This window comes from Lepisosteus oculatus, chromosome 25 (genome assembly GCF_040954835.1).
Source record: "Lepisosteus oculatus isolate fLepOcu1 chromosome 25, fLepOcu1.hap2, whole genome shotgun sequence".
NCBI classification, from domain to species: Eukaryota; Metazoa; Chordata; class Actinopteri; order Semionotiformes; family Lepisosteidae; genus Lepisosteus; species Lepisosteus oculatus.
Window position 1 is genome coordinate 14,114,297 of NC_090720.1, and position 71,312 is coordinate 14,185,608.

At 37.7% G+C, this 71,312-nt stretch overlaps 1 protein-coding gene across 5 annotated transcripts; it reads right to left on the bottom strand.

Annotated features, from left to right (window-relative positions):
* Nucleotides 1-22,588: 22,588 nt before the first annotated feature.
* On the bottom strand, nt 22,589-60,655 carry zbtb40 (zinc finger and BTB domain containing 40). Of its 5 annotated transcripts, XR_001477021.2 has the most exons (19): nt 60,497-60,619; nt 58,042-58,728; nt 57,367-57,494; nt 55,552-55,744; nt 52,605-52,750; nt 50,217-50,409; nt 49,507-49,643; nt 46,659-46,851; nt 44,543-44,679; nt 42,978-43,149; nt 37,300-37,662; nt 36,709-36,915; nt 34,021-34,185; nt 33,314-33,528; nt 32,198-32,360; nt 28,100-28,186; nt 27,300-27,520; nt 26,115-26,395; nt 22,589-24,679 (listed from the first exon to the last, which is right to left on the bottom strand). XR_001477021.2 is itself a non-coding variant. In XM_015336807.2 (18 exons), the coding sequence occupies exons 2-18, from the start codon at nt 58,715-58,717 to the stop codon at nt 26,201-26,203; spliced, it is 3,591 nt and encodes a 1,196-aa protein (XP_015192293.2). In that variant the 5' UTR covers nt 58,718-58,728; nt 60,590-60,655; the 3' UTR covers nt 24,968-26,200. The 5 variants fall into 5 exon arrangements, 4 of the variants coding, with proteins under 4 accessions (XP_015192293.2, XP_015192292.2, XP_015192294.2 ...); XM_015336807.2 differs by lacking the exon at nt 22,589-24,679 and having other exon boundaries at nt 24,968-26,395; nt 60,590-60,655; XM_015336806.2 differs by lacking the exon at nt 22,589-24,679 and having other exon boundaries at nt 24,968-26,395; nt 58,042-58,723.
* Between the last annotated feature and the right edge of the window lie 10,657 nt (nt 60,656-71,312).

Below are 71,312 nucleotides of genomic sequence, written 5' to 3' on the forward strand. Positions count from 1 at the left end.
CATTTCATTTTCACTATAGTTCAAAATTCATAAATTCTGAAACCACCAACTTCACAGCAGGTCTTTACACACACACAGTTTGTACACTCATTCAACATGCTGGGCCTTTTCAAACAGATAAATATACAATGTCTTTTATGAATTAAAAAATAAAACAATATGCAAGTCATTTTAGATATGATCTTTGAACAAAACAAAGCATAATACTGGCTGCTCTGAAAATCTGGACAGATCCTGAGGATTATCTTAAACCCAGGTGACATCTAGTGGCTAATAGGCAGTAAAAGTCTTAGTTTAGTTTGTTTCTCCTTGATATTCTGACTGACCCAATGCCAGTCCTGCTTAACATGAAATCTGTGTGCTCATGTCCTTCGTGCAGAGCAATGGCGCAGATATAGACGTTACTTAAACTAATTAAATATACAGTAATTCAACTGAGAGCAGGTGATGAGAACAAAATAACATGTGAACATGTGAAATGGCCTCCTCTATTTCTTAACAATTTTATACTTGCTTCGATATTAGTAGTTCATTGATCCCAGAATCTCATTAAACCATTTCTTGAATCAAGTTTCATAAAAGGGCCAGTTAACACCCACTGACTTTTGAATAAAAATTATCCACGTAATTTAACATTTAAATAAAGTAGATTTTTATATTTTTAAACAGTCACATTTTTAATTTCCACTCATGACCCTGAATCCTTGTTTTCAGCTCTAAGAACCAGACCAATTTCCCATAAATTATTTGTAGCCACAGACTAAAAATACCAGCTGTGTCCACCTCCATAATGTCTATACACATCAAGCCTCACAAGGAAGCATTATGGATATTTTGTACATTAGCTCTTATTAAAGTATTTTACTAACCTACAAAGCATTAATCTACAAAGCAACTTGGATTCACATCCAAGTTCTAAAAAATAAGATTACCTCAAACCAAGAATTTCCCACAGCTCTATCTGTGCTCAGCTTTCAGCCTTTCCCTGTCTCTTGGTTTTGTCAGAGAGCTCCTTTGGCTCCTTTCTTAAAATAAACACAGGTTAGGTAACTTGATGGGTAAATCTCCAAACAAAAAACTGAAAGGCTGAATATCCTGTACCCCCATCTTGTATTACAGTTTAGTTACAATACACTTTTTCAGAAGAGCATATGACCCTATTAGCTGGGTAGTAAGAGTCTTCAGTATTCACTGACTTCCCAGTTACTGTTCCATTGTTTTCTGATCATAAATTATTTTTCAAATGTGTTTTATCGTTCATAACTACAGTACCTGAACACACAAACTGAGCACTTTAAGGATGAATTAAGGTTGAGTGAAATTCAACAAAATGAAACATGATAGAAGAGGGTAAATACTTTTGCATAAACACACCTACTGTAAGGCTATATGGCCATCAGAGACTCAGTTAAAGAATGCAATGTAAAAAGAAACATTATACTGCATCAGCAGCCATATCATCCTGCAACTCAAAACTGGCAACCCACTGAAGCTAAGCAGGTGTAAGACTAGCCAGTACCTGGAGGGGAGAGCTAAGGTTGCTGCTGGAAGTGGTGTTAGTGGAGCCAGTAGGGGGGGCTCACCTTGTGGTCTGCATGGGTCATAATGTCCCCAGTATGGTGATTGGGACACTATACTGTAAAAAGGAGCTGTCCTTCGGATGAGACGTACTGTAAAACCAAGATCCTGACTCTCTGTGTTCATTAAAAATCCCAGGGTGCTTCTCAAAAAGAGTAGGGTTTTAACCCTGGCATCCTGACCAAATTTCCCATTGGCACTTACCAATCATGGCCTCCTAATAATCCCCATCAATGAATTGGCTTCATTACTCTGTTCTCCTCCCCACTGAGAGCGGGTGTGTGGTGAGTGTACTGGCGCATTATGACTGCTGTTGCATCATCCGGGTGGAGCTGCACACTGGTGGTAGTGGAGGGGAGTCCCCATTACCTGTAAAGCACTTTGAGTGGAGTGTCCAGAACAGCACTATATAAATGTAAGCAATTATTATTATGAAAAAATATTAAATACTAACATACTGTAGTTATCTCTGTGTAAGTTTCCTTAATGCTCCTGACTTAATTAAAAGTTTTGTGGAAGTAAATGCCTATGCAGGAAAGGTTATTGTTTGAAAATACTGCACAAAACTCGAGACTGATATTTTTGGTATACTAGAAAGAGGAAAACATACAGTAGATCTAGTTCTAATATGCCAACAACCTGCTGTTTACTTACTTTTGCAGACATTCGCTGGCAAGTTTTCTAGAACTCTTTGATAAAAAGGGGTCGAACGTGCAACTCATTTCTACACACCTATAGGAGTAACCCTATCACAATCTATTGCAGGTGATCCAGCCAGAAGAAAAGGCTCAGACGGGGTGACAAATATTTCTTGAGAAGAATACAGCAGCTGCCATGTCCTATTCAAACACTTCATGTTGCTCTCTTATTCCCAGTACATCAGTCATTCAGTTGGGGTTAGGTACAAATGTAGAATGTTTTTTAAGCAAAATAAAACACAACATCTGCTATGAATGTTAAAATGAGAGGATTTATATTTAAATAGATATAGATTTTATTTTAATAATCTCTTTAGTTGGAAGCTATTTTGCTCTGATTTGACCCCCCCAGAAAAAAAACCCTGCACTTCTTTGGTCGGAGAAGCTGGCTTTGAGTAATGCCTCTTCTTCTCTAATGAAGGGGATGCTAAGCGATGCTCCCACCTGGAAAGAAGCAGAAAGCGGTGCCATATTTCATCCTGTCCCTTCCACTTGCTGTGGGTCGTTAGAAGGATTTGTCTCGCAGCGGGCGCCGTGTCTCCTCTTATGTGTACGCTTACAGTACGGAAATGTGCACCTGGCGGCTCCTGAACCTCATTTGCTATTAATTCACTGGGACCCTTCTGCTCTCCTGGGACTGGCATGGCCCAAAAATAGAGATGCACATCAGGCAAAAAGTACCACATAATGAGTACATGTGCACGCGCTGTAGTTCTGTCAGAAAGCTGCTGATTCTCAGTCTGTCTGCCATGTCCAGGGAATCTTCATGTAAAAGAAACCAACGGCAGAGGTGTGCACTGACCACAGGCAGCAGTAACAAGTGGGCTGATGCTTACATCTGTTCTAGTCCTTGACTACCGCTGGTATTTAAGTGTAAGAAAAAGTTTTAAAAGATTTGCAGTGCATGGGCACTACAATATACAGAGTCATGTCATATTAAAGCTCAAGTCCTGCGATTCTCAAAATATGGCAAAAAAGCCTGTTGCTATTCATTTTAGTAACAAATATATGTTTTTATGACATCATGACATTGATTTGTCAAATTCATCTGGTACTTTTTTCTTTGCTTTCTCTGATTTAGTTGCACTCTGGTGTGAAATGTCCCACTGAAAAAATAAATATTTTATCATTGGCCATGGTATTAATATTAAAATTGTTAATTGTCAACATTTCTTACCTGGTAAAACAGAGGTAGCAGCTCATAATGTGTTACAGGTATGTCTTCAGAAGGAAAAGCTTTAAAGAAATCTTTCATTTGCAAGGGGTCAGGGGTACAGTGTGTGCAGAGAGCATCACTACACCAATTCCAAAATTATTGAAAGAAATGGAAAGTGGATTGAGCTAGGCTTCCTTTACTGGAAAAACAACAGCTGGATAGCTGGATAAACAACAGTTGGATAGCGAACTCCAAAATAAAATGGTAAGAATGCTATTTAAAAATGTGCAGCAGTACAAGGGTAAATATACTTATTACAGAATCCTTCTAATTGCTAAAGAGGAGAAGTCCTTTCATGCAGATACAATCTATGCACCCTAAGGGAGCAGACATGTGCACAAGGCAGTGTGTGCTAGCTTGATAGCAGTCCATGCCAAACTCTTCACAGGCCAAGGAGCATTATTGGGGAATTCTATGTTTTAGAGATACACACATCTAGACAGCAGGGCTTGTGCCATGCCAGAAAGTGAAGGGCAAAAACATACCCTTTTTCAGAAGCATGCCATCTTGTAGCTATTTCAGTAATTATGGATCCTATGCCTTGCCAAGTTCACCTGTATTAGACAACAACTCTCTAAAGTTTCCTAAGTGATGGTTCAAGGATTTTCTGCCACAAAGAACAACATCTCTTTCTCGCTGCATCAGCTTTTACTGCCTGCAAATCTGGTGTAGCAGCCTGATTGCAAAAAGGAGGACCTTTACTATCAGCAAATTAAGCAATGAAGAAAGGAGTAGTGAAGCTGTAAAAGAGATATGTGTGGGGGCTGAAGGTAAGCCTGTCTGCTCCCCTTGAGCTGCTGAGCGCTGACAAGTCAGTGGCAGGAGAAATCAATCTCCAGATCTTCTCCAAAAAAAGTCAGAATAAAACTTCAAATCAGGGTAGCAACCTCAGCCTCTGCCCTCAGTGATGTGCACCACTGATTGTCTGAGACTGGACTCTCTTCCCCTCGTGCCACGGAGGATTCAATTATCCAAGTTTATGGCCACATCACTTTCTCTCAGCTCAGAAGAATTGTAACACTAGCATCTTTGGCTAAAATGTAAGAGGTTCTACATAGTGGATTATTATCACTGACCTATAGTTGGCCAGAGTCACCAGCATGGTTTTAAATGTGTAAGGCAAGACAAATTTGTACATGATTGAGGTATAATGATAATGCTCTAATGGCTCGAAAGTGCATGTTTTTGACAGGAACTGTGAAGGACCAGCTGAAGGTTGTGCATTCACTAAATGGAGTGAGACACTCAATCATGTTTTAAAACCTCTTACATTCAGTTAACCAGTTAAAGCTTGTAATTATGGGATCCAGCAGAAGCAATTAAAAAAGAATGGATTTACAGAATTGTTGGAGTTTCAAGACAAGAGCTTTTCTCATGTGTTTTTACTCTTAAATGAGATTAAGTCTACTTCTAATATAGGACTATTTGATTATATAACTTTAAACAATTATTTTGATCTGATGTGGTTAGCATTGAAATGTGATTTTAGTATTGAATTGCTTGTGGTGAAAATGAGCCGTTCTCATTATGTTGTAATTAAATGTATCAGGGGTGCAAAAATAAATGAAAACATCAATCCAAAAGCCATCAAAGCAGAGGGGAAATAAAACAACAAATAACAGTAATTAAAAATAACTGTGACTCAATCAAAATACAGTTATTCATTGGAAAAATAAAATTTAATTTTTGTTAGATAGGAGTAATTTACAAGTTGCTGATGCCTGGGAGATCCAGAAAATTAAAGCCGTTTAAATTGAATTGATCAATATAAAGATCAAGTTTAAAAGAGGAGGAACCTGTTTGATAGATTTCAACTGCCCAAAAAATTGGCCTTATCCATTGTAAAGAGTTACATCATGCCACAACATCTCAAATTATGTTAATCACATCCATCATTCTTCCAAAGCAAAATGTCATAAATTATCTCTGTATTCTTATCTATAGTCCCCATTCAGAAGGGGCACCACACTGCACTAAACAGGGACACTTCCTTCAAGATGGTACAGAAGTCAAATGTACAAATGGAATCTCATATTACACTCACCACTTTCACCCCCATTACAATATCACTTTTTGGGGATATTCCTAACCTTTTTTAATAAACAGTTAACAAAGTGCTTTAATGCTTCTATATAAAATGCACTACAAACAATAGTGAATAAAAACAGTATGGCCTATGAGTGGAAATGCAACATGCTTGATAAATAGGAAATTATATGAAACAAGTTATTAAGGGACTACTAGGGAGAAAATTGCAGAGTCCTCAGTTTAGAAGTGAACAAGCACGGGGTAGCTGTCGGAGAATATCCCCTGACATTGCACCATTCCTGAAAGAGAGTTCCCTAGATGGACTTCTCTTAGGCAAGAAGTGAAGAGTAGCCCGGACTCAGAGGATTTCAGCTGCCATACAGGTACACAAGGGCAAATGTGTCAGATACGTTCTGGTGGGTGTTTTACATTATGGAGGAAACCTAATAAAGGGGAAAGCTTTCCCTGGTTAGAATGAAATTTCTTTCTAAATACAAGCTATTCCTGCTTTGCTGAACTGCAGGTGATAAAAAAAGAGAATAAATACAAAAAGATATGGTTGCCCAGCTAGCATAATAATAAACTTGTACTTTTTTAGGGCTGGTGAAGACTTACTAGAAATACATGAAACTGCAACTTAACTTCAGTTAAATAATTTGGTTTAGTATTTTATTTATTTTGCAAATAGAATATTATTATATATATTATATATTATGTAAAATTATCATGCAGCATTAAAAAAGGACAAATGCTGCCTTCAGAATTCAAAGAGAAGTGGCCAGGATAACGCCAGGCCTTAGATGAATATTGTACACATGTTGTAGTCACACAGTCTCTTTTATCTTGAGCTCAAGGGGAATTTAAGTAATTACCTTAAAAAACTGACATTCGTTGAGCCACATCAAGCTCAGGACTGAAATAAGGCCCTGAAATCATCTATTTAGATGTTTTTTTTCATGTAGTGAATATGTGGTACTGTGGGAATATCAGGTACTTTTCCAAAGGAAGTTGTAGACGATTGAAAATAAACTATCCATCCACGGTGCTGCAATTTCAAGGAAGGAGGCAGTACTGCAGAGTGGGCACCTGTGGACATCTAGCAGACATACTGTACAGTAGTACAGTACTGTACACCCCAAGAAGGCTCCACAGCCGAAAAGCTGTGCTTTCTTTCTTCTCTTTTCAGCATGGAATAAACCTATTACTTCTTCCTTTGCATATTGTACAGTAATTACCATACAGGCAAGATTGTTTGTACCAGAACTGTTACTATTTGTAAGCTGAACCTCACTGATTTCCATTGCAGTGGTGAAACTCCATGAAGAGACTGAACATCTTTCTGTTATTTCAAGTCATTTAAAGTCGCTGGTGTGGAATGGCAAGTTGTAGAAGTGAACTGCAAAATGATTTTTCCACTACCCATGTTGTGGTTTCTGGTATACTGTAAAACCTAAATGGACTCAGCTGGCAATGATGTCCAGATGTCCTGAACAGCCGTTGTGCAACAATGCTGGTCAAGGAATACAATATCTTGCCTTCCACATTTAACAGGGATATTGAAACTGATTAATGTTGGCAAAATCTTTTTTAGGAATAAAATTCGCTCCTGCCATGTGCAATGCTTCTGTAACCTGCCTGCCCAAAAGGCTTTATTCATTCTCCAAAATTTTGCTCCTATCACTGGCAGTCAAGGTCTTTACAGATCTGAAAGGACCTTTATTAAATTTTGTTATTGCATGTTCTTTCTTTTCACAATACCTCCATTAACTCTTCTTTATGTAACTTTTTTAAAGATAAGTTTTATACCCTTTTACAGGAGACAGAAATCCTTTTCCTGGTTGTCTTCTGCTCATTTCACTGCTTCAGAAGTTGACATTATTCTTTTACGAGGTATTCAATTTCCTGCTGCCAGGTAGTCTGAATGGAGTTTTTAATGAATGTTCAGGAGGGATGACAGCAACCCAGGTCTCCTTCACTCTTGCTGCTCTAACTTGTAAGTTTCTATGACATCAATTCCTGGAAAACTATAAATACCACAGTTATTCTCTCTCTTTTGCTCCTATTCATCTTTCTGCATTTGATTTCTGTAAATTTGTGTTTGTTCAGACGAATGAATGGTATGCTCCTTCTTATACAGCTTCCTTTCAAGTGTTCAATAACTCTTTCCAGCAATAAGTAGAAATCTTATTCTACTTATTGCTGGAATTTATCATATCCTGAATATGTTATTTGAGGATTTTAGTCAACTATTGTAAATTGGTTTGCACTCGTTCAAAGTCTTCCTGTGGTGGTCTTTTGATTAGGTTCAGGATCAATGGGCTCATAGCTTGTTGTAGCTCTGTCTTAATCCATGGCAGCAGTGCTATGATCATGTAAATTTGCATCCTGTTGTCGGGTTTTACTAAACTGTGGCGACTGACTTCATAAAAAGTATAGATCATTCTGATCATTCTGAGATCCGTGATTTTCTCTATCTCTCCTTATGTACCAGGTCACTGACCTGGAGTGCAAACTCTTGTCTTAATATTTATTGTTGATTGTTATATGATTTTCATACAGTATTCTGTTTTCATGTCCATTTCTTTCATGATTTTTTTTTCAGGTATAGTTCCTCCAGTGGTGCTTTCCTGTTTCTTAATGTATTTCCTCTTAAATATAGACCTGGTTACAGCCAACAGTGGCTAAAATAGGCACAATCAATCTCAGTTCTTTGTAAAACAGGTGATTCACAATTCTAAAACATATGGGCCATTGTGGATTATTTATAATCTTAAAAATAAATTCAAGGACCTACCCATATTAACTATGCAATTCAAAAAGTGACAGGAAAAAAAGTAGCACTGTACCTTACATAAAAAATTCAACACAACATTATGGAAATCACTGTCCATTAAAATGGACTAAATTGTCACAATCAATCACAGCCACAGTAGACTGAATGACATGGTTGATATTGTACATAAATAATTACTTACAAGCCAGAACCTATACATCAGAGCGGATAATTCATCACCTTAAAAACTAGTTCATTGGCAGTTCAAAGATCTATCCATATAAACATGTAATTCAAAGAGCAACAGATTAAAAGAATATCACCTTTAAAAAAATGCTCAAGACAACATTAAGGAAAATCACTGTCCATTAAAACCGACTAACTTGTCACTATCAATCAAAGCTCAAGTAGATTGAATCACACAGTTGGTATTATACATAATTACTTGAAGATCAGAACCAAGGATTCAGAGTGGATAATTCATCAACTTCTACACAAATGCATTAACAATCCATTCATTTTCAATAACTACTTAGTCCAATACAGAATCATAGTGAGCTGGAGCCCAACCTAGCAGACAACGGGTGCAAGGCAGGATATAACTTGGATGGGACACCAGTCTATTAAAAGGCATATAATATACTGTACAGACATGCATACAGGAAACAATTGACTCCTGACATTTTTTAAAATCAATTCAGTTGTACCCTCTTGGGTCAAATAAACACACTGAAAATGTTGAATTATTTGCCAGTGCAAAAGCATTAGGATAGTTGTCTGACAGGTGTCTCTTGTTTGTCAGGTTTTTGTTATTGGATAATTAGGCACTTAGAAAATAGCTGTGAACCAGCCCAACTTTGAATATGAGTTTGAAATCCATAGGCTACCTCTATCACTGTATACTTTTTAAATCTCATTTTAAGGCCTACTTTTCCTATTTCTCATCCTGTAGGCTGCCTAAATGATCAAACTGTAATTGGTTTAGTACTTGTTAAACGTAAGTACAATGATTTGGTCATTGTGATTGCCTCAGGTAACAAAACAAGATAGGAGACAACTGTATACAATTTCCCAAATGGTTTCCCCTTAAAGAATGGGACACATCAGATGAAATACAAATATTTGGATACCCCACCAATACATAATAATATAATTTTCCAATGTTTTCTCTGAGTCGCACTAAATATTCTCTTTCAGTGCACAATACTGTTATATGCAGTATAAATCCCATTATCTTTTCTATTTAAGTCTTTTACAGATTCATTTGCCTTAAATTCAAAGTGAATCTTGAACCACAGAATAAATTCTACATAATCTATAATGCTGACTTGCTTACTGAAGTCCTTTTTCAAAGGACTTGGATAAAAACAATTTACTTCCAACAATACATTCTTATTTGTGTGTCCTGTATATAAAGTTATCTCCACTTTAACTAGTCTTAATTAATTCATTACTGAAACGATTAAGAGATTTTCTTGTATTTATTGTATAGAAGCAAACTTTATACTGATTTTCAAGTTATTGCTTTTGCCTTTTGAACGATTCTAGTTCATCGATTGTTCCGCTGAAAATGAAGAAAATATTGTCTATATGCGGAGGCTAAAATTGGATAATCCACTTTAAATGGGTAATCTACTTTAACCCTTATTTTTCTGAATTGCAATTATCACCTCTGGGATATACAACTATTGATTATATTTAAGCTTCTCAACTAGATCTCATTTCATTCTTTAGAAGTGCATTAGTTGAAATATTTTAAGAGTTGCTTAGAAATTATAAATAAAAACTAAAAGAAGTAACAATGATTATATTGTCAGTAAAGAAACTGATTCTGTCCTATACTCAGTGCCGAGTGTCGTAGTCGGTGCAATCAGGTTTTTATATTAATTAAAAGAGGGTGAAAGATAACCAATAACACAGACAAAATAAAGAATAAGTGTCTGCTTGATGTGGTGGCTTCTTAAGATCAAAAAACAGATCACAAATGAGAGGATCTGTCCATGTTTGGTTTCTATTGGATAATTAGCCTGAGGATCTGAAGATCTCATTCAGCAGTTTCTTTAGAAGCTGCCAGTGTACCATCTTTGACACCAAGGTTGGTTAGCTTGTTGAAGAGGAACTGTAATGCCATTCATATAACTTCGGGGTTAGAAAGCATCAGGATCAAACCACAACACATGTACAGTATACAGCAACTTGTAAAACCTCCAATTTACATCACAAAACAGACTAAATTTGCAGATATGTGTAGTGCCATATTCTGCGATTCAGGATGAGGAAATAAAAATTCAGATGACTTGAAGTGGCCTCATTACATTGTAAAAAAGCTGGCTTGTGAATACATCTCCGTAAATCCAATAAAAATATTGCTCTCGACGGTTTTGTGGTCAAATACTACTTGTTAACCATGCCTGCAGATCACGTTCGAATATTTCTGCAGTGAAATGTCTGCTGCACAACCTGTACGTACTTGCTTATACATCACAGTACATTAGTCATCACACTGACTGGTGAGCAGAAAGGGCCACATCACATCTCAATTTGCGCAAACTCTCACTCTCGCCTGTGGCAAGACCAGGGGTTTTTGACTACATGGTAACTTACAGTCCATTCACAAAGTTTACAATTTTGTGCTCAATTCCAAATTTGTATTTTTTTCTATACCATCAATACATTTAATTTATTCAAAGAATTGTAAATAAGAAGATGAGGTTTGCTGCCTTTTCGGTCATTAAATCTATGTAGTTTCCAGCACTGCTCCTGTCAATAAAAACACACCCTTCTCATCACAAGAAATGCTGTGATTGTTTTTTTTTGTCTGTTAAACACACATGTTTTCTTTATATAAGCATCCTGCCACAGTAAGAACTGAATTGCTGTGTTTGTCCAACATGGTAATTTATTCCACAGTAACAAGTGGTGGAAAAAACAATACTTGAAAAATCAGCAAAAGCGGTATAATGTGCTATTGAGTTGTTCGATTTTGACTATTGTTTTATTTTACTACTCCCAATCACCAATACAGAAATAGAAAGATTTGACAACTTTCTTATAGTCTGATACCTGATGTTTTTAAAGGTAAGAATGATTAAAAAAACTCTGGAGATCAATGCATTTTCTCTTATCAGTCACCATTACTAACAATACAAAACTAAAGGAATAATAAAAAATGAAAAGCAAGTCAAGCTACTGTACATGAATATATTTCCACTACAAAAGAGCACAGGCATTCGTATCCAATTCATTCATCTGTGCTATGGTGGCACAGTACTTAGTATTGCTACCTCACCATGCTGGGGCCGCAGCACACTGTATATCAATTCCTGGTGTGCTGTCAGAATGGTGTTTGTATGTTCGTCCTGTGTTAACGTGGGTTTACTCCGTGGGCTCTGGTTTCTTCCAACAGTCCAAAGACATAATGGTAAGTTAATTTGCCTCTGGAAAAATTGGCCCTAGTGTGAATGTATGTGTTTGTGTCTGTGTGCCCTGTGATGGACTGGTGTTCCAACCAGGGTGTATCCTGTCTTGTGCCTGTTGCTTGCCAGGATAGGCCACAGCTCTCCCATCACCCCGAATTGGAAAAAAAACAGTTAGAAAATGGATGGTTGGATCATCTGTGCTATATTTGTGTCAATTTGTACTGCTTTTACCAGTTTGTATTGCTTTGGTTGATGTGATATAATGGATTTTTGTTTGAGGAGAGTGACATTTCTCAGCTCATTTTTATGACTTGTTTATATAGATGCTTTCTCAGAATAAATAAACAATAACATTTATTTACAAAAAGGATGTGCATTCAATCTATGCATTAATTTATTACATCATAGAGATAACAAGTGTCTAGTTACAGCCCTGAGCAAAGCCCATAAGATGGAACTCTAAACAGACATAAAACCAGTGTAATGCAGTCAAATGGGAAAGATACTTGTAGTTTTGTGTAGTCAAATGTGACTCCCCTTTCCCCAAGGCACATTTCCTTGTTACACACACCTGTCAGCAGGAGCGAGAGGGGTAGGGAAGCACTCATTAATCTGCCACAGCAGGAGCCATAGGATGCCCATCGTATCTGCACGCTTGGTGTCTCAGGCACTTCAGCAGATCTGCTTCAGGCTGCAGGATACTGACAGGGGGGTGCCCGTCTGTTCAGACATCTTACATAACCGTTCTCAACAGGTGCCTCATCCTGCACTGATGGGATCAATCAGCCAGGGAAGTATAGAGCACATTCCCTCTTCCAGCATGGGTTTGGAACACAGCTTGTTTGGTTGCAAGTGGCTTATGGATCTCAGAAACACATCCGACCATACAGCATCTTCAAGGAATCAGCTTCAGCAGCTTGGCCCTGTGGTTTGTGCAAGACACCCACAAAAGGCTGATTAAGGAACTGGGCTCCACTTTCTGATCCAAATGCTTCAACACTTAATTTTAATCTTATTTCTGCAAGTAGCCCTTGTAAGATTTTGAATTTGTGAACGGAATCCCTTTAAAGTTGCCTCCATTCAAGACTGAAGAGGTTCAGTTATTTTTCACCTGTCTGTAGGAATGACCTTTCCTTGGAGTTCCATCAGAAAGCTGGTTAGTTTTTATCGAATTCCTAAAAGGTACTCATACCTTTTTCTTGCAATGGTCAAAACTAAACAAGGTCTAAAGTGATCTCTTAACCACAGCACAGTGTTCCATGGGTTACTTTTTGTTTATTATATTAGAATTTCACTGATATATTATTAGGTTTTTCTTCAAAGCATTTGAAGATTTTAACATTTGCCCTGATTTCAAGTCTTCTACATTTGGTCTTCTCCAAGTCATATAGAAATCTTGAATACCTAAACAAAATTCGACTTTATGATTAAGTCTGTTGTTCTTTTTGTCCTCATTATATATTGCAGACATTTTGTCAATTTCTTAGGGTATAGTTAAGTCTATAGTGCATTTTTTTTTTCACTTATTATCTGCAGACCACCTGCTATTCAGAAATATCTATACAGTATATATTTAATTAACTGTAACAGATAAGTATATTGAAACAATCACATTTGTTGTATTTTGAAAGCATCCTGATATATTGAAAAGGGGGGAATGTGAGTCTATTCAAATGTCACCATGAAGTAAAATGTAAATGCTGTTTTAGTTTTTCTTCCAATTTCATCTGGACTTGATAACTAATAACTAGTTCAGGAGGAAGATAACCCCCTCTCTTCATTTAATCACACATTATTACATGCTTTCCATCTCCTATGCTGCAGCGCCCTGGTTCATTTTACTGGAGTGCGAGACACTGTTCATATTTTCTTAAGACAGGTCTTATCTGCAGCTGCTGTACCTAGTTTTGTGTTATCCCAGCTAATGTTAGGGAATTACACATAGAAGAACTGGATAGTATGTTTAGCACCTCAAAACCAAATATTCAGAGCATCATACTATATGTGCTGTAATTTTAGATTTTAAATTCTACACATCTCACTGCTCAATCCAGAACTTTATCCTTTTTTATCAATGTTCAGATGAGGACAATAATAAATCACTGTAAACATCTATACTGTATCTGTTTCACAGATCTGGAGCAATTCTTTGCTTATGGGAAAGCAGAATATTAAAAGCAAAATACTGAGTAGCAAAATATTGAATTAGACTTTAATAAACTATGTCTGAGGACAAAACTGCCTTCTTTAATAGCTGTTTTAATACCAAATGCATAGAAGAGCACAAAGGGAATTTATCCAGTAAGCACATGGAACTGGATGGGTCTGGAGTTTTTCCTGAAGTCAGTTTTCTGTGTGTCACGATATTAGTCACCCCCTCCTTAAGGGTGCTCCAGCCCTTTCACTTAAGACTTTATTCTCTGCACCTGTTAACTATTCCCAGCCCACCTTAAAAGCCAGGCGCTGACGCTCATCCGAGCTCTGCATCTGATTTCCATATCGTGCGAGTCCGGGACCTGGAAGCGCCTGGTCCCGGTCCCCGGTCCCCGGTCCCCGGTCCCCGGTTCCGACCTGGCCTTCGTGGTTTTTAATTCTTTGTTCTGATGGATCTCCTGGTTTTGGACTTACCCTTGCGTTTTGGATATTCCCTAAGGACTACTCTCTCGATTGTTCGCCTCGGCCACACCTCCCCCGTGCACCAGCGCACCTTGGACACGCCCCCCTGTCTTCAGCCCCGTTTTCCTGCATGACGTTTCCCTACTTTTTCCCCACTTCTTTGGATTGTTTTGTCCGCATAGGGTCCGGAAAGAACTATTCGTTACACTGTGCAAAGTTTGTTTTAAATTGTTTAACTTAGCTTTTAAGTGCGCCATTCAATTGCAGTTTATCTCAAACCTGAAATTATCTCTTTAACAACAGGTACTTAGATTTATTGAGAGAATTAAATACACACACCTAGGCACTGATTAAATAAAATCTTCAACACATTAGTCCATCAGGTATTCTTAAACTCAATACCTGATGACAGATTTCCTTTGATTAAGGGCCTGTGTAAAATAGGAAGTAGCCATCAAGTGACACATTTCAAATTAATTATTGGCATTTTTTAAAACCTTTATTTATTGCCAGACTGAGTCAAATATTTATTGAGTTACTTAGAAAATTTAGAGGCAGTTGCTAAGCAACAGCACCACAAAGCACAATAAGTTTCTACCATATCAGTGTAAGAGTAATGATGCTTTTAAAGGTGCTATAGGAAATGTATTTACATTATTATTTAACATGAAAAATTAACAGAATCAGCCATTCAGCTTTTAACAACATTAAATAACTTTGAAAAAAATAACTTGGTGAATGTGCAACATAACCAGTGGTTAAAACATTGTGACAAAATAATTCAAAAGTGGGGAAAACGAATGAGAGTTGAGGCTAAATGCTACCTGAAACTTTAAATGTAAATGTCATAAAAAATAAACTAGAGACAAAAATAAAATACAAAACAAATATCCATTTACAAAGTTATCTCGTGCAAAGAAAATATTTTTCTGACAGCTGCGTGGGAATACTGTACGATAACAACATCACTCCCATTCAGAGGAGCAGCAATATAAGATACGTAGATTTCTCCCTGTTTATGTTAGAACCTGATTGACGGAGAAATATCCTTCTATCCTTATTTGGATTCTAAATTTCCCTAATCAAGCCTTCAAGCTTGTGCTTAAAAATAAATATTTCTTCAAGCGATCTCACGCCGATAGTCTATTGTCCCCGAGAGATATCAAAAGATAAATTGGTGATAAACAAGGCGAGGATAAACCCACTCAATCACATTGTAGCACTCAATGTGGGGCTGCATTCAAAAGGATTTCTATGGCAGAAAGAATTACTATTCTGGAGGACACTGTATGAGCCCTCGCCAAGTTGGTCTGCACGCAGCTAGAGGCCAATGGATTACAGCATCAATATTCAAGGAGGAACCCACTACCTGTGTCGCCACTTGGTAGAATGAAAGGCAGCCTCCACTCTGCATTCTCAACTCAGGTTCGTCCAGCCTCCTCATATCTACAAAAGATGACTACACAGTACAATGTGGAAGTGTACCCAAGTGCTTTTGAGAGAACAGCTGAGTGACTTAGCTGGAACCCTACCCTCTGGAAGAGTATCATGGCTCCTTTCCTCTGTGCCAAATTGCAGAAGGCTTATTCAACTAAACTCAACTTGATTTGTCATTATACTTACATGGGTGCATAGTATAGTAAAAAGTGTTTCTCATTAGTTTTCTTGGTTTCAACAATTATTATAATAATAATAATTGCTTACACTTATATAGCGGTTTTCAGGACACTCCAGTCAAAGTGCTTTACAGGTAATGGGGACCGCCCTCAACTACCACCAATGTTCCACCAAAGCTCCATCTAGATGATGCAACAGCAGCCATAGTGCACCAAAATGCTCTCCACACATAAGCTATTAGTGGGGAGGAGAACAGAATAATTTGAAGCCAATTCATAGATGGGGATTATTAGGAGGCCATGATTGGCAAATGCCAATGGGGAAGTTGGCCAGTAGGGTAACATCCCTACTCTTTTGGGGAAATGCCCTGGGATTTTAAATGACCACAGAGAATCAGGACCTCAGTATTATGTCTCATCCAAAAGACAGCACCTTTTTACAGTAGTGTCCCCGTTATTGTACTGGGGCATTAGGGCCCACACAGATTGTGGAGTGAGCGCACCCTACTGGCCCCTCTAATATCTCTTTGAGTAGCAACATTAGTTTTTCCCAGGAGTCTCCCACCCAGGTACTGACCAGGCTGACACTTGCTCAGCTGCAGTGGGCTGCCAGTTGTGAGTTGTAGGGTGATATGGCTGCTGCCATATCACAAAATTAGAATGGCCAGACTGTACAGTTCCAGATTGGATTTTAGCTAGGACACAAAGTTAAACACACCCTTCTCTTACAAACAGTGTCTTGGGATCTTCAGTGATCACAAGCAGTCATTTAATAGCTTATTTTAAGAATGACACCTTCTAGAGTGCAGTCTGTGGTGAGGCATTAATTTGGAAATTCAGTCAAAAGAGAAGTCTGCCTTAAGTGGCCTTAATTGTTCATCAATACCACTTACAGCTGCAATAACTTTTTTTTCTCAGAAGTCTCCTAAAATTCAAGTTTTGATGCCAAGTAGGCTATAAAAAATATGACATCAGAATAATAATTTTATATAGCACCTTAAAGCTCTGATAACTTTACTGTAAAATAAAAACTCACACTAATCAATTAGGCAGGTATGTTTAAATAAGTTTCCTGAAAAACAAAAAATATTACACTTCTGTTCATCTATTGTGAGAAAGAGACATCAGGTTGGAATGTATTCTAGAAGCGAAAGGTTGGACTGCACATTTTTTTCAATTCAATTCAAGCTTTATTATCCCCTTTGGGAAACTTGTTTTGCAGTACAGTCTGCCAAAACTATAGAACAAAAACAAACACCACAATCAAAGAGTTCAATACAATATTTCAGGAGATAAAATTATTTGATATAACCTAAGAATGAGATTGCAGAGGGATTTACCACAAAGACCAACAGGAAAGAGAGTACAGCATGTTAACACATTTTCAGTAAATGATTTGTATGAAACTGTTGGAGCCCCGACCTGCTTTGTTAGTAGAGCATAAGACTCATAATCTCAGGGTAGTAGGTTTGTGTCCCACGTCAGGCGCAAGGTTCTCTAATACCCACACTGGGCAGCAGCAGTATGGGGCAGTGTTGGTGGCTGGGGATCACATTTCAGTGACAACGGTAACAACACTAGCACTAGCACTAGCACGGAAGAAATGCCTGGCAATCTACTTCTGTATCCTGCCATAAAAACTCTATGGATACTGACAGGGGAACTATCCACAGGGTCACCATGAGTCAATGGCACTCATCTCATCCCATTTCCCATGAAACTGTTGAAATAGTTCTCTCTACCTTAAAGAACCTGAAATTGCTGAGATTTTATATTGGAAAATTTGCAAATCACAATTTTTATCTTTTCAAGACATTATTTTCTTTATATTTATTATTGTTAATTCAGACAGTTGAAACTTTGGTAAAAAACAATCAATAGGTTCTAATCATTTATGAAGATGTGTTTGCTGGAGCAACTAGAGCAAAGTACATTTCTCAAGAGTACAGTGACCACATTTTCCATGTGAAATTTGAACCCACAGCACTCCAGTCATTATTCCAGAGCCCTAACAATTACCACACTACTAGCACTGACTTTGCTTTGTGCTTATTGTTTCACTATGTTTTCACCATGCTTTGCTAGACTTGACTATGGTAATAATATGGTCTAAGGTACCTTAGTAAACCTTCTCAACCTAAGACCTTCCTGACCTAATAATGATTTTCAGCTGGTTCAAATGAGTAAATAATTCCTTTCCTTTGCTCAGCAATGTCTGGGCCACAGAGAACTATAGGAATCTTCCTCCCAGCTAAGCACTTAAAGTACATTTATGTTGGATGATAGAGACATGCGCAAATAAAGTAGAAGTGAATGTAGTGCAATGTGAGTATCCACACCAACAGCAAGCAATGAGAGCAAAATCACTATAAGAAATAATGCTGAAATAGGACCTCTCTGTTGTATGACTGGGGATAAACCAACCAAACAAAGCAAGGCTAAAAACCTCTTACATGCTTTTAGAGGCATACTGTACACATACTCAATGGGGATGTTAAAACTTAAAAAAAAAACTTTTCAGATTTAGAAGATTATAGATAGGTATTGTGGATATTAATATTACATATTGATGAGGAATTTCTATCGAATCACTGTCTTGCTTATGTTAAATTGAAATAATTGATATGAGCTCTATTTGTTCGGTGTTGTGCACGTTTTGTTCTCATTAAAGAATTTATCAAATAAAAGTATGTCAAAATTAATTTTATAATTAATAATACTTGACATCTTTGATAGTGCTGCTGCCTCACGTCTTTGGTCCTAGGTTCATTCTGGACAGTATGTGGAGTTGGTATGTTCCTCCAGTGGTTGTATGGGCTTTTCTTACTTCCCTGTGGGATAGGTTTGCTTTCTGTATTTCCTGTCAAAGGTGGTCACCGGTGTATGATCTTGGTCCAACTTGGAATGTGTTGCTACTGAAATATAGTTGCCAGGAAAAATGATATTCTGATAATGAATGGGTGGGATTGAAGTCTGAGTACAATTCTGAGTACCAAAGATGTTTCACATTTTATGTTTCAAATTTTAAAGTAAATTTTCAAATAATGTTAAAAAGTACCAAAAAATGTTTGCACAACAAGCTTGGTAATCTTGTGAAAGTGCCTTTGTTGAGATAGCCCTGTAAACTGTGTCAATTAGGAGTGGAACATAGAGGCTGTGTTTATCCAGATTGTTTATGAATGGTGTCTGCAGTGGATTGAATTTGGTCTGAGCTCACGTCATTCTGTCCACTGTGCTTGTACCTTTAGTTACTTAATTGAGCCAATTAGTTCAATTAGACTTAATTAGTTTGGATTAATAGGATGTTTAGGTATTGACTGAAGACATCTGTAAAAGATGAAAGATTGGGGATTTGCAGATGTTGTCTTTGCACAGGTCCATTAGGACCACTGTGATTTGTTTTTTAATCCAGATGGTCTCTTAATCACTAATGCTTATTGATCTTTGGAACCGAGCTACGTTAATGAAGTATTACTGTTTCAACCCGTTCCTGCACTTGTTTTAAAAAAAAATATCCTGTTGCAGGTGTTTTGGTCACAAAAGACAGAGCAACCATAACTGTTCAGGCTCACCTGAGCTTCATTATCAAGATGCTGTTCCCTTATTCTAAAGGAATGCTAAATAGATTAGAATAACTAATTAAGGATAAATAGACACAAGTGACACAGTATAAGCAGAATAAGCCTTTAATTTCTGTGTGGGCCCAATGCCTTATATTTCAGACACCTGCATGAAAGTGATTGAGTTTTATTCAATTTAAAAAATGTAACCTCAATTTTGTGATTTTTGTGTTTTTGTGAATTTTTGTGATTTTTGTGATTCTTGTAATTTTTGTGAGCTCACAGAAAAAGACATTTCATTGCCAGCAATTACTGCTGCACGCCGTATTGTTGTGCATTTGATAAATAAACTTTGATTTGATTTGATTGTCGCCTGAAACTTGTACTGAGAAAATGTTAATTAATAACCCCTATATAAGGGTGGAAGATTTTTCTCACTAATAAAGAGATCAGCAGGAATTAGACCCTCAAGATCCAAGTACTCCAGGACCAGGGCTACAATACTCTGCAGTACCAGGAGACCCATTCAGACCTTTCAGAAGTATATACAGTGCCATTCAATAGAGATCACAGAATTACTGGAGATCATAAGCAGAACAGAATCCTTACTGGCCATCCTCATGTTCGACAGTAATATCTAATTCTCTCTCATACATGGGGATGGATGAGGTAAAATTTTAAACAAGGAGAAAGAAATGGAGAGATAAAGGATCATTAGTTTATAAAAAGACAGGGTTATATTCCAGTGTGTAATGTGGTTTGACTGTTGTATTCAATATCTTGGCTTAACATATATTTGTACCCAGAAAGAGGCAATCATACACATTATCAAAAAGAATGCCAAATGATTCCACTGCATCAATCTGCTTTGATAAGTGATGTTTTCTGGGATGGTGACTCACAAGGAAGACTGCAGGTGCCAGTCTTGGTGGGACCAGTGACAACTGACGGGGGTAATACAAAGATAAAATATTCTTCCCAGGCAGCGTGTACGGAAAATGAACCCATAATACTGTGGTTGACACAGCGCTTGGGGGAGCTTATTAAAATTCTTTTGATTTTTTTTTCCCATAAAAAGTACACATGCATTCTGAGAACACAGGGTATTTAGTTTGATTGAAGGTTTCAAATGTCATCTGCAATGCAAGTGTCAGGACTGTATTCTTAAAAATACTCCATTAGACCTGCCTCAGAGATTGTCAGGAAGCACAGCATGTTTCAAAATGCCTTAACTAGTAAACATGGAACATTTATCAGCATTTCAAAATGCTGTAACTTGTGAAGTACACGAACTTTTACCAGCAGTTCAGAATGTTGTAACTTGTGAAGTACATGAACTTTGAGGTGTGCTCTATTTAACAGTAAATGAGTCACTTAGCAAAAAACTGCAAGTTTCATGGAAAACGAAAGCAACTTTGTTTTGACACAGTGCCTGAAAGGAGAGATAGCACCAATTGCAGAAACAGCACGTCTCCCACGTTCATAAAAGAGTGCAGAGAAAACACAGGCCAACTGAGTGCCTGCTTCCTCTGGAAACTTTGCCAGCTGCATGTAAGTACAACATGACCAAGGTGTTGTCTGAGCCGAACAGCTGAACATACACTCAGAGCAAGTGCCTGTACTACATGACCCACTCAGGAGACCCGTCTAAAAAATGTAAAGAATCCACATAACTGTACTGCCACCCGAATTACGCAGTCAGCTGACAGCATGACAGTCTTGTATAATGTCTTGTAAGAACATAACCTAGGATATGAAAATGCAACACTATTATTTCTAACAAAAACATTGATATTCCAATTATATAAAAATGTTAACCTACATTTGTATACAAAACTGAAAAGGTCCCTTATCATGCATAATAGAAGTTTGTCTTTCTTCTGAATTAAGAGCCGGGGTTTAATTGAAGCAGGCTGGAATCAAAGCATAAACAGCACAACCTACCTCTTACAAGATCTGTCAAGATCATATTGAAGCAAGAAAGGTTGCTGTTGTCCTTAAAAGGGTTCAAACAACAATGATCAAGCTGTCTGCACATTTCTTAATCAGAGCAGGTACATCTGTTTACTGCAAAATATTCTTCTACACTGCTTGAAGAAACTTTGACTGATTATTGCTGTGTGCCTTGGGAACAGATGGTGTCATACTGATTATGCTAAATATGGAAAGCTTCTCTGGAGCTCCCTGCATTGCACTATAAAAATGAAAAAAGAACAAAGAAACTAGAGAAGCAAATCAAGACTAATCTCTATTTACTGCTACATCAAAGGAAATGAGTATTTATGGCTCATCTTGTGTCCTCTGTGCAGCATCAGGTGTAAAACCAAGAGTTACCTAACAATTGTGTGCTTTGAAGTGTAATCAAGTTTATAAATAGTCCAGAAATTAAGATTTAGATCAGAGGTAACTTAAAAATTGATAAGAGGCTCAATTAGAAAAGATGTTGGGATTGCAGGTGGAGCCCAACAATCACTATATCACCAGTTCAAACCAGTTCCCCTGGTGGTTATGCACAAGTGGTTGGGCATCCTGTAGACTGGGGCCTCTCAGTGGGCCAGGTGCATCACAGTGACACCTGGGATACACTGGAAGCTCAAATGCTTCAGTGTTGCCAGAAAAAGGCACATCACACCTCACGCCAGTGACAAGCACGGTAAGGCTTTGTTTTAACATGTGAGCCGCTCGGCTGTGGTGTGTGAGGACTGCACATGCAGTCCTCATCCCCACCAATACTGCAGCACCCGCAGTCCACATTCCCCAGCGCTGAGGCACCTACAGTCTTTGAGTTTTGGATACATTGTTAAACTTTTTAAACACTGCAATTTCTGAATTGCTTACATTTATTCCTGAAGTTAAAATTTGCCAGTAGATCTTGGTCAGCTAAAAGGAAAAGAACATTGCAAAACTAAAACTTTTCTGGAGGCTAAACTGGGTATGTGAGTTAAATAGGGTTAGGGAGCAGTAATTAAATCATCATGGTATCCAAAGTATAAATAACATGAAAGGATAAGTGAGAGAAAATTATGAGAATTGGAAGAACACCTGGTCTCATTGATTTTTTTATATTTTAATTAAACCAAAGTTTTCAACATAAGTGTGAAATGGTCAAAAATACATTTCCAAAACTCAATTTACTTATTTATGAAGGTAGGATAAAGTCAGTTTCTTTTTACATGCATTTTCTTCTTATGCAGTATTTTGAGGCAGTCAATATGAGAGCTGATAGGCAAAGACAGACAACTTTTAGGTCAGCTTTATCAATGTCTTTTCCACAAAGGCCTAGAAATCACCTGGTGTGCAGAATTGCAAAACAGCAAAGCAGGAAGCTGTGCTTTTTTCAGCACTCAGTGTGAGCGTTTTCTTTATCACTCAGAGTGCATCGCTATGCTGTCATCCTCATCCCATATAATCCAATCAGGACTAGCAATGGGCATGTTTTGTGCTAGGATAGGTGCAGTTCTCAGGTAGCTGAAGTGGATGTTATCTCAGCAAAGCACATGTAACCACTGTATAATTCTGGCTAAACTTCCACTCGAGAGTATTGGCATGAGGAATTGGTTATCAAACCCAGTCTTACAGTGTGGCTCATTTTTATTTTGCTGGGCAATCTCACCACCTCCGTGGCTGGAATGTCAGGAACCCAACAAGGACAATGGGTCTTTGTGTGGAACATTCTTCTCCTTCTCCCCCTTTTCAACAATATACTAAAAGAAAAGAGGTCAATCTATGCATAGTTTTGTGTGCAAAATAGCATGTATAATTTAGGAAAGCAATAATGGAGGAAAAGTGACATTCTGTAGAGCACAAAGACATCAGTAGAAATCACTGCAAAAATGATGCTGGATACATCACTCTCTTCCCCAGACTATGTTTAAAAGCAATATAAAAGCAAACAGAATTATCTAAGATCAGCATTTAAATCAAAGAATGGTGTTATGTTTTTGTAAAGCTTTTGAATACAGATTTGGTTACTATGTTACAAAAATGCTGTTATGCTGCTTGTGAATCAGTTAAAAGATGAGCAACCCAGGCACACTAGGGATGATGGGCCTACACTGCCAAGGTAAAAGAACTGCACCCCTAGTCTTGAGCACTGTATTCAAAAGCTTCACAGGCATTGACTTCAGATCAACAGTAAAACACAAACCAACAACTGTGAATGATGTCGTTTAAAAAAACAATAAAGGTTTTGTGAAAGGTTGTGGGATTCTTGGATTAGTTATTCACCCACATTATTGGAATTTATACTCCAGCTTCCTTCGAAGAACAACTGGACAAGATCCTGGGATCGATTATGAACTGGGACCAAATTAAGCTAGAATGGTGATTTATCGTGTTCTCAGGTTCTCACCCAACTAACTTGCAAGTTTAAAATCTCCTTTGGTAATAAAGCCCAAAACATTGTGCAGTTTTACTGATTTCTTTTCCATTATAAGATATCCCTGCAAATAACTGTGAACTGCCAGCAGTGTCATTTTTATAACATATTTTTTCTTTTCCCTTATTCAAATTTAACCACATAAATCCTCAGAATATTTGTTGTTTTAAATAGAAATGGTAGAATACCATCAGGACCTGGAATTTACTTTAAAGGCTTCTCCTTCCTGTAGCACATCTGCATCTTTTAGACTTGTTATTGATTTCTGGGCATGTTGCTGATATGTTCTTGATGAATACCTAAGTGAAATATTCATTTTCATAGATCACCTATTTCCTTTTCATTATCTATATATGATCTATTATCTATTGCTTTTTAACTATGCTTGAAATTCATACTTCCAGATCTAAAGGTGCACTGAAGCCTGGTTTATAGGTATCTATTACCTCTGTAATAAAACTGTGAAATGACAGCAAAGTTATATGTAATATGCAGTATACCAAAAATTAAATGGTCATTGTATGTATTACCTTTCTAATAAAGGTGTGAATCAACAGCAAAGTTTCATCTTCCTATTCCTGCAAATCCTCCACATTTCCTATGAACTCGGAAAGAGAAGGAACTGCAACTTGTGAGTAGCAGACAACATTCTTCAGATGAATTCTTAGACTTTTCAGAAGGTGTCTGTGGGTAAATTATTTATATGGCAAAATATCTATGATGGGAGACATGGTGGTACAGAGTATACTACCTTATGCTCACTGCTTGCCAGGATAGGCTCCGTCTCCCCCGCGGCACTGTATTGGATAAAGGGGTTAGAAAATGGAAGGATATATGGAATACCAATGACATGTGAACCAAAGAAACAAAAAAGTAAGAGCCATTATAGTTTCGCCAATTAAGAATTTCGGTCTGAAAAAAAAACAAAAAAATACGGTAAAGCAGCTTAAGTAAAAAGAAAACCTGTAGTTTTCCATGTCTACTGCACAAACTAAAACTTGGACTGAAACATGATAATAGCTACAGCTACAACAGAAAAGAATGGAATACATGCTGTATATATGAGGTCAATAAGTTAATAACCATTAAAATTGTCCACATTTGCTGTTTTTATAAATTTTAAACAAATTTTACACTTTTGCGAATTAACATCATGTCAACTTACACCTACAAATCTTCAGCATTTACATGATTATATGCAGCACAAAATAAATATTCTGCTCTCGAGGTTGAAAAGACTTATCAGGCTATTTGATTTCTAGTCTTTTTGTGTTCCTAAATTATAGGAGAAAATTAAATAAATAATGTTATGAATGTTTTACAACAGTATTTCTTAATACCTGTCAGAGAATGTAGAAATATTCATAAGCACAAAAGAATAAGCGAAAGACAATAAGACATAAAAAAATCACACTTTTACATATTTTGCTTAAGTTATTTCTTTCCTTAATAAGGAGAACTTTATACTTTTAGACTGGTCCTTTGGCAGTTCACAGCACTATTAGAAAACCTAGCTCCTCATGTACTAATATATTACCATTTCAAGCAGTGGTAGACAACTCCAGTTATCCTGACTTATGGTCCTCCTTTAATCATTTAATCAATGACATGTATGGCTGTCAGACTAAATACACTATAGGAAATAAATGCCTCAACACGTAGGCTTTAAAAAAAAATGTGATACATGGTGAAAGATGGTGCATTTACTGCTTGTGCGCACATTTGTTTTTATTTAGAATATTTAGAAATGACTTTTTTTTTTGCTTGGCTTTAGCAGCAGCGAGAGGTGTGTCTCATAGGGAAAACCCACAGACATGTTCATTTGCCCTTTTCTCACACTGAAAGCTCCAAAGTGCTTTAGGTGTTGAAAATTACCAACTGAACCAAAGCTGCTAGAGACTCAAATTAATCCAACCAAGATGTCTACTCTTGGTCTCTGCAGTGTAACAAATATCCAGTTACAGTCTCACTGGGTGGAAAACAAAACTAGGGCAATGGCTTACATTTAGTCTGTTTTATAAACTCAGACACAGGCACAGACATTTTAAACACTGTAATTCGGACACGAAACGCTGAGTTCGAATAACTTTGGTTAACATTGGAAAAGACGGGCAGGGAAACAGGTGAGACACCACTGTCGCACCACTACTGAAGAAAGTACATCCATGAGCCTGAAAACTGTATTTTTATACCATGAAGACCACAAGTCTAAGGAGGGGCTCCGGACTGTACCTGACTGTAACATCACAGCAAGTGTCCCAGTGCAGCAGTCCCTGCTCAGTCAGGCACAGTTCAGAAGAACCTGAACCACGACAGCCTCATTGCGTGTCCTCGCAAATGAAAGTGACGGTGCCATCCAGAAGGTCCTCCACGTTTACAGCTACAATCTCGGAGCCAGAGGTGGAATTCTGGGAGTCCGCCAATGCCACATAGACCTGAGGGCTCCCGACCTGGGACTGCTCCAGTGTGATCATCTGCTCCGCCGCCCCTGGCTGCTCTGCGGCTCTGATCACCTTCACATTTCAAACAGGAAGGAAAACGAAGCTTCACATGGGAACGGCAAACAAGACACAGGCAAATTCAGGATCAGATCAGTGCTGAAACAGAAGTGGTGCAGCACCACAGATATAATAGGTATTCATGTATGACTGGTGTTTGTGTTTTCAAAGACAGCCAGGATGCTGCCTATACTGCACACTAAAGAGAGGACCCTGAGACTGGCCAGGCACTTGAGAGCTTTCAGCACTAGATAAGCTCTGCAGTGTGTAGTCAGTTTGAGGAGCATAATGAAGAGCTTGACTTGGCAGCGCCTTCCAGAGGCTGTGCGCATACACTGCCTTCGTATTCCAGGCACTGGTACAAGGAGTGTTGCCAGAAGGAATAACAAATTAATTTAAAAAAAGATAACAGTAATATGATTTACATACAGTATGGACACTCTATAAGCACGATAAAATGAGGCATTAAAAGAAGAATAAATGTGTACTGATAACAATAGCATTTATTATGTTTTATTTTCCTATTCTGAATATTTATGACCCCATGTTGCACCTCTGTGGAGCATCAAGAACACTGTGTGGCATGTATTCCACAAGGCATTTAAACATTTGCATTCCAGTCCTTCTTCATTCTTCAAGCATGGTTGCCTTTAGTTGAGGTTGTAGTAGGAATAATGTTGCGTAGGTCTGATCTGTGCATTATATTTCTCCAGCTGGTTTCAGTGGGAATATAATTTATCAAAGCATTTTAAATACAGGAGAGAGGTGTGGGGATTTCTCTGACCAGGGAAGGTGATGGACTCTTCTTAAACCAACTATAAGGCATTGCTTTTCCTTGTACATCCATCAGAGCATTCCTAATATTTTGGGTGATGAATACATGCAATGTGAAGAGAAAAAGGAGGGGAGTCACTCTTACCATTTGCGCTGAAGAAGCCTCAGAGCTGGACTGAAGCTCAGCGGGATGCTGGGAGAGGAAATGCTCCTGTAGTTCTTGCTGCGATGGGAAGATCAAGTCACAGTGTCCACATCCAAAGGCCTCCCCCTGCTGGTTAAAGTGCTGCACGCAGAGGTGCTGCTGCAGTTCTGCCGTGGTTTGGAATGATGATGGACAGTACAGACAGTTAAACAGCTGGGCTCCTGAAAAGACAGTTCCTGGTTTCAGTTACTTTCATATCTACCTAGGTAGTTCAAAATCTAAATTATTTAAGGAATATGTTGGATTGAGTCACCAGTACCAAGCAGCTTTTTGGAGGTCTTTAAATCAATTCATACATACATTTATTCATTTAACTTTATGATGTAATTAAGATACCCTAAAAATGTAGGCAATGTTTGCCAACAGAATACTATGCTTTGTCTTTTATAAAGATTAATACATAAAAATGCTATATTTTACCCAAGGGCATTAACTACCTTCCTAAAAGTTTTTGCTGAAAAATATTACTTTTTTAACACCGTAAGATGATCGTGCTTTCCTTCCAATGTAAAACAAAACCTCAGCATTTAGATATTAAAAAAACAGTGTGCCGGCCTGCTGCTAGAAGCTCACTACATCCAATAATTTAAATCATCTGCTGTATCGTGTCACATTTATTGGGGAATTTTAATCCCTCTGCTACCCAGTAATCTAGGATTCCACATTTTTTCAGCAAGTCAAGGGGGTGTGCAGACCCAGAGCAACACCTCAGTTTAATCATGGTAACACAACAGTTTCACCTTCATGTTTTTCCTTAGTGTGCGTCTTCAGTAACTCTGTATCGGGGAAAACATCTTCACAGTCTTGACACTTGAAAAGCTTTACATCTGTAGGCAGAAAAACATAAAGAAAATTACCTTGAGAACAAAACTGTCCTGACTTAAAGTGAACCCTAACCACTGTCACCATGAGGTGATCTCAGTAGGACTGAATCAGGATATTAATCTTACAAAGGGTGACATTCAAAGAAGAGCTAATAGTATTTCAGGACATGCAGAGACACCAGAAAATACCATCTAAATCTTCACTGTGGGGCTTCACAATTCCTATCGTGTCTGCTGGTTTTCATTCCAGACTCATGATACGTAATTGAACCCTTAATTGGTCTTTGTTTTAAAATTTTTAAATTGTTTTGTTCTCCTAAAAGTTGTAAGATACCCTCAAGTATTTAATTGGCACAGTTAAACTCTGAAAACAATAAGAAACGTCAAATTTCCAAATTACTCGTTAAACACAGGGTTCAATTAAATAATCAGGAACCCAGGACACAACCAGGCAGACACTGGAGTCTCAAGGACCAGGACTGAGAAAACCCAGCCTAAAACAAGGCTCTGAGGAAATCTGACTGTGATTCTAAAGGTCCGAATGGAACTGATTTGTTAAAAGCAAACCTATGGGTTCAATTCAAAGATTAAGATGGCACACCAGAAGATTTACTATTCATTGGCTCTGTGGAAGTTATTATTACAGTCATCTAGATTGATGACTGACCATAGTAATTTTAATTTTAGCCCTCAAGCACAGAAGAGCATGTGTACAATAAGCTCAGAACAAAGGCTATTTGGCCAATAAATTATTATTAGAAGTCAAAACCTCTGAGAATCTATTCTTAGTCTGATCATGCAGTTTGGGGTATACAAGCTGAAGTTTTGAGTATTTATCAAAGTATCCAGTTCCTCCTTGATGGATACAACATAATGAAGAATCGGACATATTTATATAGCAAACCAAATCTGCTTTCTTTAAATTTTCCGATGTGGAAGTAATTCTACTAAAATTGGGCACCTTCAGACAGCTCAAGGAGTTGGACTAAATTGCTCTTTTTGAACTTCAATCCTTCCCTCTTTTCTAAAATAAAATACTTAAATTAAAGTGTAATAAATTAAAGTGTTAAATGAAAGAGAAAGCCAAAACTGCTGTATAAAAGAATTAATTGGGAATTTCCTATTGTAGTCGCTATATACAGTATGTGCTTCTTATCTCTCATTCAGTTGGCTTCAACTGCCAGAAAAGAGTGCAGTCACAATTGCCACTCATTATTCACACCACATTACCCAAGCCACTGTATCGCTGCATGGATTCCACTTAAATTTAGGATTGATTTTAAGATTCTGCTTATAACAAACAAGATCCTTTCATAGTCACAGGCTTCTCATTGACAGGAATGGGTTATTGCTTATGCACCTAGCTGCACTTACAGGTCAGAGGGGTAATGTGTTGATAGGCCAAAGGAATTAGATTATATCCAAGAGAGAAGATGTGGTGGGAAATGCAGCTTATAGCTTTTATGGCCTTGTGAGAACTCTGTTGGTCTGTGTTGGATAGTAAACTTTTTAAATACTATTGCAAAGCACCAAGCATGCTTGGGATAGGGGAGGCTTAACACTGTATGAAGGAGTTAAAGGCAATGTTAGCAATAGCAATGTTACAAACAGACTGGAAGCACACATTAATATGCTCTTGAATATGTAGTGAGATCAATTTTATTACATATGTTTTAAAAACTATTGTATTGTTATAAACATTATAAATAGAATGAGCATCACAAGAAGTCTAATTATGGGATTCCGTCCCACTACTCTGCCCGAGTCTGGAAAAGCAAGACTTCACTTGTCTCTAAATTCTAGATGCAACATGTCATCCCAGTTCATCCCACTAACTCAAGGGACATAAGTTCAATAGGATTTAAGTCTGTTAAAGGGCGGCATCTACAACATATCACTCATATTCTCATCTTGCAAAAAAAGTTGTTGTTACACAAGTCAAATGAGGATATACATTGTCATTGTCATACTGAAATGTCACACCAGAATGAGTCTGCAGAAAGAGCAGCAGATGAAGTCTCAGGCCTTCACCCCCTACCTTTTATTAGGGTGGACTGCAGAAAACCTAAATTCATCTTGGATCCACTGAAAGCAAGTCTAAGTGTAATACATAAAACGATAAATGTTTCTTCTGATGCCCAGTATATTCTCAAATGTATTTCAGAAACATGTATATATTTTTGTAAAATATATGTGAATATGTGCTTCAGATAAATATAACTAAGATTACTTGAATGTACTGAAGCTTTGAAATGCAACACATTTGTCATTGTCTCATTGTGACTGGAGACTGTGTTTCCAGATCACCTGGCACTCGTAAGGTATCCACACATACACATACACCAACAATTCACCAAGTATAAAAGGCGATAAAAAAGGCTTCAAACATAAACAAACTTTAACTAGTCTGGAATCTAGATAGCTTTGCTTGCTTTGCGAGTGCACACAGAGTAAAGTAAGGTCGTTCATATAAGGTCAAAACTAAATATTAACTTAAACCAAACACCTGTTTCCTTTGTTTGATAAATGAAATAAACTAAATGTACGTGGACAAATCCATGTTTAATTCACAGATTTTTAATACATGCCTTCTTCTGTTTTCTCACCCAAAACCTGTAGGACTCAACCACGGTAACAGGTGCTGGCTTAGCAGTGCCTGTTCCAGGGCTGTGCATGCATGGTTCTATATGTAATGAGATACGGTTATGTGGGGGCTATATTTTTTTAAAAATATGTATGTACATAAAGGGATTAATAGCATTTTATTTTTGTTAATGACTTGCTGAATTTTAAATTGTGTATATATTGGAGGAAGTTGCATATCAGAATTCTGATTATTATTTTGTATAATTCCTTTTTGCTTTGCAGTGGAATCTTCTAGGGGGAGAAGTTTTACCTAGAAAGCAGCTCCTCAGGAAGGGAGAAAGGAGATAGGAGGAAGCTTGTAGTAGTGTAGAGAAGGAGCTAACTACAGCAATCTATTTTTTTAATCAATTAATGTATATATTTTTGTAACTATAGATTTGTGTTTTTTTTTCCTTTTGATTACTTTGTATTTTATCAGGTGTTTTTGGGTGTGGACTTTGGGAACACAGATCCTCTTCTTTGTAATTGTAGCTGTGTCATCATTATTGCTGCATCCCATTTGTGCTTCTGAACTATTGAAGGACGAGGCTGTGATATTTTTGGTGTCAGGAGTGGGAAGGCAATCCACAGAAGACAACTTTCCCAGAGAGGGAGGCCCGGACTGTGCTCTCAGAAAGCCCGATCAACGAAGCCAGAGAAGGGGCCCTGGGAAACAGTTGAATCAGATGTATCAGAGGAGAAGCCAAATAAGGGTTTAGTGCGCTGAATAAGATGCTTTGAATCCTTCCTTATGACGTCAGGATCTGGGTCCAAGGAACATAAACCGGAGGATGGGCTAACAGCTGCAAAATTGGCCCTGCAGTACCTCAATGAACAGCGAGAGGGTCCATCAAGACATCAGCAGACTATACCCATAGCACTTAAAAAGACTAAGGATGACTGGAACGTTTTAAGTACCTCTGAGGGGGTTGGAGTCTTGAGGATGGCCAAAGGAGAAGAAAAATACAATGCAGCCCATATGGCAAGTAAGGACTTTGTACAGTATGTTTTCATTGTCAATAGCCAGGGCATAAAAAAAATCAGTGTGTTTTGTTATGCCTTTTGGACTTCATGGAGCTCCTGCCAAACTTCAACACCTCATGGACAGGTGAGGGATGTGATGATTACTGTGTTGCATATTTGTATTATGTAGTCATCTACATAACACCTGGGAGGACCATCTCCACCTCATCAAAGTCCTAGGTTGGATAAATAATGCAGAAAATTGTGAGTGGGACTAAGGATGAGACTGTGACACTAATATTACAATATAATGCATGTGTTAAAACTTGTTTGCATGTTTCTTCCAAATGGTTTAAATTTATTGTACACTACTGTACACAACCGCTGTTGATTGCTTCTTCAGGTTCTGAGTTCTTTGACCCTTACCTGGATGCATGGCTTTTTCATGTTTGCTGAGAGTCTCACTGCTGGGGAATGTCTTATCGCATGATGAGCACTGGAATTGTGAAATCTTCACAGAGCGATGACTCTGTCCAGCAAACACCTCAGGGTGATTGGTACGGTTATGATACCACAGCCCAGAGACTTGCTGAAAAGCAAGGAATATATTCAATTATACTGGTTACCTGGAGATTTGTTTTAGAGTTAAGGAGCATTCTGGACTAGATTGACTAAAAACCCACACAATCTTCCTGCTCATTTTTTCTGCGAATTAAAGAATCAAATGAAATACAAACAAGGGCACAACTTTGTGTAGTCGGTTATGCAGTTTCTGATAGTATTTTTTAAAATCCTGAAAGTCTTTTAACTTCTAAGATATGCATCAACAAGTAAATGTGTACTTGTTATTTGGAGTACATGTTTCCATCACAGAAATGCAAAAGAAAGGCTTTCAAACAATGCAAACACAGAGCATACATATCTCCAAAAGCTGTGTATGTAGGTAGGGTCAACCAAGGGGACTATCATGCTTACAAATTAATTCTTAATTGTAAGAAACTGGGCTAATTCCCAACCTCTGGCTCCTTAAAAAAAACAGCTAGAAACAATCTCTGATTCAATAAGTTAAGGCTTTATACGAATGACATGCACCGAATGGCTTCCCGTCGTTTGAAGATCATTTCCTCCTGGTGAATGCAGCTGGACATTTGCAACATGAGAGTGGCAAAAATCAGTTGAGAAAGTTGTCAGGAAGTCAACAACAAAAAGGCAAAGTGTGTAATTTAAAGGGATTGGTGGAGACAAAACACATTAGGAATCCTGTAATGTGCTCTACACCTGATGGAAGATTCATTAGTAATCAAATCAGTGCCTGACTGATTAGACACTGTAGGCTGCAGATTTGCTTTGAGAATAGAAAAAAAGAACTGCTAATGTTATAAATAAGCTAAAAACCCATTCTCAAAGCTGTACTATCTCTATTCATATTGCTTGTTTTGCTTTGTCAGAGAGAAAAAACAGGTGGAAACCTAGCATGGCTGTGGAAGTCAAGACTTGTTTTATCTTTTTTAACATGGTCCCCAGCAGAGGCTGGGAGTGTACCTGGTAGGCCTTGTTGCAGATCTCACAGCTGTAAGGCTTCCCCCCCACGTGGATGACCATGTGTTTCTCGAGCAGCGCGGCAGCATTGAAGATCTTCCCACACACCACACAGGGGTGGAATTCCTTGGGGTGCGATTCCTGGATGTGCTTCCGGTGCTCCTCCAGACATGAGAAACTCATCCGGCACTTCTGGCAGTCGTAGGGGTCATCAATATCTGACAGCACACAAGATCCATACATCTTTAAGGGTGAACACGTATTTTTGGCAAAAGCTGGACTAAATGTCATAATATTATGTTTTTATTATACGAATTGTAAAAAATGTCATTGTTAGTCTCTTATGTATCCTTTCCAAACATTCACTGTTCAATTCATTAAACGTAATATTAATGTGTTTGGCTGTAACATGGTAAACTGAGTAATTACGAGGACCTTTGGGTTCCCTTTGAAATGGAAATCGGGAAAATGGCTTTCAGAGCTGGTCTCTAGAAAATGGTGTACACAAGTGTTATTTAATTTTCTGACAACTGACATTTTATATCTACAAATCCTGAGGGGTTCACCTGAGCAAGGTGGAGTGACAAAATACTCTACAAACACCGATTTGGACGTTTAGTTATATAAGGAAATGTCTCCAGTGTATTTCATATATAAAATGCAATTTTCCCGGACGTTTTAATACTGCAAAGACTGTTGGCTGTACTCACTGTGGAAGGTGTGCAGGTGCATTGACAGCCCATTGGCTTGGCTGAAGCCTTTACCACACTCCCTGCACACATACGGTTTGTCTCCTGTGTGAGTGCGGACGTGGCGGGTCAGCTCAATGGACTGGGCAAACACAGCCTCGCAGTACTGGCAGGCATACATCTTCCCTAGGAGAAAAGCACCACTTTACATGGGAATCATGGATCTAACCTGCTCACTTACTTATTATGGGCAACATTTTCTGTTAGAGGTCCACAATTCTAATACAAGTATATGTGTAAATTTAACATCTATGGATATGAAAGATTCTCTCTTTTTACAACTAGTTAAATACATTTAAATAAATTTATAAAGTTCTGTTTATGGCCGTTCGTTATTAATTCTTACCAAAATGTATAACAGACTAAAGCATGGAAGCCACAAAACTGAATCTAAAAGAAGTATGGAAAGTAGTAAGACAAATGGAAAATAAATCAAAATAGGCACAGTTTGACATGCTAATATTATACAATTAAAAAAAGAAATAGATGAATAAGGGTATTAATCCATCCATCATGTCTTCTGTATGTCGGTACTCCATGCAGATCTCTGTAGACCAGCAAAATCCTCCTAAATGAAAGCTATTTCCACGATATAGCATATATTGCATAATGTTGCATATATTCTTATGCATTAGAGAGAGTATCTGCATAAAATGGCGACAGCAAAGTTTTTCAGACAGACAAACTATGTCTGAAAGTGTCTTCAATGTGAATATTTAGGAAGGACACCCTATGACAACAGAAGCAGCTTGGTCTGTTTTTGGAAAAGTGTGTACATTGTTCTTTCTCAAGATTTCAGGTGTAATTTAGTGCCATTTTTTAACTTCTCAAGATGTCAGTTCGGCAAAATTATTTTCTCACACATTCACAAATAAAAATATCCAGTGGATTAACAAGTGAAAAATTAATCCCATATAGAATACATTGTCTTTATTTCAATAATTTAATGGTAATAATAATAAACATTATTTTATATAGGAACAAGTAATAGGTTTATTCCATGCTGAAAAAAAGAAGAAAGAGAACACAACGTTTCGGCCGTGGAGCCTTCTTCAGGTGTGCACACCTGAAGAAGGCTCCACGGCCGAAACGTTCTTCTTTTTTTCAGTATGGAATAAACCTATTACTTGTTCCTTTGCAGCCTACGCATGCTGACGCAGCTACCCACCTGAATTATTTTATATAGCACATTTAAAAGCACTTCTCAAAGCACTTTGCAGAGAGAAAAAAGAATAAGAAATAAAGGAAATACACAGTGAGAGTAGATAGCAGAGTCACACAGTTACAATGAGGGTTTGAATACAGAAGGAAAGCAAAGGGGTAGATAAAGAAACAGTTAAGTAAAAGCCTTTCTAAAGAAGAAAGTTTTGAGTTGCTTGAGTAGAAAGAGCTCAGGAAAGTGACTCTCTGATATCCTTGGGGATAGAATTCCAGAGCTCTGAGGCACAGCAAGAGAAGACCTTTTCACCCATACAGAGTAGACAGGCTTGGGAGACAGACAGGACACCAGAATTAGGTTGTGAGGTGGGGAGTAGGACAATAGTAGCTCAGACAGGCCAGCACAAGGATTTTGAAGTTGACATGAAACATAATAGGAAGCCAGTGGAAGGACTCCAGGATAGGAGTAATGTGATCACTTTCAAAAATCTGGACATATTGTAGTTCGTTCAAAGTGGATTTAGACATACAGGCGAATAAACCATTACAGTAATCAATATGAGAGAAAACAAAAGTGTTGACTAGCTTTTCAGCAACAGTTAGCAACAACATAGAATGTAGTCTGGCAATATTTTTGAGGTGGAAGAATTATGTTTTTATAATATGTTGCACATATCTGTTGAATGTCAAGCCTGGATCAAATATCACCCCCCAAGTTCTTCAATCTAGATGGAAACTCAAGTACAGTGCCATCCATAGATGAACAATTACTGAATTGGCTTTACGTAGTTGATGGAAGGTGCCAAAAAGTGGGACTTCAGTCTTGTTGCAGTTTAAATGAAGGATAGTTTTCATAGTTGTCACATTTTTTAAGTCGTCCATGTTTTTATGTCAGATATGCAATCAGAGAGCAAAGACAGCCACTTCAGTGTCAGGTTTAGTAGGAGGTAGATTTAAGTGTTTTCAGTGTAGAAGTGATAATTTAGACCATGGGATCTTAAAAGCTGATCAAAAGGAAACATGTAAATGCTGAGGTCCCAGTATCAAGTCCTGAGGAATATCAGACTGATTTCAGAACTGAACCCACCAAGAGAGACAAAGTGACAGTGATCAGTGAAGTAAGACTTGAACAATTTAAGAGCAGTATTAGAAACTCCAAACACAGTTGAGAGAAAGTCATAGTTAACAGTGTCAAAAACAGCACTGATGTCAAGGAGAATAATAGAAACAGAAACAAAATCAGAAGCCATAAGAAGATAGTGACTTTAACCAGGTCAAAGCTTTCTGTGCTGTGTAGTTGTCTGAAACCAGACTGGTGGGTTTTGAGAGATTACTCGCAATGAGATGGTTGTTTAACTGAATTGTAACAGCACATTCCAAACTTTTTGCGAGGATAGGTTAGATATAGGGCGAAATCTGTTTAGGTTTGAATTAAACTGAAATTAAACTTCATGCTTGACTTTCAAGCTAGTCCTCCCCTACACACCGTACCTTCAGAGTGCTTCTTTTTGTAGTGGTAGGCCAGTGCTGCAGCCTGGGTGAAGGTCATATCGCAGTGCTTGCAGAAGAAGGGCTTCTCTCCTGTGTGGAGCCTCATGTGGTTCTTCAGTGTGGAGTTGGCTGCAAACTTAGCTCCACACTCTTCACATGAATAGGGTTTCTCATCAAAGTGATCTGTACGCTTGTGGTAAAGCATGCCTGAAAGAAAAGAGAAAGAACTGTCTTTTAAAGCCCACAGAATAGGGCGAAACAACATGTAAACTGTCTGCTACATACACAAAAAAACTGAATCACATTGTATACATAATACATTTGAAATCACATCCACTTAAACAGCTTGGATTTCCACCATATCTCGTGTAATACCATGAGAGATGAACATGCACAATATTTACAGAAGAGTGGAGTATTCACCCATCTGTTTATTTTCATTGTGCCCTTGCCAAAGCACAAACAGGAGCGCTGGGATTTCAGACTCGAACCCACCCAAACCTGGCTGTCATCAGACAGCTGAGCCCAGGTTCACGTTTACCTTACAGGGATCAACCGGTGTGCCACTCAGGATCAGCTCCTTTTTCTCACCTGACTGGTGGGCAAAGCTCTTCCCGCAGATATCACAGGTCACCGGCTCATGGCGTCTCTTCTTCCTCTTGCGAGGCGGGCTGCCATGGGACTTGGCAAGATGCTGCTGCAGGGCTTTGGGGGTGGACATCTTCTCGGGGCATTGTGGGCACTTCAGCTGTGTCTGCTCGGAGAGCCGGCACCTCTTGCGGTGCACCTCCATCCGGCACTTGAATTCAAAGGTCTTCCCACACCACTCGCAGGGGAAGCTCTGCTTCGCTCCTCCCTTCTTTCCTCCCTTTTTTTCTACCCCATCGCCCGGATCTTTCTCACCCTCCCCTGTCTGCGGCTCTTCAAGCTTGCTCTTCCGATCCGCCACTCTTTCTGGGACAAGAATCGGCAGCGCAAGGCGCTGGGTCAGAATTCAGCTCCTGGCCCGTGTGCACAGGTGCACAGTTTACACACACATAGCAGTAACATACAGTAGCTTAAATAAGCCACTTAGGAAAAAGGTGCAAATGTCTAATCTGACATAATTTATGTAAATGATCTGGACTGTATGGCGAGAAAATATAAAAAGGCATACATACAAAATTATTAAATCAAGGGAAGATCTGTTAAAATTGTGCATAGCATCAATAAAGCATCATTCACTTTGTTATAAAAATGTTATTCCTATAATGGACACTCAAAAGTGATACAAAGGGATGGTTTCACAACATTGTTAGGTGAGAAAAGTTCAACCAAACAACCTAGGTGGGATAAAAAGCCTCTACTCATTAATAGTTTTTATGTTCTTCATTGAAGATGCAGGGAGGTGCCCAGAAGCACAAAAAATAAACATTTTTTTCTTATTGTTTTTCTTTAATACATTTTTTTTCTTTTTCAATCCTGATTTGATCACTCATCCATTTCATTTCATGTTTTGGACTGCAAGCCCAGAACATAAAAAGCAGTTTATCAACATAGAGGACTTCAGTGAACATCACTGATAACAGTGCAAGTCCACATATGTCTGTCAAACAACTGGGAGGATCACAGGAGTACAGATAGTTAGGCAACTCTTGCAAATGCAATCCCATCCAAGCCTAGTGACTCTCGGCCAGAGAGTCAACAACATCCAGTCAACTTCAACTAATGACACGAGAGTAAAAGTGTTATGATCTCTGGACTAAAAGGTTCACACTATAACTATAAGAGAGCCCTTTACCTATCAGACAATGTGTACAATCATCAATCTAAACTGTCACGGCACTTTCTTTTCTGAGAAATAGAATTTTTAAAAGTAACAATGTCACTTTTCTGTTTTTTCTGCTCAACTGGGTTTGCCCATTTCTAATTCAGCTTACCAATCTGAACTCATCAGAGAAGAATTAAAAAAGATGGGTCCCCTCCAATCTCTCTGCTTACATGCATCCTCATTTACAACCCATAGTCTAGTCTAGAGGTGTCTGTGGGCTAATGAGAAAAGACCTGACTTGGTCTCAAGAATATTGCTCAGCTGCTTCTGAATATTCTAAAGCAATTATATTTTCAAACACTACACATATCACAGGGAAATAAATAACAGCCCCTCTGAATACTATTTGGATACATTTCAGTTATTGGATATTCTTAAACTATACTGAATATTGATTTATTAAACTTATCCAACAAACTTTCGGCTTTTATTCAAACACTTGGTTATCTACTTTCACCAGAGCTGAAAACAGTCTAAGCTCTTGGCCTCCTGAGAGTCAGAAGAATTCATACAATAGTTTTTTTTTTTTTTTTAGGCTTGAAAGCAGACCTGTTTTCTTTTGGGAATGCCATTTTATATACCAAAGGTCTACAAGAATAATTTATGAGACGGGCAACCTGATTAGTGTCACAGACTTGTCCCACCGAGAAACTAGTTCAAGTCCTCTATCGCCATTTACCTCAAAGGAGGACTGACAGGATTAAAAAATATGATTACAAACAAAATACACCTCTTAATTATGTTCTTTTTGCTGCTTGTGTGTTCGCCTTATCAGAAGAAAGCTTGCAGGGTACAGACTGAAAGACAAGTGCTCACACATAGGCAGGGGAGATTTAAACACAATGAGGAAAGCCAAAAGAGAAATGGCTGTCAAGTCACAAACAGAAGGCTTAAAAGAGGCAGAAATAAACCAGACTAATGGTTCACATTAAATTAATGTAAAGAAAAAGCTATATATCAAATTTCTAATTGAAGTTCGAGAAAGAAAGTGGATTTAGACAGATACAGCTAAAGTATTAAAGGTTTTGCGACTGTAGCATTCAGAAACTTGAAGATACTTGTAGACCTACTCTTAATTATTTGATATAATTTCCTTCACTTTAATGCTTTAGTCCACTGTTCTTTAAATCTAGTGATCCACCAAAATTAAGTTACCCGCCACTCCTGTAATGGGCACTATACCTCATGTATGTCCCCGCAGCACATGAAGCATGTCAAATGAAAAATGACACAGTGGACAAAAAATAATTCTGATAAAGGCAATTATAAATTAAAACAATATTTAATTTACAAAAACATGTAATTTTAACCGATTTATCATAAAAACTGTTCATAAATACAGTAACAACTAATCATCCAATATCAATAGCAAAACTGCAACTCAATCCACGGTAGAAGAGCAAACTGAATCTTTAAGAGATGCCATCTATTCTAGAATGTGGTTTCTCTTTGATTCTCAACACCCCTGGACAGTGAGAACTCTCAGACACTTGTTGTAAATTGATACTCCTGTAACAAATGCTAGCTTGCATGTTCAGAGCATAAAATATACAAAGATCCTCGTAGTCCTTCACTGTCAATAATTCAGACAGTTCTATTTATTACAGATTAATTTTTTTATAACAATGATTTTCCAGTCAGTACTGAGAATATCTAAAGTTACTACTTCAATATGAGAAGTAGTCATCACTAACAACCTCAGCTGTGATGTTTAATTTTAGGCTAAAGCAGAGTTTTGTACTAGAGTTTTAGTAGAGTTTTGAGTGCCAAATGCAATGTTCTTCTGTATCTTCTTCTATTCAGGAATGTATTTACAGTTTCAACTTATGTACAACAAACTGTAGTTATTGGGCCCTACCCTGACAAAACTTTATTGGTTAAAAATCTCCATTGGTTTGAATTTTGGGCTTAAATATGATTATTTTTACAGTTTCAGATACTGCATGTACTATTTCAGATAATGCATCAAAGTCACGTCTTAGGAGAAGCTAAAATCTGTTAGAATATGCCTTAAAATCATACCTATTCACTCTTTCCTAAACCTTCGTATTATAGTACAGGAAAATAAATAATTCAAATCTTTTCCTCATTTAATGTAGGGCTCTAAATGCTCATTTAGATAAAAGTGATCAGAATTTCATCTAAGCAGATACCTAGCTAATTACAAGTACAATATTTTTATCACAGTCCAGCAGTGTACTGCAATGAAAGCAAGCAGAACCTTCCATAAAACAATTTGTGATCTTCTTAAATCAATTATGCAACTACCCACAAAGAGATATATACAGAACACAAAAATGTCAAGTTTGAATACTGTTGTATTTCTACAGAATTAGTTTGTATCACTGAACTGCTGTGATTCAAACAGTCCCTACACAGCCATTTGTCAATAATTGTTACAAAAATATTTTACAACTCCGCAGGAAAGGTTTACTGTATGCCCTTCTATACCATAGCCCCAAGCTTGCTTGACATGTTGTTGGTTTGTGGATACTTTGATCATGTCTGAGAACTCTCCTGCTATTAGACTTTTCTAGAACTAAACAAGCAGAACTTATTTTTAGATTTTTATTCTATCCTTGACATGATCAGAAAAAGTCACAAGTTTTTTAAGCTCATCAACCTGCCCAGGAACAAAAAAAAAATTAAGTTCTCAAACTTTGCCTTTTATTTCCGGTTTGATCCCTGTAGCAAAAATAAAAAAAAAGGATTCTTTCAAAAAGTTTTTTTATTCCTTTGGGGCTATAGGATCTTTTAACTAACTTCATGGTTGAGTGCTTGAGGTTACACATGAACTCAATTTTACCTTAACTCAAGGGTCTCAAGCAAAGCTCCTGGAGGGCCAAATGTCTTCTGTCTTCTTCTCAAGCTCTCAGTTTCATAGCTGGTCTAATCATTAACTGTGTAATTTGTAATACTTCTAACAAGCTCCAGGGTGTTTCACAGTAAACTGTAAAAGTAGTGAAGTGTAATGTACTGTATTTCTGAGTAACAAACTATAAAACACTGTAAAAAATCATATTTAAGAAAATGTTTCACACCTTAATTGACTTTTCAGGTTGTAACATTAGCCACAGAACACTAAACCCTCCAGGAAATTAGTTGGTTCCCCTGCCCTAAACAGAACTTCAAGGTCATAAGACCTTGGAAGACATTCTGATGAATTTTGCAAGTTTCTTTGTCTTTAATGCTTAATAAACCAGATTTTAGTTATGTCCTCCTGGAGGCACATATTCCACCTGGCAATTGTAGTACTTTTATTATTTTACTATTAGTGTTTTTTTTTAATGAAAAAAGGTAAAACCTTAATAAATTTAAGGCTCAAAAAGGAGTTTTAATGACCTCCAGTCCAAGCTTCAGGTATTAATCTTTATTCAAGTGGTACAATTGCTTCTAAAACTAAAAGGAGTCATTCCACTTTGACATTTAACAAATTACTTTGAAAACTAAACAAAGCCTAAAAATCCACTCCCTTATGCAATGCATTGAAGAAGAACAGCGGAAAAGCAGATAATATATTTACTGTATAATGTATAAATATAAATACTATGTAATAAATATTATGAGTAATTAATAAGCTATGAAGCAGTGTGGGTTTGTGGTTTAAAAAAAATCTGGCATTATACATTACCATAGTTTACTGCAACCATAGAAGCAATGTGCCTACATTCTTTATTTTTATAAATCCAGACAAGATGTTAAAAATAAGTTTATCAGACTCTCAAGATGCAGCCTTACACTCATGTAGGAACATCTTTGAGGTAGCCTTCTTTCTGATGTAATTCACAGAAACACAATTTTCCAAATCTTAAAAGAACAAACTGTAGTTAAAATTTTGCTAGGAGCTGCAAGAGACATCAAGCAGTCTGGAGATTATGCCTCATTCAGCATGCAAGCTGAGTTTTTTACAGGTCATGAGATATGAAATCCTTACTCGCTCTATAGTTAATTTGTACAATGTAGTTCCTTCATAAATGTTGCTTTACAACTGTGGTGAAGGAGAGATCAAATACAAATGTACTCATGTACACAAATGAATTGGTACTTAGGGTGATAATGTGCTTCCTCACCATTATTAATTTTAGTCTAACTGGATACAAAACTGAATGATTTTAGATTTTACTGATAAACAGAAAAGACCATAGGGGGATCTGGTTCAAATATTCAAAGTCTTCAGAGTCTAAGGCAAAAACAAACAAATGAACATAAAACAGAATAATCAAGTGGAAATTATGGCAAAATGCATTTAAATCCAAAAATAGGAAGCATTTTTTTTTAATAAGGGTTGTTTAAGTCTGGAACAAGCAATTCAGCCATATTTCTGAAGCTTGCCCGCTGGCTTCTTTCAAGAAATGGCTAGGGGAGATCCTTGGATCAATTACCAAACAATCTATAGTATACTGGCCTAAGGAACTCCTCTCATTTGCAACATTTATATTCTTATTGTTTTTTATCTTACCTGCCTGCTCCAGCTCGTCTGTGAGAGGCCGAAGAGATGGAAAGAATCCCTTATTAAGGCTGACTAGCTTACAGAAAGGTTGTGCAGCCATCGATTTCTCATGAAGAATCTTGTCCAGGAGAGTCTTCACTGATTCATTGAGATTGACCTGTGTTGAGCAGTTTTTTATGAACTAGGAGACAAAAAAATAATAGTTCACTTTTTCACCATCTCTTGGTCGAAGTTTTATGTTCAAGGCTGGAACATCTTAAGATATCATTTTGTTTCTGGACGGCCATCAAAAGCCAGGACACTAATCTCAATATTGGAAAACCAAAAAGGACAAGAGGCAGTTTGTCCTGTCTTGCTAGATTGCACACAGCCATGTTTCAGATTCACGATGTCACGCCTGCAATTGAAAATCCACTGGCGCATGGACACCAATCTGCCCCATCTCATGGCCTTGAGACAGGAAGGGGAATCCAACAGCAGGCAAGGAGCTGAGCATGCAGACAAAATCAAAGTGAACAAATTCTGGGAGTAAAATAAACAGGCAAGAAGCAGACCTGGTGAATTACAAAAAGACAAAACACACGGAGATTCCAAAAGTCGTCTCAAAAGCAAGGCAAGTTCGGTACATGGGAAGACAGCCCAAAACCAAGCAAGCAGGTTCAAGTACAGAGAAGTAATCAGGACTAAGGGATAATCTAAGAATCGAGATCTGAAGGACAAAGCGAGAAGTGAAAACCCAGGGAGAAAAACTCAAGAGACATCAGCAAGATTTGAGTGGAATTCAAATGAGTGGTAATGTATTCACGGGGTACCCTCACTTAGATATCCACTGGTGGACAAGGTAATTAATAGACTGATTAATCTTCGTCCCAATCTCGTTACTATGGTAACTGGTGAATTAACAGGCTGAAGGGGTAGTTGCCTGGGGATGAAGATATTATGGCTGTGTGCACCACCGGAATTTCCATTGTAGCCATGACACATGGAGCAATCCAAACACCTAGAACAAATCTACGGCCACAGATCTTAAATCTTTGTGAATATTTGTAAAGGGTAAAGGCAAAGGGTATCAGATTTAATGAATATACAATATATTTATAGACTCATTGGTGAGTTCGGTTGTAGAATTCCTTTTTGCTAGAAATCCAGTTTACAACAGAGGACCCTAAGGATCATTAGTAAATCCCTCTGCCTGGAATGCAGTGTTTTGATCTAAGGTTATGTCATGAGCTAGCAGACTGCAACTAAAATTCATCAAGAGGTGGGGCAAAACCAATTAAGTTAGGTCTTCGGCTCCCACAGTAGTAACTGACCGACTGGGTATCTATGAGACTAAAGCATACCAATCCATCCATTTTCTAACTGCTTTATCCAATGCCGGGCTGTGGGGGAGCTCGAGCAGCAAGCAGTGGGTGCAAAAGAGGATACACCCTGGACAGGATGGCAGTCCATTGCAGGGCACACAGTGACACACACACTCACATCAGGGCCAATTTTCCCAGAAGCCAATTAAACTACTTGTATGTCTTCGGACAAAGTCATTATTGAAATGAAAATAAAAGGCTATAGCATACCTCAATTGCATCTCCAGATGGGCATTCTGGCTCTCCAGTTACACTGTCTAGTAAAGCGCCGAGGCTGCTGATGGTTTCTGTGATCAAATCCTTGTGTCTTGAGAGAATTTCCAACAACTGACTCTCTAGATCTAAAACTGAAATCAAAAGAGAAACACAGGAAGATGTGAGTGCAATTTTCAGTATTTGTTTTGCCAATTTCACATAATGGCTCCATTATTTAAAGAGCAAAGACTTACAGAGACAACAGCTGCTTGTTTTTCACAGTCAATAACACTTCATGGTCAGAGGACACCATTATGGCAATGTTTTTTTTTTTACCATAAGTCTAAAAGTCCTAAATACGTTTTTGCCATAGGTCTAAAAAAAGCCATCCCTTCAGAGGTCACAGCCCTACAGTCAAATGGCTGGTCTGGAAATTAATTAACTTCAGCAGTCTTCTGTAGACAGATACAAAGTACCCTTGGAAATGTGCATATTCTGTTGATTTGTATATTGCAATAAAACATATTTTTAACTGTTTCACAAAGTATCACACAAGCAAATGATCTTCAATATTCTCTAAATTCTCTAAAACAACCATTAAGTTTGTTTTCAGAGCAGTGAAACTATTTTTTAATAACAAATTAATGAGAGAGTGCTGACCACAATGCTACATTCACATGCAGCACAAAGTGTGAATTTCATATTTGTTACCAGCAAAATCAAAATACAGCACCACAAACTTTGTATTTAAACTTTGTATTTGGACTTTGGCCAACCTCATCTTTACAATGGTGTATTCAAAGCCAAATGTAATGCAATCTTTTTAATAAAACCATTTATCTGGTGATGCAGGTCAGAGATCCTCTGAATTTCATTGATAATTGATCAATCCTCCCACAAAATACAACTGCAACAGCGATATGTCAAACCCAATTTCCTCACCAAAATGAACAAGATGTGTTTGAAAATGGCTGATGATAAACTTAAGGTTACAAAAGCTATTTTCAAACTGACAGCCTATGGAAAAGCTGGTCTAATATGTAGAAATGGCTATCAATTAGTGAATTTTGCCTATTAAGAGATTGGGGTAGGTTTATAGGCATCCTGAGCGTTTGTAATTTTTTAGGGCTTTGTTCTTTATTTTTGCCCATCAATCAAATGAAGATCACACAGATTCGTCAGTTTGTCATAAACAGTACACACCGGAAGTGTGCAAAAAACATTACAGCCTAAACACCACAAATAGGTTTTCTAGAACTGCCTAAGTGCCTACAATAGTAATGATAACAGAATTTTTATTCTTACGATTTTTTTTTATTTTGTTTCAATTTTTGGAAGGTGAAGAAAGATTTTTTTATATTTGATCAATCAGTGTCAATTTTTTAATTCAAGACTGAACATATATAGGAGAAGTTCTGGAAGCAGAAATTATCATCCTAGGAGTGCTACATCTTGAAAAATTATAAAATAATATTTTTCTGTTTTTGTTTTTGATATGTTTTTCTAATGTGTGTACTGAGCAATACAAAATAAATCTAAAGGTTCAGACTTGATGCCCAAGGGACGCCCTTGAATTCAACCCTAACCAGGCTTGTACTGTGTATACTCTCCAAGACAAGTGAAGATTCTTAAGGATACATCCATTCCAGGCAAAAATTACCCTTTAGGGGTGGGATCTAATTTGGAAAAGCCAATAGCACGTTCATTTCAAGCAACATTACTAAAAAGTTCATTTACTAAATATCCTTCAACAACTGAAGTTAATTTAATTAATTCCTCTTAATTAATTAATTCCTCTTAACAGGTAGTGGTCATTTATGACATTTATGACAGGCCAATGACTGCAACTCAATAATTCCATAATGCATACGATACTAAAGGAATTCTTTATGCAGTTTCATATAAATTGTGTTTATTGACTGTAACTCAAAAACTTATAAATGGAAACATGAATCCTGTTTTATAAATGGGAATTTTCTGTGGGTTTTATTGCCTCTTTAATATCAATGGTTCAGATGGTGAACTATGAAGATGAGCTAAAAATATTTTATTTTAAAGTCAAATTTGAGGAAGTTTGAGAAAAAGAAAAAGCATATTACCATCAACACAATAAAATGTTTGAACACCTTACCAGAATGGATTAATCGGTCAGCTTCAGGGTCCTTCCTGATGTCTTGGATTAGGAGCCTAAGAGCTGGGATTTCTGTCCTGACCAGAAGTTTCCACACTGCCAGCACCTGCACTGAGCCCTTCTCCACAGCCAGAGACAACAGCTTGTCCAAACAGCGAGGGCTAGCTTCCTCCTCTAGCACCTGCTTCATCCACTGGAGGAACACAAGCATACCACACCACAGATTTACAACATTTTGAATAAACATTTTTTACAGCAGAAACCAGAGCTGGAGCCACTGCAAAGCAAGAATTCAATCCTAATCACCGCACCATCGTGCCTCCTGTGATATTATAAAGCTAAATAAATCTTAATGACGTTAATATTGATATTGGTGTTAAGATCACAGCTTTGTGCTGAGCAACATTTTAGTTGTGGTTCCAATGTAAAATTACTAACACCATTGTTATCTGATTTCACTGCTCTGCAAGTGACAGACACAATAAGGAGTTATAACAGACACTTGGGTTACGTACAGCCTTAAGGAACCTAACCTTTACACAACCCAGGGAGTGGATGTATGTAACAGTGTTTTCACTTATAAACTAATACCATGTTCCTTAACAATTGCTCTGCAGCCAAAACCACTGGACCTATCCACTAACCCTAATTGATTAATCTTGTTTGGCCAGGGACACTTCTTAATAACCACCCCCTGCACACCGACATAGAAGCCGTCAATCTTGATATTACAGTACTGTCTCAGTCGGTAGACTGACATGATTCCTACATCCCAAAGTAGCAATTGCAGACACGACTCCCACCTGAGAGCTCCACCTTTTATCTCACTTCAGGCAAACACCATACCTCCTAGCCACTGGAGTACCTTTCTCCTCCTGTTCCTCCCTTCTACAACCCATGGAGTAAATCTGATTCTCACAGTGTGTTCTCTATTTTGTGGGTACATACAGTATAAGCATGGGAAGAGCTACCGTGCATCTCCTCTCACATGTAAACCCTAAACAACTGTTCTTAAACCATCCTATTTGACCTGCATAGCCAAGAGACTATGTTTTATCCTGATCTAGAAGTTCTACTGTAGCTAGAAGAACTAAAGAGACTGTTTAGAGTTTCCTGGAGCCTTTTAAAAGAGAACTCTTAACCAGCAACAGCTGCAGCAAAGCCAATACCTGCACTAACTTCGCTCAAATACTCTGAAAACCACAACCTAGATAAACTTTGTCTCTTCAAATATCCCTTTAAATAAAACCCTTGCAGTATATTATGAACTTGAACAATTTAATCCACATCTCCTCTAGGCATTTCTTATGAATTTATTATGAACACAGCTCAGTTTAGGTGACACCAAAAAAATTGATATTAATCATTTAAAAATATTTATTACTATTAATATTAAATACATGTTAAGACAAGAGCAGTCAATATTAAGTGATGTTCTAGCTAATCCATCACATTTACTGATCAAATCAAATTGATTTGTCAGATGCCCCAATTCATCAGGAGCATTTGTTCATCTTAAATAAAGCTAAATGTCTACATTCTGCACAACAAAATCAAGATCTATGTGTATAAACTTTCAGATTAACACAAAACAGATAAAATTTTAGCACAAAACCACCACAGAATTGTGTTTCTGAGTAAAGAAGGAAAATCACATAGAGAAAAAAGTGAAAAATAACTAAGACATGCATATCACTGTATATACTGTAGATTTAAAATCCATTTGTTAAACATCTTCCAAGGTGACTTAATAATAAAACCGCCACAGAAGTACAACTACATGGTGCTTCTATTTTGCAGTTATGAGTTACAGTGACACAAAAATAAAGTGTTTGTTAAAGTAAAAGCAAACCAAGAAAACAACATGGAGTATCATTAAAGTAAAGCAGTACTCTAGAATAGCAAGCTTGCTACAGAGCACATAACTCAAATAACAAGCAGTAAATAACAAAAACAGGCTGTGATCTCGTCTCCTAGGGTGGGGCGCTTCAAGCAGGGCAACCTTCGGGACAGCATGAAAGGTAGAAAGTTAAATATGTTTACAGGCACCCAGTTTCATTTTTGGATCACATAGAAGGCCAGTCTGAAGAACAAATGCATGTAAAAAAATTACAAATGCCATCTTAGCACGAAACAAATCACTGGCTTCAATGTCAGAAGCAGAATTTTGAATTTGACTGTGAGGATGTTCATAAAAATCAACTTCAGTTAAAAATCAAGGGACTGACTGAATTCAAAACTAAGGGCATCTTTTGAAACATCAGTGAGTCAAACATAGTAACAGTCTATCTATAAAATAAGAAAGCATTTAATATAATCTCTACAAGACATGAGGAAAAACCATCAATGTTGAACTGGGTATAAAATACACCTTATTAACTATAGAAAGTTAAAACTGAAAAGCTCTTCAGTGAAGACTTCAAGCAGAGGAGATGCATGGGAGGATGAGACAAGCTTGACAAGCAATAAGGTTCTTGATGTTCCACATGTTCTCTAGCATGTAGGCAAGAAGGTCTAAGACACACTGCAGCTTGTGAAATTCTTACAGCTGAATCCTACAGATGTTTTCTCACAAACCCCAGCAGATTACACACACTTTTAATGTGCTTTTACACAACCAGCCCCAGCTGCAGACAGATTTCAATAATTCTCTCTTACAGCAGTGGAGTGCAGTCCTATGTTTCAATCTTCTCAATCATTTCAATATTGCATCTCAACAAGTGCATTTAAAAAACTAAACAGAGGAGTACTCGAGGCCTTCCTTTCCAACAGTGCCTGCAAATGCTCTTCACAAAACCTAGCAATGAATAAATACTGAATTGTGGATAAGCAGTGGCTAATTTTATACCTTTTGATCTTCTGCAGACACATCATCAGCTGCTGCTAGACTTTCAAGAAGAGGCTGGGGATCACAGATCGACTCCGAGAGCCTCTGATGGTATCTTCTCAGAAGATCTGTTTCATATTCTTCTTGGCCTCTATCTTCTGAAAGGAAAGATGTTAGTGTACGCAAGTGCTAACTTTGTTTTTTTTATACTAAAGTTTTAGAACTTACAGGAAATTATTATTTTATGTCTTTTGTTTTTATTTACCATGTTAACTTTCAAATCCAGAAAACAATTCTACTTAAATGTTAATGGGAGAAAATGGCTCATGGGAGCATTTCAGTGTTTACATTTTTGCATGTACTTTTCACATTGTTTTTTATTTGTCTTTTATTCTATATGGTCAGTTTCCCTTGTGTCAGCACTTAAGATTCCAAAAAAACACAGGGTGCTGTTCCATGTATTCCAGGTTAACCTCCAGCAAACAGTGATATCCATTATGCAGCTAGAATGACTGGATAACATACTCTGATCATATATAGAACAGAACTGATCACAGACTTGAGCAAACAACCTTCTAGTAACAGAACCAGAAACAGAACTGAACCAGAAACCTCACTGCCACTTCCTTCTCCTGCTGTGTAATAAAGATTCCCTGTCTCAACACCACATCTTTAATCTGCCACGATTCACCCTGATTTAGCCACCTCGGCCCAGGAGAGATGCTGCTTACCTTTGCTCTGAAATGTGGTCCCTTCTGCCACTGTTGTGTCCAGCAGCTGCTGCAAGACAGGGAAGCTTGATTTGACAGCGTGCAGCAGCTTCAGAAAGCTGCTCTCCTCCAGCACTTTCTCCACCTTCACTTTATTCAGGAGACTCTGAATGGCCTCCCTGGTGCACACATCTTGGCAACACTGGAAGACAGTCTGAGAGATACAACAGAAAAACAAATATCTTTTCAGCTTAAAGTTTTGAACAGAGATCAGTCTGCTTTTCAGTTTCAGACTAAAAATTACTATAAGTTCTTACAGAACTGCTTAACTAAAATCTTGTTTTTCTTACTGCCTTACTGTTAATTTAATTACTGCATCAGGTATTCTCTAGGACATGATAAGAGAATTCATTAGTATTTAGTATGTAATTCCATTAACCGTTATTTAACTTATTAACCGTTACAGAGTATCTATGATATTGATCAGTTATTTTTCTTTCTTGGTACAGTGTGTGTGGCCAGTGTTCATTTCTGCAACAAGTACTGTGACACAGACCGAAGGCTTTTTTTTTAAATCACGGATGAAAGAAGGGAAATAAAGGGAAGTTCTAATAACTAAGTTAAAAATTAAATTCAGCCATTTCTACATAGGACATGTCAGGATGAAAAGCAATCTTATGTGCTGAAGGTAGTGCCAGCAGCTATGTCTTTCTGAAGGCTGATCCCATCAGATTTCAAAGTCTATGCCACAGTGGGTCTGCTTATTATTACTTGGTCATAATCAAAATCAGGCCAGTACTCATGCACCTGTAGCTGTCACTGTTCCATCTGGACCACAGATTCCAAACCAGTATAACAGAGTACAAAGTGACAGGGTATATATTAAATGAGCAAAAGACCACACACACCCTGGAAATTATCAGGCCTTGCAAGCCATCAGAGTTAAACGGGATCTCTGATGTTGTGTCATTCTGCAATACCAGACAGTAATCTTTAAATGCTCCGTCAGGTGTTTCCTGTCTGCCTTTGCCAGTCCTTTGTGTTGCACACTCTGTGTGGAATGTCTTGGGAGAGTTGGGGGAGAACCAGGTTCTCTGCCCTGTGGTGGGAGTCTGGAGCAAGTGGGTGTGACTGCCAGGAAGCTGTTGACAGTGCACACTGCTTGCTTAATAAAAAACATAAGTTCACCTTGCAGTTTGCTCATTCGTTAGAATCAAGGCTGGTGCTTGTAAATTCCACAATAGCAGTAATTTTATCAATAACTTTGACAACAATGCCTTATTATATATGTTATATGTTTGTGCTTCTCAGACATCCCATTCAAGGGGAAGTGCTTTTAAAAATTGCTCAGCTTCATGGTGGAGTGAGGCAAGACTTCAGCTAACTTCCTCTTTTGTCTGAAGTCATCCCCACTCTCCAGAACAACACTATGGAATGTTGCCCTTGTTAGAGATGACAAAGCAGGAAAAAACTGGACTCAAAGCAAAGAGCTGATAAGCCAAAATGACTCGATTGCTGAAAAAAGACAACATGCTACTCGTCAATTCTTGTAAGCTGAATGAACTGCCTGACAGCCTGCTTTTTCTCTGAAGGGAGCTTCATTCATGCAATTATTTCTAGCAAGAACAAGTGACAAATGTTTTCCTTTTTGGTTCTTAATATTTAATGGTTTACTCACATCATGCTTCTAGCTTTGTTTGCAATCTTTGTTGCCATTATAATAGTTTCTTTTACGTATTTGCATAATTGCTTTACCTATACATCCACATACAACTACTAATAAAAGGACATAAGCAAAGTATTAAAAATGGTCATAACAGACATCTGCAAAGAACACAATGACCTCAATCACATTTCCCAGGCTAGGCTATCCATCTAGCTAATCAGTGTCCAAAATCATTGACAGCACTAGTATTTAGTTTGTAACTGTAGAAGCTTTTTTATTTAATGTTTGTTGTCAGCAAAAAAATATGACCTAACAATACAGAACATTTTTTTTATTTGATCATGAACATTTAAGCTGTAGAAATGATTTATACTAGATAAAGACTGAATACTAGAAAAATATTTGAAACCATAGATTGCTTAAGCAAGGAAATGTTGTATTTCAGCTGAAGTAGATTGTAGGTTGAATACCCTTTTCAAAATAGGAATAACTTTTTTTATTTACTTGCAGCAGTATTGTCTAATGGCTTGATGTTTTGAACCATGTTAAGAAATTGTGTTCCGCATATGTATTCTTCACTCTTCAGTATACTGCATATTGTTCTTTTGTTCTAGCATTAGAGTACCAGGAACCAGACTCAATACATAAAAGTTAAAACTTTCTGTAGGCAAATATCTAGTTAAAATATTTAATTATAAATACACGTGTAAGAATCCCTATCCCTATTACTTTTTAGGAGTTACCTGCTTTTCAGTTTCAGTGAGAAAATCTTCCTTCATATTGTCCAACACCTCAATGATTGGCCTCAGGTGAGAGATGCTAACAATCAATTCCTCTGCGTGATCCGCAAGCAAGCGCGATGCTGGCTTCTCATCAGGAACCTGATGTGCTGTACGCAACAGTTATAGTTATCAGCATTAGTGTCTCAATGTCTGCTTCTCCATACCACAACACAACTTCAAAAGTCAAATTATCACCCATGTAAAAAATACAAATACATTTGCTGCTTGAGATTGTAGGACAGGTAGAAGTTTAATTTCAAAACTCAAACAACTGTCCTTTCCAGAAGCTGAAATATTAATATAGTCATCTATGTAAAAGAATGTAATCAGACCTCAGCAGACCTTTAAACACAGATTAGGGGTTTTCTCACTACAGTGCACTATATTTCTGCTTTTAAATTCTACATCACAACTACTGGTAATGGGTTTCAGTTTTAATGTTTCTCTTCACTGCATAAATAGACACTTTTTTATTTCTGTTGTGTTGTACGTTTGATCAACAGTAATAAAATTCCACAACACTGCTGGATTTGCATGCAGATGTTTTTCTCTGCTCAAGTTTAAAAGGTTTATACTTTTGCTGTGCAACAAATCTGTACCACCCTTTTTAATCTGATACGTTAATGTTAAACCTGTTAACTATAGAATCAAACTGAGTTCTTAATAATTTAAAAAACACTTTTCATCTAATGAAGCAGCAAAAATATTTTAAGACTTGTTAAAGAAGAAATAACTTATTTCATCTTTCCTTTTCAGCTTTCTTTTTACTGTTGTATCTGAAAGACTATTATGAAAGAGTATTGAAGTACATTAGAAGCGAACAAAAAATTGAGCTTTGGTTTTGGGAATATAACAATTTAACAGACAGAACACCATCTGTTATTACTCTACAGTTACACTGTATGTAAAAGGTGTTAAAGTGACATTTTTAAAACAGTTTCTACTGATATAGGCATTTTAAGCTTTTTTACTGGGGGCAGATGGGCATGTTAACATTTTGTTTCCTTTTCAAATGCCTTGTACTCCAAGAAATGTACAGTACATTACTATATGAATGTAAAACAAGTTCAAAATAAATGCCCTTGAGTGTCTTTCACAGAGCTAATGATGCTATAACATAAAATTAATTTTATTCTTATTATGTTTTAAAACCTTGCTTTTCTTTCAGTAGATGGTGTCTAGCAAAGGTATTCAAACTCTTACACTATTTTACAGCTATTTGTATTTGCTTTGATGTTTACAGTCATCACATTTTTGAAGTAGCAATAATATTTGTTATATTATTATGTTATATAAAATATCATTTATATCAACATAATATTACCTTAATATACATGATAAACATAAATGACTGACTCCTCACATTCAACCCCCCAAAAAACATAAAAGATATAAGACTAGTTCATATAAAAGAAAAATGGAAAGGTCATGATTGCAAAGTGCTCAAACCCTTTGCTGTGCTAACCCAAATTAATTTAGCTTGGGTGTGTTGCATGTGATGGCTACAAAGGAATAATCCAAGGTTCTACACTCAAATGTAGACTTCTTCAGTTGCCTCACCTAAAACAACATGGAAATAACCTTTACTTGTTCCAAATCAATTTAGGTGCACATAATTACCTGAAGGAGCCTGATTATTAGTTGAGTGGCCCGACTATGTACAATAATAGTGCTGCTCATGATTTCAGAACACAAACCTGTCTCTGTGAGGTTCCTTGGTCAGGTAATGGATTTCAAGCACAAATACAAACATGAAAACTAAAGAGCTTTCAAAGCAAGTCAGGAGTCAAAGCAAGTCTCCGTGAGCTGAGTCTAGTCAATCATCAGGAAAAAGAATGTGCATTTTATAACCTACATACTGTCTAGATCGACCTGTCTCTCCAAACTGAGAATCCGGGCAAGGAGGACACTGGTGAGGGATGCCTCTGAGAGGCCAGTGGCAACATTCAAAGAGCTAAAGAGATAAACAGCTGAGAAGTGACAAAATGTCAGTGAGTCAATAATGCAGTATGCCAGGCACTTCTTAAAGCTGTCCTGTTTGGCAGAGTGACAAATCCATCTCAAATCCCACATATAGTTTGCAATTATGCATTTGAATGATACAGTAAACACGTGGCTTTGTGGTCAGACGAAACAAAAGTGGAACTGCTTGGCAAAGCGTTACATCTGACTCAAAGCCAGCAAAGCACATCTCCCAGACAGCACCTTCCCTGCTGTCAAGTACAGTGGAGGCAGAGTCATGCTGTGGGAATCCATTTACTAAGCAAGGCATGGATAGAGCAAAGTACAGGGCAATACAAGAGGAAAACCTATTTAATTCTTCTGTTTAGGTCTGGGGTAAAAAAAATCACTTTCTGCAGAATACTGATCCTGAATAAACTGGAGTGACTTAGGAATACGAAACTGAATCTCCTCGAGTGGCCCAGTCAAAGTCCTGACTTGAGAATCTATGGAAAGGCTTGAAAACTGCTGTCATCAGCAAAACTCAAGGAACCTAAGAGAGATCTTGAGCAAATCTGACAGTTTCATCAAGTCAGTGTACATCTTGTAACGACTTAATTGCTATAATTGCTGCCAAAGGTGATTCATCTAAATATTGAGTTAATGGGTCTAAATATTTAAGCAATCAACTTATTTTGGATTTTTCTCATTAGTTTTGATTACATTTGCTATCACTTGTCTTAAGCTTAAGCATTCAAGTTCATAATAAAATATTATATTTTAAAAATGTGTTTGCTCAATTTTGTAATTTTACAAAATTGGGAAATATACAAATGGTCTGAACACATTTGCAAGGCACTACTGTATGTTTCCATATCTACACAAAAGTCTGTACTTTCTCCCTGCCATTACTTTGAAATAACCTGTAAGAGTAAAAGAGATGAGCGTATTGTCCAAGGGCTCTTACCATCTCGTTCTACGTTTTGCTCCCCCTGGAGTGGATTCTCCAGCACTGTAGCCAGATCTGGGCAGAATTCTCTCAGGGCTTCCAGTAATGTCAGCAGGGTCCGTGTTGACAGCTTTTTACTGACCACATAATTCAGCAGACTATGGAAAATATCAGTCACATCTGGCTCTCCTTTACAGCAGTCTAAAATAACCTGGAGGAGCAAGAACACTCTTTAAGTCAATCAAAACAATATCAAAATATTCCATAAGGTTTGCCTTCAGTGGATCAAAGTATGTTTAAATAGTCAGAGCTTAGGCTTCTTTGTGCACATGAAATATTTTTTTTACATTTATTGTTTCAGTCCATGAATTCAGGTTTGCATGCACTCAACTTCACTGTTAATGGAAAACGGTTAAGGTAATCTAATTTTTCAAAAAAGAACCCGTTGCTACTTTTATCTTTCCTTTTCCTGTTTCAGTTGTAATACTTCTTTACCGTACATAAACCTAGTATCACAATTTGGACAACCAGCACACTACAAACCTCTTAGCCAAAATGCTTTAAAGGGCCACATACAAGATCTTAATACAAAGAAAGAAATGCAAACAATGCTAAGGCATTTGCAAACTGCTTCAGTCATGTAAGGAAAGGACACACCCTAGTCAAGTGATCAAGATGTGACTGTAAAATGCCTTTAGGCTTCAAGGAGGTTCAACTGGTAAATGTAAGAGGAGTCCTACTAACCAGATACTACTAGTTCAAGACTGGGCTCTGTCACCCTGTGTCAGAGAGGACAAGTGTATGAGCTAAAGTTATTTAGGGCTTGTGTGTCTGCAGCAATGACTCCAGGAACCTGCTTGATGACTGCAAGCCAGTATAATGCATTATCAAACAAGTCTGTAAATCCCGCCTCAAAACTTACATGTATTTGATTGCCTTCAACAGTTAATCTATTTCTCTTTTATTTAACTTTTATAAACGGCTTTATAGCATTTTTGTTTAATGTAAGATAGGATCACTTTATTGGCCATATACAATCTCTTGCATTAGGAATTTGTCTTTTCGCATACCCCAGCTTGCTCTCCATGAGACACACAGACAGAGAGAGAAACTTAGGGTCAGAGCGCAGAGTCAGCCATTTATATTGTGCCCCTGGAGCAGCTGGGGTTAAGGGCTTTGCTCAGGAACCCAATGGAGTAGGATTCCTCTGCCGGCCACGGGATACAAACTGGCAACCTTCCAGCAACAAGCGCAGATCCTTAACCACAGAGCCACTGCACTGCCCCATAACAGTTAATATATTTCTATTAACTCTCTCTCTCTAACTAACCCCATATTGTAGTTAGTTATATATATATAATGTATGTAAACTTTCTTGAGAATGCTCTGGATTGAAAGGCCCCATATAAGAATAAAATTGATGGATGGATGGATGTGAGGAACACTGCTCCTGCAATTGCCTGTTCTCCTGTAAGGTGTGGAGCACGCACAGTATCAAAAAGCTAATGGCTCTAATAGATGGGAATGTTATAAAAGAGCATACAGATGACATCTCTTTCTCTTCATATTACTCTTACAGCAGCATTCAAGGAAGGTGATAAACAATTGGTGTTTGTAAACAGGTAGGTTATAGAAAAGATTATAATTATTCAGTTCTTTGAAAAAAGGATATTCTTTGACTTTCCATACATTCTGCATAGACACTAAATATCTAGTCCCCTACACACATACACTATCATCTTCAGATTCAATTACTGGAATTGTGCTTATCTTAGGATGCACTGCAGGGGGCTCACGCTGTTGCACTGTACTGGTGACGCACACAGCTCCTACCAGTTTCTCCACACTTGAAATTTCCTCCCACTTTTCCACAGCATTAATCACCGGTTGCACATTTCCAATGGCTCCAGCAATCTTATTTTTGTTCTGTTGCAAGAACTCCAAGTATTCCTCACTTTCCTCTGAAAAAAGAACCCACAAAAAAATGTTATATTCATTTTAACCACAATCCAGGACACATTCACAGTGCTAAAGATTTCACATCAAAATGAAAGAAAAGAAAAGTAGAGCCCTGGAATGTTAATGACAACTTACTGCCAAAATGTCCTACTTAAAATTGAATATTAATGGTAATAAAACCTGAAATCATTATTCTGTTAAATGAACATCAATTACTGGAAGACTTTTTTTTCTGGGATTATGTGAAATATACCTAATATGTTTCCCTTTTAAATTTGAATGCTTCTAGAAGACAATACGCAAAATGTGTAGGATATTTAAAGAAAAGACTTTACATTCAAGTACTATTTCCTTTTTAAAATACACTGGTAAATATTTTTCAAAGCAGAATCTATTTTTTTACAGTAAAAATATTTGAGCAAGTTGAGAAATTATTTTGGGGGAGGGAACACTGGCTGCAGTGTATAATGAAGCTGTCGCTGCCAATTAGATCATTTAAAACCTTAATTTAAAGTGTGGCTTTCTGTTAATAAGAATAAATTTAAGTACCTTTAGTCACAGTAAGGGCCAGGCGGCCTCTTTTACAGGGAGGAGAATTTTCAACACTGCTTTCCCAAACTCTTGGAATGGCACTATCTCCATTTTTGGCCGGATTCTCTTCCTCATCCATGAGGGGATTCCCAGTCTTCTCACATGTGGCCTCAGCGGATCCCCCCTCCATTGCCTCCTCAGATGCTGCTGGGGTGGGATCGAGGAAAACCTCGGCTGCCTCACTGGAGCTTGGAACAGCAACCACAGGGGAAGATGTGTGCTCTGATCCTCCCAAGGCCAGATCTGTGGCATCAGCCGGTGGTTCTGTAGTAGCCGGTGGCTTGATGAGGTCATTAAGAATGTTTTTGCAACTTACAGCTACGTCAAACATCTGGAGGCTGTCGGCCGCTGCAATGATCCTGGTGAAATTATGCTTGCCAGGCGGCAGCTTGCCTGTGTAGATCATTTCCAGGAGGCAGGAGAACTCCTGGGAGGTGACAACAGAAGAGTCGATGGAGATGGTGTCAGAGCCCTCCATCAGAGACTTGAAAAGCAGACTTGAGGCAGCCAGAACCAGCTTGTGGGCCCGGTGGAGTGCCTGTCCAATCAAGATAGTGCAGTCGCAGAAGTGCCCATCCTTCCGCAATGCGTGCAACTGCTGCATCAGCTGGCGACTGTAGTTGGGAAGCTCCATTGGCACCTAGTCTGGACAGAGAAGGAAGCAGACGAAGTGTGCTTCTGAGCAGTGCTCTCCAGTACACTGAGTAACTCATTTCTTATACAGTATGCATGTCAGCAATATTTAATTACAAACAATCTGAATCTTAAACTGATCTTGGATATACTGCAGTTAATTTAAAAAAACAAAGCAGCTATGTCAGATTTGGGATAATGCATACTCTCATACAAACTTCATGAAGGACACAGTACACATGAATATAAAACTTATAATACTCGAACCGCAATTATCGATGCAAATGTTTGCCCCTTTCAGATCACCGTGGGTTCAGTGTATCATTCTCTGTTGATTCATTGTAAGATCCAAATCTACCTATCTAACTAATCGTGGAGATGAATTTGGGTGAAAAGTAATGAAATTTGGGCTGCACCTGTATTTCATTAATGAGATAACAATATAGGCCTACTTTTTCCTATTAATTACTGTTTTATAGCACAAATGAGCCTTTCAATTGGAGTACTATGCCTAAAGTGATGGTTATCATGACTAATATCATAAGCAGCTGCAAATGAGAAAAAATGAAGAACACAGTAGACTAATAGTCTTATAGTCTAAAATAAACACATGCATGACCCTGTTCTTGCATGAGCATTATACAGCCTTTATACTGTATGTCCTCCCTCTGTGTAACACTTTGCTTCACAACAAGCATAATGAGAGGGGAAGCAAACTACAGTGCAAATCAAAGTTAGTTGAAGTCAACTGTCAAACAACATGCAAGAATAAAATTAACATAAACATCAAGATGTTTTGATTAACAGCACCAGCGACTGACAACATTAATTGCAACCCGTTTAAAATTAAAAATCCTGTCAATGCTTATCCTACATAACACAAAACAGTAAATACCCTTTTCTTAACACGAACCTAGAATCGATACAGTACAAAATGATTTGTTCTCCCAGCTCTGAACAGAGCAAGAACTCCAATAAGAGATTCACTACATTGTTACAGAAGGAATAATGTCATTTTAAAGCTATTTGGGTCAAAAGATGTGAAGATGTCCAACTCCCACTACAAATTACCAAGAAATTTATACACCCTTGAATAATTTATAAGGTTCTCTTTTCTTAATGATACTTAATGTATTAGTGTCTTATGGCAAAAAAAACTCTAAACTCGAATAATTTTGAGACCCTTGAGCAATAGAACTCCTAAATCTACAAAACCAAAACGAAAGAGTTATAATACAAAACGGATCGATATCTACTGTATATAGCAGATTTCATTCACTCTTCCAAGATGCGCTGAAAGAAAATGAACGCAACTTTCTTTTAATAAGGTGAAAGGAGGGGCAGACGCCAGAGCACTAGCGTAACGGTATTTACTGTAAAAAATCCATGTCAGAGCCTGCACGAATCAGTATCATGCTTGTGAACAAGTAGATCACACAAATGAAGGGGGCACTCAAAGAACTGTTTCACTTTCAGATATATTACACAACCCAACACAGCTGCATGCAGATCACTACTTTTCTGCTAAGTTTTAAAACCCTGCTTTCCATTCACTTCTTTGTAGAAAGCATTATTCATTAAGCCGTACAATTTTTCTTAAATTGGACTATTTGATTTTCTTCCACCAAGTTGTAAAATTTACGATTTTAATTTATAACAAACGGAACTATTACTGGAATACTACAGTATAAACCAGTTCTAAAAGGCCGCAATGTATAACTCAACAACAATGAAGAAAAAGAGCCCAACTAGAAACCCCAGCACCTTCTTTACGCTTTACCTTGAATCAGATTCAAATCGACCAGCTCTTTATTTAAACTCCATCCGTTGACAAATTTATTTGGAACAATAAAGATATTTTCAAAATCCCAACCTCTGCAGCTACAAACAGCAACACGCCATATTGAAACCCTCTGAGTACAGGCAGCGCTACCTCAACACGTGACAGCAGCGCGGCGGCTCCCTCATCACGTGACAAGAGGCGGTTTCACTGGAAGATTGTTAATCTGCAGTTTTGTGACGCCAGGCTGAACTAGGGGGGGGGTTCTTAAAGGATTCATACCTGATTTGAGGAGCACAATGATGTCCTGGAGTTTGATCAGAGAAGACAGATTACAGTAATTCTGGGACTAAAAGGGATGCAATACACACATTGGTTAAAGGAACAGAATCTTTTTTTAAATTAAAAAAACAATCTGAAATTAAAATGTTTTGACCTGACAACATTCGGATGAGACGTAAGACCAAGGTCCTGACTCTCTGTGGTCATTAAAAATCCCAGGGTGTTTCTCGAAAAGAGTAGGGGTGTACCCCGGCGTCCTGGCCAAATTTCCTATCGGCCTTTATCAATCATGGCCTCCTAACAATCCCCCTCTATAAATTGGCTTAATTACTCTGCTCTCCTCCCCACTGATCGCTGATGTGTGGTGAGCGTTCTGGCGCACTATGGCTGCCGTCCCATCATCCAGGTGGATGCTGCACATTGGTGGTGGTGGAGGGGAGTCCCCATTGCCTGTAAAGCGCTTTGAGTGGAGTGTCCAGAAAAGCACTATATAAATGTAAGCAATTATTAATTATTATTATTATTCTCAATAAGTAAACACAATTCTGAATACAGAGACTGAAAATAAACGATTTTAGTAACAATGATAAATCTAGTAAATTTCTAGCAAACCAATTTAAATGACAGAAAGAGAAATTGACTATTCCTACAATAAAAGACTACAAGCGAAATATAGTGAGTCTGAATAATCCACAAGAAATTAATACCACATTTCACACTTTCTACAGCAAATTCTCTAAATCTAATTGGAGCGCAAATATAACTGATATATACTCTTTCCTGGAATGACTGAACTTAACAAAACAAAGTAAGGAAGAAGCAGACACAATAGACAAGCCATTCACAAATTTCATCAAGAAGTTAACCAAAGGTCCAACAGCAAAGATGTCCTGTAGGTTCTGATGGTTATCCCACTGAATTTTATTGACACTTCTGGGAAACAATATCTCCTCTATTCTTAAGAATGACAGTGGAAATAAAACAGTCTTTAACTATTCTTGTGTATAGATGGATAAGACTTTATTGATCCCAAAGGCAAATTGAGGTGCAGTCCAGCCCAAGACACGCAAAAAGAGACATCAGAATAGAATAAAAAGTAAAATAAGTACAGCAATGCAAAGTAAAATAAATAGAGTTAGGTGTGTCCAAAATATGCTACGAATCACTTTACAACAATAAAGTATGTCCAAAATGGGCATAAGTATATACAGATTGAAAGTACCACAATATAAACAGTATATTAATGCAGTGTCCAAAAAGTACATCAGTGCAACATGCTGTCCATAGATGAGCAGATGAAGGGCTAGCAGTCCTAGCCTAGGGCAGTGTTATACACCCTGGCAGCTGCCGGGAGGAAGGACCTGCATGTGAATACTGCTCTTACATCTCTACTTTTGAAGCCAGATAAAGACCCAACATTGTGCTCTAGCTATTACCCCCTTTCTCTTACTAATATCAATATTGAAATGATCATTAACAAACAGAATAGAACCTGTCATCCCCTCATTTAAACATTCAGGCAAAAAAAGATTTATTAAAAGTAGAAGATATTCAATAACATGCCATCTGTTTAATCTTATAAATATTTCACATCACAACAAAATAAAGATGGTAATTTTATTACTAGGCACAGAAAATGCCATTGACAGAGTAAACTGGGAATTTTTGTTTATAGCTCTAGAAAAACTCAGTTTTGGATTATCATTTCTTCAGTGGATTAAGATACTTTACAAATCACACATGGCAACAGTTATCACCAATAACCTACAGTAACCTCACAAAACTTCACCATGCACATGGGCACCTGACAATAGATGTCCACTCCTTCCTCACTGTTTGCAATATTCATAGAGCCATTAACCGCAGAGATTTTTCATAATAATAACATACACAATATACAAATCTTTACATAGATGACATATTATTTTACCTACAAAATCCATCCATTTCACCTCCCGAAACAATCTCTGCAACATAAGTTCAGATATACCTGACTACTGAGTAAACTGGACAAAACTAATTATATTACCTCTAGCTAAATATAGTTGGAATGTTGAAATTCTCTAATTCACTCTGTCCTTCAATTTTGTTAAATACCTTGTAAACAGTATCTCTCCTAATCCGTCAGAGTTGTTTCACCTCAACTTCGAGTCTGTTTTGAAAGACAAGTATTGGTAACAAAATTATATTCTCCCATCACTATTTTTTTCTAGAATAAAAAAAAACCTCAAATTAAACCTTACAGGAAGAAAATAACATTTTTGGACTTAATATACTATATTTCTTACATTACTACTACAAATCAGCTTTAGTATTGTACTTCATATGTTGATACACCCAAACCAGCAATGATTAATATTAACATCCCTGGATTAGGATTTAACAAGCAGAATGTGGTGAAATAATGAATTATGATTTACCGTTTCTCAGCAAATCCATTAGGCAACACACTCTTTTTAAACACTCTGTAATCTGTACAAATCTTCTGACTTGGTGGAAAATAAATTCAATCACTAATTTAACAATGACACCTTGTAAGTACGCTCCAGTTTGGCTCAGTCCAGACTTCCTGATAAAAAGATTATTTATTTTTATTCCACAGAGACAAAAAGGAATCTCACATTTTGAGCATAATACTTTCCTCAGCTTCACAGATATGAGCCTGAAATGTGGTATTGAAGAAAAATATTACATGCAATATCTGCAATTGAAAAATGTAATTATGACAAAGATGAATATTATCAATAGCCCTCTGCAGCTACTGCCATTATAGGAAAACACTGATTAAATTTCTAATTAAAAAAATCTTATCCAAACTGAATACAATTTTTAATTATAAGTAAATATTAATAAAATTATTCATTATCAATAGATTATACCATATTTTACCCCTTAAAGACTGGGAAAATGAAATGAACTCCACAGATGTAAACTTCTGTATTCAAATCACCATAAACTTTTTCTATGACTAAAAATACTAAAATACAATTCATACAATTTATTTATTTTAAGTTATTCTTAGATTAATATTAATATATTCATATTAATTAAAGTTATTGAAAAATGTTGAAGACGAGATGAGCACAGCACTTCTATTTCACCTGTGAGTGCCTTCTAATCCAACAGTTCTGAAAAATTGGTCAAAATATTTTTTTCATGAATTGTAGCATCTCACTTTCTTCATCTTATGTCTGCTTGGTGACCTTTCACTCTTAAGACTGCACACTCAGAAACACCAAATCAATACTAATTTCTCTAGGGATTGCCAAGAATACAAGACTTCTGAACTGAAAACTAGAGACAAGATCACAATACAGTATGTCAATAGTTAAACCTTCTAATAAACTACAGTACATACCACTTGATAAGATTGCAGCTTCTTATAAAAATCAATCTAAATAGTTTAATGAGACTTGGGATTATATCTCTAAATGTGCCAGTAGTTTAATGTCATATATGTGCACACATGTATACACACATATTTACATATTTAAATATATTCACATATTTACATATTAAAATCACATATTGGAATATACTGAATATATAGACGCCAATACCAATAAAATTATTCTCTACACAGTATTTCATTATATACTGTACATGTATACATATTTATATTCCGACATAACATTTATTGCAATCCTTATTATAGCGATTATATTTTTAAAAATTAATCTATGCATGATGGTAAACATCATGTTATTGTATATTCTTCTTTTCTCTTTCCTATTCCCACTTTCAACACCTGTCCTGAGCATCAACAAGACATGTTTCTGGTTCTCCATTCCTCCCTTTTCCTCTTTCACTCTCAAATTCTCTCGTAACCCCCAGACATGTCACATACTGTAGGTTCAGTCCGTTTGATTGTATGTATGGTTGTCTGTTGAAAATAATAAAATCTAATGATAAAACACACCTTAAAAACTGAAAAAATAAGACAAGGCTGATCATAAGAAAATGACAGTCGGACATGGCGATGTTAACAAGCTCCAGTGTCAGGCAGAGATGAGGCAATCATACAACTGGAGGCACCGTGAGATAAGAAAGTGGACAGTTTCAGCTCACTCATTCTAGTCATCAGCAGGGGCAATTGGAAATGACTTGCACTTTAGGTCGACAATTGTTCTCAGAAGGATCAGTGTGATGAAGTTACAACATGTTAAACTGTAGGATTATTTTTCTGCTTTCCCAATGCTACAGTTTAATAAGGTGCACATACTGTACAATAGAAATGTATCAGAAATATAAAAATAACTCCGGCCTGCCTGACAGCATACACATTTTTAATGGAATAATATTGTGCTAACATTATTGCTTTTTCAGACAAGTATTTGAACAGTTTTTAAACATCTCTTCAAATACACATCCTCCCCCTGGAATTTATCATTATTCTGCCCAGGTCTTAAAATCCAAGAACCAGGATTTGTGGTCAGGCTAGAAATGAGGAAAATGAGATGCTTGTAAAGATATTTCATATTTTATTTGAAAAAGGGACAATCTAACTATTTTAATTGGCATCAGCCTATACTGTACTGCAGCGATTTTAATTATTTTTACTGAAAGTTGTGCCCACATGTAAGTCTTCAACTAGAAATGAGATTTACAGGACTGTAAAACACTTCGAAATCTCCCTTTTATATTAAACAGGAGCAAAACATGACTAAATCTCTCATTTTTCTATATCACCTTGTTATTAGTTATTATTGTGTGTACAGATTACACTTGCACTTACAGTATAGGAGGGGTAACCTTAAAATGATGATACCTCGTTTCTTTTGACCGTTATATTTTATTAGTTTTCCATTTGATGGAGCTTATTTCTTAAAACAAGTTTTAAACACACAACAAAATCCACATGAATATATTTAAAATGTAGAATATATATATTGAGTTTAATGCCTTTTTGTTTTCTTTTCAATAGTTGTTCTTTGCCTTATACATTCATACTCCAAATACTACAGAAAGAGTATTGTCAGCAATGGGCCCTTTAATTGTCTTCTTAACAAGCCCTTCTAGCCTTTCTATAGATTTCTTGATGAAGATGGGTGGCAGACAGCCTCAGGGCATTTGGCTCATAGATGTACAGTGCTCAATCACAAGCTTTAAGTTGCACATGAGTTTAAAAGATGGATGCTTGCAGCTGCGTTTGCTCCCAAACCTGTCACTGCCTTCATTTGACAAGATTAGTGCCAGCATCACCTGAAAGAACAAAAACAGCTGCCGAATTATGCCCTACCTTCCACAATGACTTTTCTAAGTCATTTTCTCTATACTCCACTTTTTCAACATTACCTCTGTGTCTAAATTAGCACACTTTTCCACCATGTGGTGGACCAGGAATAGGACAAATTAATTAGGTCACTGCAGTTTGGCCTTAACATGATGTGAGCTGTGTATTTTATAGAGATGTCAAGAACCAGTTTAAACTTATCAGTCTTTCCTCCAAGTATTCCTAATAGAATTTTAGAATTAAGTTGTAGCACAGAATATAAGGTATAACTGAAAGTGCTATAACTGAAACATTATACAGCACAAAATAACAAACATTTATTCTGGCAGGGTACACATACATTTGGATCCACCACACCCCTCTACAAAGTGTGTTACTAATACTACATACTGTACAATATCAATGAGATAAACATCAAAGTTATTTAATCCATGCTAAACAAAATGGCTGATCAAGTTCTACTAGTATACAGAGCTACATGTATGTGCAAGTGCCACCTGATATTATGCAATGTGTCGTTGTACCCAAGTCAACCCATTTTGTTTTGCTACCATTTCCAATTAAATTGATTTAAGTCACAAGTCACTTAGACATACTTTACAAATACTTTGCTCCTAACCTTTACTACTTAACAAGAGCCAGCTCATCAAAGTCTAGGTTCAAAGTAATTTCATGTAGTTTCAGACCGTACATGAACATGTACTGTACATGACATGAACATACATGAACACCCCATGTTGACAGCAGCCTTTGTTAGTGGGGGGCTCTTTAATTCACCTCAGGTCAGCAATCTTTATTGCTCAGCTAAGCCAATCAGCTCAAATATTCCTATGGGCTGCAAGAGAAAATTCCTCTATCATGTGTCCTGATGCAAAATGATTATTCTAGTCACAGAACTGTTCTAGCAGGGACTCTAAATAAAGGAAAGTGAGGACTTTGAAATTTAAACACAATGATCAATGATCATTGATCAAGCAATAGGAAATCCATCTTAAGAGTATCCCCTGCCTGTAAGATCTGACCTCTTGTCATGGAAGAGTTACAGGTAATGGAAACATTACATATTCTTCATGGAGATCATTTCCTATTCAAATCCTTCCTGGTTCATCCAGGATAGTCCACTCATGAAGTTGCATTGTGATCAGTCCTTGAAATGTGCCCTTTGTTCTCTGCTATTTAAAATCCTCAGGCAGGCAACACTTGTCCAACCTCTGTGTAACAGACTGCTGGAAATAAATTTATTGTAATACTAACACAAGATTACAAAAAGCATTTTTACATGGACTTTTTATTATTTTATGATAGTTTTCCCTACTTTAACATTCATTTACTTTGCTTTTCCTAGTTCTAATACAATATACAATTAATGTTATAAATTAATGTTACTAGGCTACACAAAAAGCATAACCAGGTGCCAAGATAGAAGAATGATAAAACATTACCACTGCCACATCTCATGAAAACCTCAGATACATGAAGGCAGCTGAAAAACAGACATTATAGCTGAAAAACAGAAGTACAGGGGTTCTTAAGTTGAAACTATTCTAGCATTCCTTCAGCCAAATTAATTTTACCTTTAACCACTTATTGATAGGTATCCCTTTAGATGTGCATTAAGCACCAATTTTTCCTAGTGAGTCAAAGTAAAAAACAAACAGCACCACCACTTTTCTCTGTGAGTCAGTCCTTTCAACTTCCCACCATTCCTGCCCATTATCTGTATCTTGCTTTTTATGTTTACTCTGACATCACTTTTATAAATGCATGTTAAAATGTCCCATAGAAGGTTTCAGAAGGCAGAGAGAGCACATCTGTAGAGAGCCACTCTTTCTGTCAGTGTTGACGTTTGTAACAGAATGGAGCAACACGTTTTGTCAAAAAACATGTAGTGTAAAGTAGATAGATACTAAGTAGGGCTAATAAGTGATCAATGAATCATCCGCAGAACTTTTTGAAAGATTTCAGTAATAAAGGGAGAGTTTTTAATTATTAATTATGATCTTACAGTTAGGTAAGTACACATTTTTTATACTAGCCTAAAATAGCTAGGTGTTGTTATGATATTATGGGATGTACAAATTTGCAAGGGGTGCACATACTATAACTGCTCATAGAGTCATTATACAGCAAAACCGGGGTTCAACCTAAACTAAAAGTTTAAATGTCTACTTGTCTGCTTCTTGGGTGATAGCACAGGCTGAGAATTCCTCAGTTTCTCTTAGAGGACAGCCTCAGAATTTAACTGAATGATATTCAATCCAATTCAATTTATTTTTATATGGTGCCTTTCACAACATGGTTGCCCCAAGGTGCTTTAAAATGCAAGTAACCATACATTTTGTGAATACAGAACAGAAAACCAGAAGACAATGAAGGAGAGGAACCAAAAACTCCTTAGTAAGGAGAAAAAAAAACTCCAGGGGTCCAAGGTCAACTGGCTGCCCAACCCCTTTGGGCATGTTAACATTATACAATTTTAAAAAGGAAATAAATGAATGAGGGTATTAATCCATACATCCATCATGTCTTCTGTATGTCAGTACTCCATGCAGATTTCTGTAGAACTGCAAAATCCTCCTAAATGATAGCTATATCCACGATGTCCTTCTTGGATCCATGGCATTGATGCAGCATCCAACTCAGATGGTGCCCAGCCCGGGCGCCATCCAGACATTTGGGGAGGAGAATAGGATAGTTTGGTCAGAACAGATTTATCTACCTGGTGGGCTAACATAGAGACACACAATGGCATGTACAGCAGCACCAGCAGCCATGGTTGCAGCAGGCTATACTGTAAGGTGTGAGTAGGCTAGGCTGAAGTAATAGGTCTTCAGTCTGGATTTGAATACTGAGATTGATTCGGCATCCCCATTAGATAGACATGTGCCTGACCTCTGAAAACCTTGTAAGTAAGTAGAAGGATTTTGTCTTATCTTCTTGTTGTGTCTTTAGTGGAGAGAAACTGCCTTAGTTTTGCCTTATTTCTTAACTGTAAGAAGCATGTTTTCAATACTGTTTTAACATGAGAGTTAAATGAGAGCCTTGTGTCTAATATGAGTCTTTGAGGCAAATTTCAGTTAAGTGCTGCAGTTATAGTAGTCCTGTCACTATTGTTTCCTCCAAACAACAGAACCTCAGTTTTATCAGAGTTAAGTAACCAAACGTTTTCACACATCCAAGTCTTTACTACATTAATGCAATTAACTAAAGTGATAATAGAAGAGTTGTCATTAAGTGTAAACAAAATGTATATTTGAGTGTCATCAGCATCTGAACGAAAGTTAATATTATGTTTTCGTATTATCCTATCTAGCGTGTAGAAAGAGAACAATATTTGCCCTAATCCCTGCGGTACCCCAAATTGAACTGGTGACATTGACGAAGCAGTACAATTATTAGATATTTGAACATAATGAAAACGGTTAGTTTAATATGAAGTAAACCATTTAAGGACAGTTCCACATACAGTAAGCCAACCTCAGACTCAAGCCTGTGTAACCAAACAGTGTGGTCAACTGTGTCAAAGGCAGTACTAAGATCTAGAAGCACAAGCACTGTTGCATTCCCCGCATCAGTAGCTAACAGAATATCATTTATGACTCTAGATAATGCAGTTTCAGTGCTGTGGCCTGGGCGGAATCCAAACTGGAATTTCTCAAGTATGTTATTTGAGTGCAGATATGACTGAAGTTGGGCAACAACTATTCTCTCAAGAATTCTAGATAGAAATGGGACGTTTGAGACAGACCTGTTGTTCGGAATCCCTGGTGGGAAGATACTAGGATCCTGTGCAGACGCAGGCACGGGTAAACGATGAGGCAGGCGAACAAACCAAAACGAGAGGTCGTGGTCAAAAGGCGAAAGGCAAATCGTAATCCAGGAAGATCTCCGGTAGCAAACAGTCCGAGGCGAGAGGCGAGGTGCAAAGTCGAAAAGGATGAAGGGGAATCCAAAAACCAGAATAAACAAGGTACGGGGAAAAAACGCCAGGCAGAGCTCTCAAGGAGTAGACTCAATACCGAGCAGAAGGAAGCAGGTGAAGATGGTATAAATAGCACTGCGCACTGCACGGTGAGTGTGAGCAGGTGGTTTAACTCGTGCGGCGGCGTTTCTTAATAATCACCCGCTGCTGGGGCTGATTAGCTCGCTTACGAGTTGGTCTTGACTGCCAGGTGGTCGTGACAGTCCCCCCCCTTCGAGACGGCCGATCGGGATAGTCCCTGTGGAAGTCTTATTAGCGTTTAGGGTAGGGTCCAAAATATCTTTCTCCGGAACCCACAATCTTTCTTCAGGGCCATAACCCTCCCAGTCAACCAGATACTGAAGGGTACCGCGGTTCCATCTAGAGTCGAGGATCTTGTGGACTGTATATGCCTGGTGCCCCAGAATGCGACGCGGGGGTGGCGGGCGACGTTGGGGAGCCACAAGAGGTGAGAGGTAGAAAGGTTTCAGGAGGGAGACGTGGAAAGACGGGTGGATTTTAAGGGTGGGGGGAAGTGCAAGACGGAAGGTAACTGGGGTGATCCGGGAGAGTATCCTGAAGGGCCCGATATACCTAGGCCCGAGCTTCTTGGAAGGCAGGTGTAGAGGTAGGTTCCTTGTTGATAGCCAAACAAACTGTCCTCTGTGAAAACAGGGGGCTGGTCTGCGGTGTCGGTTTGCGAATTTGGCCTGGCGCTGGGTTGACTTGGTGAGAGCTGTCCTCGCCATTCTCCAGGTCCTGCGCAGCTTGGAAATATATTGACGCACCGATGGCACAGCCGTGTCCGGAGGGGTGACAGGAATGAGAGTGGGTTGATAACCTAGAGAACAGAGGAAGGGAGAGAGACCTGTGGAGGAGGAGGTAAGAGAATTATGGGCATTCTCTGCCCAGGGAAGTAGCGATGACCAGTCATCCTGCAAGTTGGAGGTGAGGGCTCTTAAAAGGGTAAGGAGGCTATGGTTGGTCCGTTCCACCTGACCATTGGCCTCAGGATGATAAACCGAAGTCAGAGATACATGGGTCCCTAAAGCTTGGCAGAACGCCTTCCAAAAGGCCGAGACAAATTGAGGTCCCCTGTCTGAGACGACATCGTCGGGCAACCCATGTATCCTAACGACCTGTTGCACAAACAGTGACGCCATTTCCTGGGCTGTGGGCAATGCTGGGAGGGGGACGAAATGGGCTGCCTTGGAAAAACGATCAGAGATCACCAAGATTACCGTATGACCTTGACTGCTAGGAAGGTCCGTAATGAAGTCCACAGCTATGTGGGACCAAGGGTGGTGTGGGATCGGTAGAGGGTGAAGGAGACCGGTCTT

Bases quoted from the DNA above. Each gene is read 5' to 3' on its own strand.
- zbtb40 (XM_015336807.2), bottom strand. From the start codon at position 58,717: ATGGAGCTTCCCAACTACAGTCGCCAGCTGATGCAGCAGTTGCACGCA. The intron at 46,852-49,506 runs GTATAAAATTAG...GTGTTCCTCCAG, and splicing joins TGTCTGCAGAAGATCAAAAG to TGGATGAAGCAGGTGCTAGA. The intron at 32,361-33,313 runs GTACACTCCCAG...CTTGCTTTTCAG, and splicing joins TCTGCAACAAGGCCTACCAG to CAAGTCTCTGGGCTGTGGTA.